This window comes from Silene latifolia, chromosome 4, assembly GCF_048544455.1.
Source record: "Silene latifolia isolate original U9 population chromosome 4, ASM4854445v1, whole genome shotgun sequence".
NCBI lineage: Eukaryota > Viridiplantae > Streptophyta > Magnoliopsida > Caryophyllales > Caryophyllaceae > Silene > Silene latifolia.
Window position 1 is genome coordinate 79,175,777 of NC_133529.1, and position 72,089 is coordinate 79,247,865.

At 39.7% G+C, this 72,089-nt stretch overlaps 1 long non-coding RNA gene and 1 other non-coding gene across 2 annotated transcripts; both read right to left on the reverse strand.

Moving 5' to 3' along the window:
• Nucleotides 1–5,384: 5,384 nt before the first annotated feature.
• Nucleotides 5,385–5,491, reverse strand: LOC141654190 (small nucleolar RNA R71). The gene has a single exon (XR_012547754.1). It is a non-coding gene; the product is annotated as a small nucleolar RNA R71 (small nucleolar RNA).
• Nucleotides 5,492–20,170: 14,679 nt separating this feature from the next.
• On the reverse strand, nt 20,171–20,605 carry LOC141652313 (uncharacterized). Its single transcript, XR_012547128.1, has 3 exons — nt 20,524–20,605; nt 20,300–20,413; nt 20,171–20,211 (listed from the first exon to the last, which is right to left on the reverse strand). It is a non-coding gene; the product is annotated as an uncharacterized LOC141652313 (long non-coding RNA).
• Between the last annotated feature and the right edge of the window lie 51,484 nt (nt 20,606–72,089).

The window sequence follows — 72,089 nt, forward strand, 5'->3', positions numbered from 1 at the left end:
ATAAAATATGTCACTTATAAAGTTAACCTAGTAATTCATAATTACTTGTACCGTAATGGGTTCCCAAGTCATAAATTACAACATTCTGTATTTATAATAATATATTCATTCCGTTTCAATTGTTTCCATAAACAACAATTTCATCCAAGTAATAAAACAATTCGATTACTTAGACCGTATCTAATTTAATCAAATTACAATGAGACACGTAAATATTACTTCCAAAATCGTCCGTCAATTTTAAGTAATTTAATTAACCCGTATTGTTATACGATCAACTAAATAATCAATTAAGAGTGTTACCCATTAGGTATGACCTAAGGAGATCAACTGATCACCACCGTCACACGACAGTAATGTCAAACTCTAGTCAGCCAATCATTACCGATATGTGTGGACCAGTTGACTGTAAAATATTACTTCCGACATGTATTCTTAAAATGAGACTTAAACATGTGATCATCATGATCGACAGTTGTGATCACATTATTGTCGGAAGACACATATTCCAACAGATTTTGTGCTTAAAACTTGGTGATTTCTTTGCCTAATTCGTTCTTTTTGCTTGTTAATCAATCAAGGTATGAATGTCTATCCTATTTTGATGTTTTTAATTAATTAGAAGCATGTAGGGTGTTGGAAATTGCTGGAAATTCGATCTATGTGGGCTAAATCTTGCTTATGATTGTTGTAATATGATCTAATTGCTTCAATTTATCGTTTATTTTTGTTAACAATGCAAAAATCGTATCAAATGAGGGATCTATGTGACTCGAAATTTCTAGGGTTTGCGATTTTGAAATTGAATTTTGGTTATCTTTAGTATGTAAAAGGCTGAAAATTGGGTAATATATGTTATACATATCATGTTTAGAGTCGATTTTGATGATTTTCCCTCAAAAATTTGCCTTAAAACTCCGTCTTAAAAGTGCCCCAAACTGAAATTCGTTTTGTATTGTTGTGAAATTTGGTTGTTTATGAAGTTATTTTGAAAGTATGATTTTCAGAAGTGGTAGTGATGATGATAATTGGTACCATAAATGTCAAAATCTTTACAGCTGTAGATACCGTCTGATGATTAGAATTGAGAGTTAAACTTATAATTTTGGATTGTTGGTGAAAGTGTGTACTTAGTTGCTTCTTTCTATGATTATACATAAATGTTATACATGTTTTTCAAGTATATGTGGTTTGTATATTTAAGTCATATGTTGAAACAGATGCCGAGACCGACCGTGGGAACCCGTCAGAGCAAAAGGGGAAGGGCTTCTGAGCCCGAGGTAGGAGAGGGGAGTGGACCTACGGTCCCAGCGGTACCGGAGTACCCGTCTGTAGTCTTTGTGGACTTTACCCAAAGGGGTAATTTTGTGGCCTTGCAGAACCGAAAGATGAGACCTACCCGTTGTATAGACACAACCCTTCTGACTGACTTGGGGATTGAGACCGATGTTAGGCACATCTTTGAGACTTTGGGGATGACTGGGTTATATCACCTCCGTAAGCACTCTTATGCCTTCTTGACCCTTGAGTTTATGAGTTCGTTTAAATACGATGCGGTGGAACAAACTGTGGAGTTCCGCCTTATGAACACAAGTTTTCTTCTTACCATGGATATGTTTGCTACTCACCTTGGCCTTGCTAAACCCGCCAAGGGAGCTCTCAGGGATATACCGTCTGAGTGTGGGGTTAGTAGCCTCCTGCCTTGTCTTACGGGTAAATCAGCTCCTACTTCGAGTAACATGTTGATTAACGATATTCAACATGTCACTTTGAAGATTTTCCTTCGTACCTTGACTTGTCTGCTTTATGAGAGGAAGGATGTGAGTAAGTTAAACTCACACGAGTTGATGCTGCTGATGGCGTACTTAACCCCACCCGGTCTCAGAGAGTGACCTTTAATGCCCCTGCTATAGTGTGTGCCAGTCTAGCCCTGATGGCTTCTTCCGACACCCGCTTTCTGAGTTGTGGGGCCATTGCCACTCGGTTTGCAGAGAGGCTGACCACCTTTGAGGCCTCCTCGGCCTACACTCCCTTGACCACCATGGTACCCACCTTGGACCGAGACTATTTCCTCTACCAGAAATGGTTGAGAACCTTGGGGGATGGTAGTTTGGCATGGAGAGTGTGGGGTATGAGTTGGATGCAGATACAAGCTCCTGAGCATCTTCCCGCTACATAGCCTTTACCAGCGGCAGTGGTGCCTGTCGATTCTGACGAAGATGAGGAGAAGGAGCGTCCTACGGGGCAGACGTACCTCATTGACCCAGAGATCCTACAGGTGATGCCCGAGCCGAGGAAAGGAGAGAATGTGAGAGCTGAGGAGGACTGGCCTAGAGTAGGGAGGGGGCCACGCTGAGTGAGGGAGAGGGTGGCTGAGACTCAGCCAGCGCAGCCGGAGCAGCCAGTGCCGCCACAGTACCAGTTTCCTGGTTACCCTTCTTTCTATAGCCCAGAGATGAGCGTGAGCGAGCTTACAAAGAGAGTGTCTTCTACCTTGACACTCCGGAACCTGCACGAGATGGCTTATGTACAGGGAATTGGGACCACGGGAGCTCAGCCGGTGTGGCGGAGAGGTTTCGGGGATGACAGTGGGGTCTTCCATTCTTATGGTATGGATAGGTCCACTTGGGGAGAGCCTCAGTCGTACCCCTATGGTTGTTTGGCCCCTTGGCGCATGGGAGCAGATGCTGGTGTTTGTGGTGATGCGGGTCATGACGCGGCGGGAGCAGGCACTTCTAGTGGTGGCGGTGACGATGAGGTCATGGAGGAGCAGTAGGAGGAGTGATATACTCCATTTTCTTTCTTCTTTGTTTCATGGTTGTAGTGGATATTACTTTGGTTTTCGGTAGGTACTTTTATGGATCTTTGGTTTGTATGGTTGGTGATGTGACCATAATTAGAGCATATTTAGTCCCCGAATTATCCTTGTTCCCATGCTTTTCAGTGCATATTTGGGTCATTTATTGTCTTTAGTCCTTTGTTTTGCATATATTTTGAGGTTTTGTGTCCTTGGTAGGAAAGGAGTGCAAACCTTGCATTTTCATGGCAAAATATAGCTAAATTGATTGAATTCAATGACCAAGCATCAAAGAGAAGACAAGATTAGAAGGCCTTTATACATACTATAGTAGATGGGCAATGATGAGAAAAGATCCTTGCATCCCCGAGGAAATCCTCAAGAATTTTATGAAGGGAAAGGAAGAAAAGAAGAAAGGAAGAAAAGAAAAGAAGCTGTAAGACAATCCGAGCGGATTGTCCACAAGCCGCCCGTCCAAGAGGTAGAATCCGAGCGTCTTCCCCCAGTGGACGCCCGTCCAAAACACTCCCAATCCGCCCGTCTTCCACAGCTGGACGCCCGTCCAGAATCACCACAATCCGCCCGTCCCGTGCCCTGGACGCTCAGATTGTCTGTCAGCCATTTCGTCTTCTACAAGCTTCAAGGAAGGATGCGCATATTTTTCTAAGACCGGCGAAAAGGAGACCGGAGTCTCCCTCGAGACCAGCGATTCCTCAAGGACTTAATCGTCATTTAAGCCCTTAGTAAACCCTAATTTATGTAACTAATCCCCACTATAAATACCCCATTAGGCTAATTAGAAGGGCATGTTCTTCTTAGCAATCTTTAGAGTAGTTAATATCAATCAAATCTCTCTTTAATCTTGTAATCAACATTTAATCAAGTTTTAATACAAGTTTCATTTCCTTAATCTCTCTCTTGTTCATCCTTTGTGTTGGGTAATTGAAGATTATTTGGGTTATTATTGGGAGATTGACAACCTTCCAATCAATCATCAAGTACTTCTATTATTCTTTGCTTTATTATTGGAATCATTAGTAGGTATAATTCTCTTAATCCCTTCTTAATTACTGTTAATTATCTTCATTTATTCATCATGTTTCACTTTGTTGGTATGATTGACAACCTTGCTAGCATGTTCAACATGATAATGAGTGAATAGTTTGCTTAGCTAGGGTTAATGGGTAATTAGGGGAAACCAACATGGGGGATGATTCATGCTTAAATTAATATGTTTTCATAGTTTATTTGCTTGCTTGTTGTGATCTCAACTTATGCACATGTTATGTTTGATGAAATGCGAGCCTATGAATCCTTGCATTTTTTACCCATCACCTATCTTTTCAATGAGACTTGTAAGACATAAACCAACTCGAGTCTCATTAGACCATGCATATAGTTGAGTAGGGAAGATTAAGTCGACTTGTAGGTGTTGTACAATCTAATCGATTCAGCTCCGGGACCCAAACTTTCGTAGGATTGTAAGATATAAACCAACTCGATCCATCACAACAATAATTACTTGCTTATAATTTGAGAATATGTTTGTATGATCAATTCCCATGAATCGCCTATGACCCCATGACACCCTAGTGCCTTTTACCAATTGTTTACATCCCTTTTTAATCATCTTGCTTGTTTACTTTCATTGCTATTTAGTTTAGTGATCTTCTACTTCAAACCCCAAATTGTGACACCCTTAGACACCACTAGTTGCAATAGAAAATCTCATCTCAATTCCCGTCCCTTGGGATCCGACCTTTACTTGCCTCTTTACTAATTGTAGAGTTGTTTGTGAAGTTATAAATTGTGTTTTGGTCTAGGTGCTCCTAACGACAAGTACCGAAAACTAAACCTCCAAGTGAGTACGAGCAAAAATGGCGCCGTTGCCGGGGACGGTGTTAACTTGATTTAGATTTTGTTGTATTGTTATTAGTTGTGTCTTTCTTTGCCTTGGGGAAGTAAAGCTCCTCAAGGTTTGTTCTAATTATTTTCGAGTTGTTTGATATTTTGCATGTCTAGAAGATCACAAGGTAACTTGTTACCCTTTGATCACGAAATTGAAAGGACTTTGACAGCCAATAGAAGATTTGCTAGGAGAACTTTAAGAGGTATTGGTGAGGTTATTCAACCAAACACTATTGAGTTCATCAACCCTTTTGCAAGAGAAGGTGAGGAGAACCCAACACAAAATCCAACACAAAATCAACCCACAATGCCTAAATTTTCATCACATTCCGTACCAACCGAGGAGAACCTACCTAATGGTACTCCCACACCACAACATTTAACCGGAAACTTTATTGCCAAATCCGCATTTATCCAATTAGTCGAAAGAAGCCAATTTGGGGGGATGCCTAGTGAAGACCCTCACTCTCACATGGAGACTTTTTGCGACTATTGTGATGCAATTTCTCAAACCGGTGTAACTCAAGACCAAATTCGATGGGTCTTATTTCCTTTTTCTCTAATTGGCACCGCAAAACAATGGTTTAAAGGCCTTGATAAGGCTACTCTCGGAATTGATTCTTGGAAGAAATTGGCTCTAGCTTTCTACAAAAAGTTCTATCCACCGGAAAAGACTAACATGCTAAGAGCTCAAATTACGGGCTTTAAGCAAAGAGATGAAGAATCTTTGTATGAAGCTTGGGAGCGATTCAAGGGAATTTGTCGCTCATGTCCTCATCATGGACTTAGCGAGTGGTTCTTGGTACAACAATTTTGGAACGGTCTTTATGAAGACTCAAGAAACATTCTCAACATGGGATCAAATGGAATGTTCACCGAAGTTGACGACAATCAAACTTGGAACAAGATTGAGGAAATGGCGGTCCAAAATTCACAATATAGTAGACCTCGCAAGGCTACTAGAGGAGGAAAGCATGAAGTGGACTCTATTACTCAATTGGGTGCTCAACTTAGTGCTCACATTGATACCATCAATTTGAAGTTCGAAAAAGCTATGGCTAGACTTGAAGAAGCCTCAAAATCACCAAAGCAACATGTTAATGCCATGACGGCATCTTCATCAATCCCAAGTGGGATATGTGAGAATTGTGGAACTTTGGGACATGACCAAAGTGAATGTAGGGGAACAAATGAACAAGTGAATGCTTTTCAAGCATACAAGAGTGGTACCCCTTATTCAAACTATTAAATTGAAAACACCAAATTCCACCCAAATCTCTCATACAAAAGCCAAAATGTTCAAAACCCTCAACCAACATACACCCCACCTCCCATGAGAAACCAAAATCAAAGACCCTTTTACAACCAAAACCAAGGTTACCAAAATCAAACTCCATACAATCAACAAAATGACCAAGGTTTTGATGTTCAAAAAGCGGTCCTCCAAATGCAAAAGAATCAACAAGAGTTTTTCACTCAAATGCAAAAGGATAGTCAAGCAAAGGAAATCACCATCAACAACATCCTAGCCCACACCAAAATGTTGGAAACCCAATTGACTCAACTAGCATCTTCAAGCTCACAAAGACAAAAGGGGCAATTACCACCTCAAAGTAATCCCCCGAGACATGAAACGGTTAGTGCCATTCACTTGAGAAGTGGTACGAGGTATGAAGCACCAAAGAGGCAAGTTGACGATGAAGTTGTGGAAGCTAGTGACAAAGAAGAAGTTGTGCAAAACTCCAAGGATGGAGAACCATCAAAAGAAGAAGTTTCAAAGAAAAATGAAGACAAGGCCAAGGAGAAGGAGCCCATTGTGATTAGACTTCCTTTTCCGAGTCGTCAAGCCAAGCCCAAATTTGATGACCAACTTGGAAAATTTATGGAGATTGTGAAGAATTTGGAAGTCTCGATTCCTTTCACGGAATTAATCAATCACTTGCCGGCCTATGCAAAGTACATGAAAGACATCCTTACGAAGAAGAAGTCGATCCGGAAGCTTGAGACTATCGCCTTCACTAAGGTAAGTAGTGCAATACTTCAAGGGAGTTCACCTCCAAAACTTAAAGATCTGGGAAGCTTCTCAATACCGTGTACCATTGGCAACACCACGATCAACAAAGCCTTATGTGATCTAGGGGCTAGTGTGAGTGTTATGCCGTACTCGGTGAGTAAAAGGTTAGGGATGGGAGAGCTTAAATGCACCAATATCACACTCCAAATGGCCGATAGATCGACGAAGACACCATTGGGGATATGGGAAGATGTTCCCGTAAGAGTTGGGAAATTTTTCATCCCGGTGGACTTTGTCATTGTTGACATGGAAGAAGACTCCAATATTCCAATCATTCTAGGTAGACCTTTCTTGCACACCGCGGGTGCGGTGATAGATGTGAAGCATGGAGAGCTCACTCTAGAAGTGGGAGATGAGAGCATAACTTTCAATCTTGACAAGACCATGAGAGCTCCCCGTTTGCATGAGCCGTGTTTTATGGTTGATCATTATAGCTGGAAGGATGATAGGAAGAAGTCGGAATTCCAATGGAAGAAGAAAATTGATGATGCTCCATTCAAATAGCAAGAGAATAGCAACAAAGAGAGCTTGAAAAGCTCACCAAAGTCAAGCAATGAAGAAGATGGCCTCATTGGCCAAGATAAGAAAGAGGGAGAGTTGTCTCTATCAACTCAAGAGATCTTTAGTGATCAAGTAGATGAAGTTTGTGGTCTTTGGGACGATGAGTTTGAAGGGATTTTCAATCCATACATTGGTAATGCTATCGATCAAGACCAATATGAAGGACAACAAGTGCAAAGATCTATTGAGAATCTTTATCATAATAATGAACAAGCTTTTGACTACTTCTTCAAGGTGTTGAGAAACATCAACAACACCTTGGACATGCCCCCATGACATCTCACTAAGGATGAGAGTTTGGTGGAGTCCTCTCCAAACCACCATTTGTAAATATTTCTAACTCCCTAACTTGCATTTTAATTCTTACATTGCATTTTTGCATTTTTTTTTCGCTTTGATCAAGATATTTATCATTTTTGAGAGAAGTGAGGGAGGGACTAATGATTTTATTGATGTGTAGTGCTTTAGCTTAGTGTGGGGATAGCAATTGCCTAGGCTATTCATGCCTTAGTAGTGCCCCTACACTGAAGAACGCGGGATTTGAAGAATTACACGGGATATGCAAGTGCACGGATGGAACTGAATCCGGGTAGACTAGGAGGAATCCGAGCGTCCTTAAGGGGAATCCGCTCGTCTTTTGGGAATCCGAGCGTCTATGGCTGAATCCGTCCGTCCAAATGAGCTGCAAAATTGAAAATTTGGGACTGTTAGAGAATCCGAGCGTCCCAGCAGAGAATCCGCTCGTCTGAAAGAATCCGCTCGTCTTTGCAAGAAGACGCCCGTCTTTTTGCCATTGCAAAATAAGAAAAGTTCCTGTAACAGAATCCGCTCGTCTCTGAAGAAATCCGCTCGTCCTGCAACTGAATAATCCGCTCGTCTTCTCTGAAAGACGCTCGTCTTTAGGCGAGATTTCTTGAACCCAGATTGAGCAGAATCCGAGCGTCCCGAAGGAAATCAGCTCGTCTTCCCCCTACAGTTTGAAAATTTCGGGTGTTTTTAAATACCCTTCCCACATTCATTCATTCATTCATACATTCAAAACACTACCCATAAACCCCAAAACCCAAAACCCTCATCCTCTCCATCACCAAAAACAAGATTTCCTCAACCAAATTCAACAAAATCATATCCAAACTTCCTTACAACAACAATTAATCACTCCTTTTACCACAATAATCAATCCAAGCACCAAAATATTCAACCTTTGAGTCGATTTTTGAAATACAAAGGCAAATACTTTCATCTTAAAATCGATTTGGGTATAATTGGAAATTGAAGATTTTCAATCTTTTCTTGGTATAATCATCAATGGCAAGAACAAAAGGGTCAACAAAGGCACTCAAGGCAAAGGCACTCTCAAAAAGGCAACAATGCCTTCAAGCAAAGAAAGCTTCAATGGCTATGGTGGTTGCTAGTGCAAACTTGGAAGTTCAACAACAACAAGATCCTCCCTTGGAAGCAACAACAACAACTCCGGAAATTGCTCAATTATCAAACTATCCGGAGGTAATTTTCATTTCTAACTCCCATAGGGATACATTTGCCAAGTATGCTTAGAAATCCATTCTACCCACCAAATTCATATGTGAAGATGCCTTGAACAAATTGGGTGTCCTTGAGCAAACAAAAGCCTTCTTTGAAACCATGGGGTTGGGAAAATTGTTCACTACAAGAGAATTGACATACCCCTCCCTTACCTTGGAATTATGGAGTTCATTGAAAGTGACTAAGGTAGAGACTAGAACATATATCGAGTTTCGCCTTGCCAATGTGAATTGGCGCATCACCTTTGATGTTTTGAGTAAAGCATTAGGTCTTAGTGATACACCGTACTATCATAAGAAGCCCGAAAAGTATGACCCCTCTCCTCTTTGGGAGGCAATTTCCGGGAAGAAATTTGAGAACTTTCATGCTTATCGCGCTCTATTAGTCCACCATCCGGGCATTAGAGTGTGGCACAAGGTCATCGGGAATACTATAATTGCAAGAAAAGACACTAATCACTTTACAAAGCTCGATTTTGTTCTACTTGAGTCGGCCTTAAATGTTGGAAGGGAATTCACCAAGCCTTACAATGCTCTAAGGCTCTTGGTGGAAAGATGGTTCAATGTTGATTGTGGTAAGGAAGGCACCGCTTTTATCGTAAATGGAGGTCTAGTTCACTACTACAGATACAGGCTATAACAACGGGTAAAAACCGTGGTAAAAACAAAAAGCGGACGTTGTTAAAGCGGCCGTTGTAAAAGGTATTTACAACGGTTAGGTTATTTACCTAAACCGTTGTCGAAAGTATTAACCACGGTTAAAAGCCATTGTTGTTGCGTGTAAGCCGTTGTGGAAAGTGTTTCAAAAATTTGGTGGGAATAATATAACAACGGTTGTCATATGTATAACCGTTGTTGTAACTTTCCCTCCAAAATTGAAATTTGTAGTAACAACGGGTATATGCTACATACCCGTTGTTTAAATTTTTATTAAAACGGTTCTTAGTTTAAAACCCGTTGCTGTAACGTTCCCTCCAAAATTGTGAAGACTTTTAACAACGGTTCTTCGTTTAAAACCTGTTGTTGAATATTATGCGCGGTATTTGTGAAAGGTATTCACAACGGGTTTTATTTTAGTAACCGTTGTTAAAGGTCTTCACAACGGTTTTTTTTTTAGTAACCGTTTTTATTACGAACTCCTAATGTTTTTAAAAATTAAATTTGTTTCATGCCATTCAAAACCTCGCATATATCAAAAGACACCATATACCAAAGACCAAAGATAAATCACAATTTGAGTTCATCGAACTCAATAGATTCAATTCAACCAACAAAGAACATCATATATATATATATATATATATATATATATATATATATATATATATATATATATATATATATATTATATATATATATATATATATAGGGTCGAGATCCGGTGAGAACCACCCATATAATGAGAACCATTAGAACCACCCATATCTTAGATCTAATAATTTTACAAAAGGCTGAACCAAACTCTAAGGAACTTCGACGCACCCCCCAAACACTCTGATTTCATTCATTTTTCATTTTTCCTTTATCTCACATCTTTGTTTCTTTCTCTCTCTTCGACTAACTCAGCCTTTTATCTGACGATCAATGGATCTTGATGCTCCGACAAGGTAAATTTTCGATATTGTTATTCGTCGATTAAATTAATTGACTTTAGAGTTTGATTATTTGTTTAAAGTCGTAAAAATAAATTAGGTTTTTTAAATTAGGGCTTCGTGCATTAGATTGTGGAAATTGGAAATTTAGGGATGGGGAATTTGATACATTACCTAAATTGGTTGAAATAGTAAAATCAGCGACTGAATTTCGTGAATTAGATAGTCTTTATTATCGCCAGAGCATTAGTTATGTGCATCTAATTTCTGTTTAGATGCATCAAATTAGGGTTTCCTGAATTGAAGTTTAGGTAATTGAAAAATTAGGGTATGGAGAATTCTGAAATTACCCAAATTGGGGGAAATAATGAAATTGGGGACTTAATTTCATGAAAAAAGAGCAAGTATAATCATCAAATTAAGGTCAAATTTCAGTTTGATTGATTTTTATTTTTATTTTTATAGGAAATGTCTGTTCATCCATAGCATGCTAATTGCTAATAATGAATGTTTTTGTTGTTCACTGAATTGTTTAGAGGGAAGACTGTGCAACAGAATCACTGATAAACTCTACAGATCACTGTCAACAATTATTTAATGACTTCCACAGCCCCACACATGTTTCCGTCTCTCAATCCACTTCCTCACCAGAGACCAGTCCTACAACAACCATTCACCACTTTGTGTCTCAAAATACCTCTCACACTGAATCATCTAGTAATTGCAAAGACGAACCCGTTCTCCCTCATCAAACTGAAACTAATACTGAACTCAAAACTTATCATCATACACTGGATGTCAATATCACTTCACCTTGTACAACACAATTACCCCTCATTCTTAACTCAACCACAAATGCAATCACCAATACAGATCATTTGATCACCAATGATTTACCTTCCTTTCTTGAAGAAAACCCTAATTTTGAGTCTACTCCAATTCCAGCTGTTTATGACCCTAGCATAGCTTCTCAATCACCCGATGACCAACCTCTTCAAGAGTTGGTGACTCCTGAATTAGGCTGCTTGTGTCAGATACTACCCAAGCACAGCCTGAAGAGAGTTTACATATTGGGGATGACCCTAGCGTAGCATTCGATATTCTGCTTTCATATACAATTGCAGTAATTGGAGATCTAAAATACACTGATTCTCATGAATGGGTCAAAGTCGAGGGTAATTCGGCTACCGTGGGGATAACAGACCACGCTCAAGACCATTTGGGTGACGTAGTCTATGTGGAGTTGCCTGAAGAGGGAGCTACTGTCACTCAGAGCAGTGCATTCGGTGCAGTGGAGAGCGTCAAGGCTACTAGTGATGTTAATGCTCTGAGTGATGTTATGAAGAAGAGGGGATGATGATCTATTAGAGAATGATGAAGAAGAAGACGATAGAGACATGTTCAGTTTGCTTAAACATGGTGAAGAACTCCTAGAACTGTTCTGAAGCCTTCATATCGGTAGATGCATCACATTAAAAAATCATGGTGAAACCGGGTGCTGTAATTTCTTTGACCAGCACTTGGATGGTGCAGACTGCAGAGAGATGGCTAATCCAAGGTAGAGTATAATTTAAAGTATATTTTTTTCTTGTGCTTTTTCTTGTCATAACTTCACTAAAAAAATTAATAATTGTCCAATGGACATTTATTATGCGTTTGTGACCGATAAACAGTTGTAATTAGGTACCCTCGAAAGTGAGAAGTTTTATGTGGTATGCGTGTTAAATTGCTCCCTTGTGGCTTGTATCTGCAAAGGCGAGTTGAAGACAGAGAGCCAACTTGTTTTCGATATCAGGTGGCTATTGAAAGTGATATTCATGCTCTAATTACGTGTCCTTTCGTACAGGAAATATGGAATGCAGCTAATGTGGAAGAAATGGATGAATGGAATCATGAGGGCTGCATCGAAAGAGTTGGAATTAAGCAAGTTACAGTAGTTCTCTTACTCATACAGTATAATAGTATATGGCTTTGTGATATTTGGGATGAGGCTTTGTGTTTCGATGATGCTTATGAATTCTTTGGTTTGAATAGGAAAGGAGTTATTATAAGTGGCGCGCAGTTTGGACAAACTGAGATCAGACTTGTGTTATGGCCAAGGATGGATTATGAAGGTGGAAGTAAGCGATGGTGGAGAACTTAATGCCTTGATGGATTCTGACAAGTACAGCCAATTCTGTGAGGAAGAAGATGCAAAGCATTGACTTGACTTTGGTTTGAGATTTATTTTTTCAAGTTCTGTTAGCTTAATATCATTCGAATTTTGTTTCCAGTAATAATTTCGGTTTTGGTTGAGCATTGTTTGAATTGTGTACAATATGTTAAGAAAAATATCTTTCTTGGGCAAGTGCCTAGTTATCGAGAGTTGCACTAGTTGGTAACGTCGTGAGTGTCTCTTCCAATATTTTGCCTAGCATTAACAACGAAGTATTAATTTTGATGTTTGATCCTCATTCTTAACAGCTGTTTATGACCCTAGCATAGCATTCGATATTCTGCTTTCATATGCTAGCCTAGTCACACTTCGTCTTCCTAATTAACCACCTATCTTAATTTTGATGTTTGATCCTGTTTTTGCTAGAAATGTGTTGTGGTGTATGTTGATTATTATTCAATTCGTATAATTTCAAGCCAATTAGCTCAAATGGAAGAGCATTGTGCAATGCACAAGATGTGGGTTCAACTCCCACATTGGCTAGGAAGTACCAGTGTTTCTTTTACATTGAGATCACCAAAGACCAGAATGTATGGTCATAGTTTCTATGCATAAGCTAGTCTTTGAACTTATGATCACTACAAAGCTATTACATTGCCTCCTTGACGCTCTTGTTGCACGTGCGACCTGCTCGTCATTGACCAAGTATGATTACAGGCTGTTTAATCTTCGCTGCAATGTACCACTTGCATCTCGACAAGTTGCAATCAGGAGACTTGTTATTTAATAGGCTATATGGGATTCGAACCCATACCTTTGTGCAAAATTACACATCGCTCTACCATTGAGCTAATAGCCTTTAAAATAAGACAAACAAAGATGAAATGAGAGTTATACACAAAACAATCGCTCCAAACACTTAAATCAAATTATATAATAGAATGAGAATAAGTGTAGTCTCCCAAGTCCCAACTTCAAGTCCCAACTTCAAGCTGCCAATCCATGTATAGTCTTCTTGATTCTCAGGCAGTGTAGTGGCTAAGTAATAAAAGATGCAAGCTACAGTATGTGTACATTAGAGTTTGATAGCAAGGAGCTTCATAATCCTTGTGAAAAAAATACTTTATCCTAATATCTTGATTATGGGTTGTTTAATGCACATAGGAACTTATTTCATGTACATAGAATCTTATTTCATGCACATAGAACCTTATTTAATGCACATATAATCTTATTTCATGCCCACATAAAATTAACGTCCTTAACCAACAATAATTAGTATCATAAGATAACCAACTGATGCAATTGAAGAACTTTTTAATGCACATAAAACCTTATTTCATGCACATAGAACCTTATTTCATGCACATAGAACCTTATTTCATGCACATAGACCTTATTTCATGCCCATTTAACACTTATTTCATGCACATAGAACCTTATTTAATGCACGTATAATCTTATTTCATGCATGTACGCGGTTGTTTAATGCACATATATTACTTTTTCATGCATCTACAAGGCTACTTCGTGCATTGATAAGTCTATTGCACCCCAAACCCTAACCATTATTATTGGGACAAACAATGCGAGAATATTGTCTTAAAATTTAGGACGGACCCGCCTAATCCAACTCTAAACTCTTTCCCTTATTATACTTTTTCATGCATCTACAAGGCTATTTTTACCATTACGGTTGGGGATCAAAAATAAAAAATACAAGCACACATTCAAACGGGGATCAAATACAAAAGAAAAAAAAAAGACGAAACGATGCAGATTTTACATATTTCATGCATGTACAAGGTTGTTTAATGCACATATATCACCTTTTCATGCATCTACAAGGCTATCATATGCACTGATAAGGCTATTTAAGCCTAAACCCTTACCATTCATGCTTTTCTAACATAAATGATGCAAACAGAAGCTTGGAAATGAATCTCCAAGGGAATGAACTATAAATCATCGTAAAACTGATTTCCTAATCACCAATAAAACCGGTTTGCTAATATATATTGCTAGAAATTTTAATTTGATTGTTTGAAAGTAAATAACACAACTTATGGCAGATTAAACAACACCTCTTAACATTAAACTAATTGTCTTAGCAAAAGATAAGGCAGTGTCTTTTCCGTTAATTTGATATTAAGCTAATATGCCGTTCATAGTAATTCAATCTCTTACCACTTTGAACAACAACAAATATTTATACGAACTTTTCTTCTAACTTTTAAGGTCATACTTCATCCCTTATAGTTGAAATCAGCGAGAACAAAGGTAGTAGTAATATCCATATCCGCAATGACACCTATCTCCTTAACCTTCTTGACCGAGGGAGTATAATCTTATTCCAATGATAAGAATAACAAGATACAACTGCCAGTGTGCAAAATCACAGATATCCTAACATAGCTCAGTGCAATATAACTAACATCCTCCTAACTCGAAGAATAACTATCCCTAACTCTAACTGAAATAAATCCAATCGACAAATCATGGGACACATGAGTAATAGTTCACTGAAAACGCCTATAAAAAAACAAGGAAATAGTTAACTGAATCACTATGACTATAAACAGTAGGGCACTTGACACTGGTAAACAACTCGGTTACAAGTATCAGACGCCACACTGCTATTTTGGGAAAAAGTATAATGTTTTTGGACTAAAATGAAGTTTTGGAGGAGTTTCGTGCTGTGTCAGATGAGTGCAGTATGAGGCAACTTACACGTAGCAAAAGTGAGGTGTCGAAGTAACGTAGGCATTTGACAATAAAAAAACGGCAATGATTAATACTAAAGCATTGCACTATCCTACATTTCAACTACAGTCTACAACCCAATAAAAAATCGCATCTTGCTCACGGTATAAGATGTAATTCTCTGCTCTATATACCCTTATCAGAATGACAAAGTCGCCAAGTACCCCATTTATCAAGAAATTCTTACTGTCTGTCGAGTAGCAGTAGCCAGTAGGCTTCATCAGTGAGACACTCACGGCTGACCAACAATAAACAACTTAAACCAACTCGCCATCTGGTTTTTTATCACTCACAAATCAACATGTGACAATAGTTTCAACACATAAACCAATTTCTGTAATTCTATCTCCTTAACCTTATAGTCAATCAGATATACAAAGTTAACCTTATAGTCTTCCCAACCACAATGACAACTATATCCTTAACCTTCTTGACCGCAGTGGCATCGAAAGGCGGTCAATACCCTTCCAAAACCCTAGAGCCAGTAGTAATATCCATATCCGCTGTACAAATATTATCCTTGACGCCAACCAACACACCGGCCAAGGGGCCAAAATAAATTATAGTTGAAATCAGCGAGAACAAAGGTAGAAGAAAGATTGAAGTCGGATGTATAAAGTAATTTGCTCGAAATCACAGTAATGTCGGTTGATTATTGTAGGGTAGAATGAACATGAGCTTCAACTAAACATATAAGAACAATAAATTAGCTTAATAGGAAAATTTCTGGGAAATTAGGGTTAATTGCAGGACACAAATTGATGAATCTCAGATAAAAAATACATGAATGAACAAATTAGGGAAAGCATGGAGTATAATCGACATTACCTGAATTTGCAGAAATGTGCGGTGGAAGGAGCGAAAATGGTGGTGATCGATGAGTTCAACCCTAATTTGAGAAGTGGTTTGAGAAGAGTCGAAAATATGGTGATCGGAGAGTGATATGATCGGAGAGGATGATTGGAGAGGACGATCTAAGCGAGAGAAAGAGGATTTGTGAAAGTGATGGAGTTTGGAAGGTTTGGGGGTGGGGGGTCTGATGGCGTTGAAATTTTCGAGAATTTATTTACCAACAATAATCTTAATCTTTAAATTTCAGTTAGATCCAAGGGCTGTGAGTTGTTCTCACAGTTCTCATTATCTTGACGGTTCTCATAGGATCCCGAATCTATATATATATATATATATATATATATATATATATATATATATATATATATACATATATATATACTTACAAGGAGTTAAATTTACATGAACTAATCAGCATTCCCTAACTTCAACAAAATTTTTACTAATAAGCTGATCTAAACTCTGAGTATCATGCATTTCTATTTTCTAAGACGTATTTGCCCAACATGTCCCTTACCTCGTCTATATCTACACTTGAGTACTGTTGAATCTCTTGTGACGGGTTGATTACATACTGCGGAAAAAACAAAGACAAGACATTATTGTAACAACATCAAATACTGCATAGCAACATCATGGTATAGCAGCAAGCAGACAACATCAGCTCTAATTTAAAAAAAGTAATAAACAAATTATTAAATTACTAACCTTTTATGGAATAAGGATATATCTTCGCCTAATAATCTCCAACATGAATCGGCAAACGTAGTATCCACATTGTATGCTATCCGGCTGGCGAGGGGCCTATTATTACATAAAAACAAACAGACGAGAGAAGGCTCACATCAGAATCTTGAACTTTAGGTATTGTATTAGTATTAAACACAGATTTTTGCACTTAATGTATTGTATTTGAGCACGTACCCCTGTTATCGTAATAAAATCAGGACCATCAACAGAATCTTTCGTGGGTTGATCCTGATCGTTAGCTTTTCTCTTCGCAAAGGCCCTTTTTTAAAAAAAAAAAAAAAAAAAGAGGCAGACACTCATTTTTTTAGGGGCAAAAATGAGCTTTTTGCTATAAATAAAAATTGAAACTTAATGTTATTATAAATAAATCAGTATTATAAACTTACTTATTAATCAAGCGCTTAAAAGTCTCGCTTGGTGGATTATGTATAGAGTCCAACCAAAAGACTTTCTTCTTTGTCGGCATGATGGCTGCTAGCACCCAATGAGTCCTACATCAAGAGACATCATCATTATTAACAAGTACATATATTAGTTATGAAAATGCAATTGTAGGGGGAAACGTAATATTAATTTGTTTATTACCCTTTTTCATTATAAGCGGCAAAAATCAGCTTCTTGGGTGTCGCCAATTGCTGAGCAATATAATCTACCCGTTCTTCGAACGAGAATTCCGGAATAAATAAAGATAAAACATAGGGGCACAGGAATCCGTATTGATCAACTGGAATGTTCTTCTCGGGGATCACTCTCAATTTCAATATCCTACATTATTACGGTATTAATTCCGGTATTTAATTAAAACACTATCTAGTAGTCAGAATATTAGAATATGAAATTATTTATTAAGAAACTTACTTCATCCAAACAAATACGTGTTGGACATCAATCAGGTCTAGGCCAGCCCAAATGGCTAGCATATCCCATGACATAAGTGCTTCGCGCTCAACCCCTAGAATATCCTCCTCGAGTGGAATAATTATCAATTGCTCGGTTTCTATGCGACGGCCAGCCTCCTCATGCAGTTTCCTCATCGTGGTCGTTCTTACTTTTTGCATGTAATCCTTCCCACTATATTGTGTGTTGTTTATACTCCTAACTTCTTTCAGGTCGGGGAAATAATGATTCTTTGATTTTGTGCTACTACCACCAGCCTACACATGTAGATAATTAAAATAATAAAAATTCCAAAGGTAACATATCCTAGTTGGAGTAATAAAAATAAAAGCGTACTTAACTAAATACCTCGTCAACCTGCTCTTTCAATGATGAGGTAGTAGTAGCAGGGGACTTAGGCTTATCAGTCTTTTTTGTCCCCTACACAAAATTACCATGCATGCTTTTTAGAAATACAGACAAAATATAAGGGAGCGAGGTTTTTAAAAAAATGGAGAAGTTAATTAAATACCTCATCAAGTTATTGTATGGACGAGGTAGTTGGCATGTCCGGGGACTTAGGCTTATCCGCCTTAGCCGACTTTTCTGTTCCCTACATACAAAAAATTTCCATGCTTTTTAGAAATACAGAAACAAAAAAAAATTAAAGGGAGGTTTTCATAAAAATGGAGAAGTTAATTAAATACCTCATCAAGTTGTTGTCCCGACGAGGTAGTTGGCATGTCCAGGGACTTAGGCTTATCCGCCTTAGCCGGCTTTTCTGGTCCCTACATACAAAAAATTTCCATGCTTTTTAGAAATACAGAAACAAAAAAAAATTAAAGGGAGGTTTTCATAAAAATGGAGAAGTTAATTAAATACCTCATCAAGTTGTTGTCTAGACGAGGTAGTTGGCATGTCCGGGGACTTAGGCTTATCCGCCTTAGCCGGCTCTTCTGTTCCCTACATACAAAAAATTTCCATGCTTTTTAGAAATACAGAAACAAAAAAAATTAAAGGGAGGTTTTCATAAAAATGGAGAAGTTAATTAAATACCTCATCAAGTCCCCGGACATTAGGCTTATCCGCCAAAGCCGGCTTTTTTGTTCCCTACAAAAAAAAAATAACATATAAATTTAACATATAAAAACATTCAACAATTAAAAATGTAACATATATAAAAAGGTATTTCTTCTAACCCCAATCGCTTTTTCTTTGAGGCGGAGACGACCGAGCTAAGTAGATGTGAGTTTCAGGCCATTGGATGAAACTCCCAACCGCATCTCCCAGAATGGTAATGTCGTCACGAATCGGGACAGTGCGGTTGAAAGTTTTCATGGCCTAGAAAGACGTAGTTATCTCTACTTTTCTATGATGCGGCAAAAGTTTTTCGCCATGAACTACTACGATTACATACCGCTGATTTGGTTTGCATTTCTACGAGACCCCGCCAACACGCACATTTGGATTTTCGAATTTAGGGTCGCAAGAATAACTGCTACCCTCTTGTTTACTACCAAGAATATACACATACATTATTATATCCCAAAATTTAATCGAATTCATATAAATTTAACTAATTAAACACTTCATGTATGCATACCTTATCGAAAACAGGAATCGACTTGAAGGGGATCTATGTTTGTTTTCCAAAGAACCGTCTTTTCAAGTTGCATCTCCTTTCGGACCCATTATTTACCTAATAAAATTAACCAATGGCACGATGTCAGAAGTTATAGCATTAGAGCTGGCAGGGAACACACCCCCTGATCTTACCCAAAAAAAAAAAAAAAAGAAAATTAAGGAAGTATTAGGTGGTACCTGATCGGCTTTAGTTGTTCTGACTTGAAGCATTAGGTACCGATCTTTCGAATCTCGTTTGACCGATACTTCCTTCTCATGTATTGCCAAGGTAGTAGCGGCCTCTTGACCAATCTGTTGTACCTTATTACCCCCTTTGTTAATGACATCCTCCATCATCTTCACTTCTTCTTCGGAAAGCTTGCCTCCAAAGATTCAACTTTAGTAGTACGGATGCCATTAATCGAAGTCGCGCGCCAAGAATGTAATGTTTCAGCAATTTTTATCCCAACAATAACATGTGAATTGAACTTAAATGAAAATAATAGAATAAATGGTACCATGTCAGCCTTCTCAGACTTAGTCTTCCTTTTCTTCTTTATCGAGGCAGTTGTCCCATAATATTTCGTTACTCCAACCTGTAACGGGACGCCCCTCAAACGACCTGGATGTTCGGGTCGGCCGATCGCTCTAGCAAGAACGTCATTACGACCACTAGGAGTGAATTTCCCTTCTTCTACCTCTTTCAATACGTTGTCCTATAATATATTAAATAAACTTCAAATTATATTTGTGTCTAAAATAATAAAGTTAGTAATGAACTCGTCTTAATAAAATAATGCTTACTATGTTGGCCAACACTTCCTCATCATATTTGTCACGCGACGACCGGGATCCTTTAGGCGTGTGCCCTTCTTTATAAGTTACATGCCGATCCAAGTTGGTCACTCCCTTTGCCACCTACACATTAACATGGTAATATTTATACATGTAAATGTGTATCAATGGAAGTCCAAGTGTGATTAAAAAACTAAAGTCTCACAGGCCGGGGAATAATGCATGCTACTTACGAGGTTCTCTTCTATCTTTCTGTAACCGCCTCGAGAACCATACCATTTCCCCTTCTTGCATGAAATGTTAGCACGATTTCTTCTGCTAACGGCCTTCAAATAATTATATTAAAGCGCAAGTAGATGAGATAATAAAAAGATTATATAAAGGACTCATTAATTAAAAAAATGATAGGTAAATCGTTAAAAGGCGAGGATATTTAACCTGAAACTTCTCGTAGTTATCATCTCTTTGAAAAGATCCCATTGTTCGATCGATGGTGGGACACTTGTTTTCCGTTGGGCTCTTACGCATCTCCCCGTTGCCTTGTCCACATACAACCAATCCCTAGCAACGTCACACCTCCACCGCTTCGTGGACATCCGCTGCCTTATGCATTAAATACGTATCATGGCTTTCATCGGGTATAATAAAGCCTTCCTTTACACGAGCCAAGTATAACTCCGCCAATTTTGGATTCAAACTTCTAACATCATCTAAATGGATAGGCACAAACTGTCTTGTGCAACATCCAATCCAACTGGAGAAATAACCCGCATTTGGACCAGTAGGGAAACCCTTTGAGCTCCATGTTATTTCCATCGACTCTTTAGCGGCTATAGCTGCAAGGACTTTCGGGCACTTCGTAGCACCCCTCTCACCAGGCTTATTATCCTCAGGCTTATTATTCTTTTGACTTCTTTTCCGTTTTTCACCCATGATAATCCTAAAACCCAAATATGAATGATATAGGAAATGAACAACTTAACAACGTACATGCAGAGTATTATCTAAAACCCTAAACCCTAATAGGAATAAAAATTTAAAACAACAGATTGAGCTTCTAAAATCCTAAACCCTAATAAGAGGAGTGAAGTAGATGATGCGGGATGATAAAGATAACAAAGAAGACGAAAAACAATCAGATGCATGAAAAAGAAAAAAGATGATCGTCTTAAAACCCTAATGACGAAACACAAAATTAAAGTGAACATACCTGATGATGATGATGATGATAAAGAGAACGAGCAGGATGATAAGGGAAGGCAACAGAATCTGGGCGTCGGAAACTGGGCGACGACCGGCAACGAGAATGTAGAAAGCGAGGAAGAGAGAAGAATAAACTCATGATACCAACGGTTGAACTGGTGTTGTGTGTGTTTGTGTGGTATGATGTATGTGTTTGTAAATTAGTTTTTTATTAAGACAAACTATTGACAACGGGTGCTCAAAGCAAAACCGTTGTTATATGTTAATAACAACGGGTCAATAAAAGTCAACCGTTGTCAAAACTTTATTACAACGGTTAAAATATACCCGTTGTAATATATTTTCACCAAATTTGCGCCAAAATGAAATATGTCAAAAAAATCAATGACAACGGGTAGGGGTACTACACCCGTTTTTGAAAGTAATAACAACGGGTAATGTAACAATAACCGTTGTTGATTGTAATAACAACGGGTAATGTAACTATAACCGTTGTTGAAAGTATTAACAACGGGTAATTTAAATATAACCGTTTTTATTGTTGAACCTCTTTTTTTTTTTAAAAATTACTGTAATTCCATTACAGTCCAAACCTGTAACAATACATACTGTAACAGCAGAAGCACCATATATTGCAACATTATTCAGCAATTTCAACACCAGCATCCACATCTAATAATAAGATCAACATTATTTAGCAATTTCAACACCAACACCAGCATATCTAAGCTACAGCAAATTTGGGAATTTTTATTTAACAATGACTATTATTGATTTACCAATAAATTAAACCATCAAATTATTGGTCTGAAAATGACTCAAAATGTTAGTCGTCTATATCACTGTGTCCTGATGAACTATCTCAGGATCGGGGACGTTTCTTGGATGTCATAGTTTCTTCGTTAACCCAAATACCTTCACCATGGTCATCACGCATATAGATGCTTTCAGTGTCCTCATGATCAGTGTCAACATCGTCGAAATAAGATACAGTGGTAGAGTGATCCATTCCCTCAAAAACGACATCCCGATCATCACCATTATCGGATGGACTACTCCTTCTACTTCTTATAGACAAGACAACAAGACCACTTCTTATCCATAGGATCGGTGACATAGAACACTTGTTTAGCTTGGGATGCCATTATGAAAGGATCATCCTTATTATTGCCAACCTTACCCAGATTGACCAACGTAAATCCCATCTTATCCTTTCGGACACAATGGATGTTGTTATCAACCCAGTTACATCGAAACAAAGGTATTGTGAAATCAATGTAATCTAGTACCAATATTTCTTGAATAACACCATAATAAAGGCATTTTCCCCAAATAGGCTTTTTATCTTTTGAAGTAGCAAAGTGCATTGCCTCAAATTCAGAACTCACACCACTATTTTGCATTGTGCTCAACTCATCTTGCTCGCGGGTGTAAAAAGTATATCCATTAATGGCAAAACTGTTGTAAAAGGTGACCCTGGCATTTGGACCTAAACCAAGACGTAGTAACCTAGGAGAGATGTCATCACCAGTTTGATCCGTACACTCTAAGACAATATTCCTAAACCACTCTGCAAACGTCTTCGTATGCTCGTTCGCAATCCACTTCTCGGTCTTGTTTGGGTGATCGTATTTGAGCTCATCTTTGTGTTGTTGAATATAAGGTTGCACCTCATCTTCGTTGTTTAGCCCATACGTGTGTGCTAAATGCAACATTTCACGTGTCACAATTTTTTCAACTCGGCCCCTAATACCTTTTCCGGTCATCCAGTCACTATGACGATTCTTAGGAACGCCAATCAACTCCTCAGGGGAGAGATGAGCGTAACAATATGAAAGAGCTTCGTCTAAAATAGCGCGTTCAGCAATACAACCTTCCGTACGATACCGATTAGATGTATAGTCCTTGTAGACTTTCATCAATATTTCGAAAGGATACTGGTATCTCAAATACAGGGGCCCAAGGTACAAAATCTCCCTAACCAAGTGAATGGTCAGATGAATCATGATAGTGAAGAAAGAGGGTGGAAAATACATTTCCAATTGACAAAGAGAGGTTACAACGAGGTCCTGCAATGAATCCGCGTCATCGGGATCGATGACTTTCTCGCATATGGACTGGAAGAAGAGACATAATCTAGTTATAGTATATCTTACCTTTTCAGGTAAAATGGAACGAATAGCCACAGGTAGTAATTGTTGCATCAAAGTGTGACAATCATGTGACTTTAACCCGGTGAGTTTTAGGTCTTGCATCGACACTAGGCTTTTGATGTTCGACGAATAACCATGTGGCACTTTAATTCTATTCAAGCATGCAAAGAACTCTTTTTTCTCATTCCGTGAAAGGGTATAAGCTGCTGGCGGTAAAAATGTACGATTACCTCTCTTCTGTGGTGCCAACTCTAGCCTAATACCCATCATTTTCATATCTTCCCTAGCTGCGGCGTTATCCTTTGTTTTACCAGGAACATTCAGAAGGGTATTGATAATATTATCACAGACATTTTTCTCAATGTGCATGAAATCGAGGCAATGCCTCGACCTCCGTGTCGGCCAACATGGAAGTTTATCAAAAATATGGATCTTTTCTTATACCCACGAGTACACAATTTAGAGCGGCTCTTCTTCCCATAATCTATCTCAATATGCTTTACTTTCTGATAAACTTCATGCCCACTCAAAATTCTAGGAGGTTGACGAAGTTCTTGTCTTCCATTGAATGCTTTTTGCATCTTGCGATAACAATGGTCATGATACAAGAACCTCCTATTTCCCATATACACATACTTACGAGAAGACTTCAAGTATTCAGACTCGATATCCTCCCCACACAATGGACAAGCCTCTTTCCCATGAACTGTGTGCCCAGAAAGGTCGCCATAAGCCGGATAGTCAGTTATTGTACACAATAACATCGCTCTCAAATTGAAAGTTTCGTTCTTATATGCATCAAATACTTCTATCCCACATCCCACAACAATCGCAAATCATCTAGAAGAGGTTCCAAATATACATCTATATCATTTCCAGGTTGTTTAGGGCCGGAAATTAACAACGACAACATCAAATACTTTCTTTTCATGCACACATATGGAGGTAAGTTATAAATAGCCAACACTCCTGGCCAAGTACTATGTTGGCTACTCATGTTTCCGTGTGGGTTCATTCCATCAGTGGACAGCGCTAGACGTAAGTTTCTAGGTTCATTGCCGAACTCGGGATACTTAGCGTCGAACGATTTCCATTGCATACCATCTGCCGGGTGTCTTAGCTTTCCATCATTTATTCTTCCTGTTTCATGCCAAGTTAACATTTTTGAATCATCGGGATTCGCATAAATCCTTATGACTCTTGGTATCAATGGAAAATACCACAACACCTTAGCCGGGATCCCTTCCTTATCCTTATAACGCCACTCCAAACATTTAGGGCAATTGGTTAAGTTTTGATATAATTTCCGATACAATATGCAATCATTTGGACATGCATGTATTTTCTCATATTTCATACCCACTCCTCATATTAGTTTTTTCGCCTCATATGTCTTAACAGGTAGAACATTACCATCAGGAAGCAACTCCTTTATCAAGGCTAAAAAACTAGTGAAACACGTGTCACTCACCCCATTTGCCCCCTTGATATTATACAACTTCACCACAGCCGACATTTTTGTGAACTTACAACCAGGATACAGAGGTTCTTCAGACTCACACAACTTCTCATACATGTTGTTAAGGTCATCCCAATTACTAGTGTCATCGCCTACATCTTCAAAAGCAATCGACCCATCATCATTCTCTTCATTATCTATATACCCAACATTCAACTTCTCTACTTCCAACTCTTCCAACTCAAAAAACTCGGCAAACTCAGGATCATCAGTTAGCCTTTCGTGTACCTCAACATCATCTTCTTCAGAGTTATTCTCTTCCTCTAATGATTCCCCATGAAAAATCCAACGTGTATAGGATCGACTAAATCTCCACTTTTCTAGGTGTATTTTAACGTCCGGAAAAGCCATATAGCTAATATTACCACATCTTTCACAAGGACATGCAATACTAGAAGAACCTTTCAAATTGTTCGAAACGAATTCATAAAATTCAGCTAAACCATCCTTGTAGGTGCGGTCACTCATATTTGCATCAATCATCCAAGTTCGAGTCATTATTCTACATTCGTAATAATAGGCAACTAATTCAGAAAATACAATAATAAGCAAACAACTAAACGAAATTCAGGAAAGCAATTAAGCTAAATTATCAACAAATTAGATAATAACCCAAAAAATCCTATATCTACAAGCTTTGCTAAGAAACATATATATACCTGATTGATAAACACGATAAGGGAGAGAAGACGGTGACAACAGTGACGAAGATGAAGACAGAGAGACGATCAGGGAGGAATGGAGGATGATATACTAGCAGTATTAGCTTGTGTTTGTGTTTTGTAGCGTATAGCAGAATAAAGCAATCTGTTGTTTTTAAGATTTTCATAACATTAATAACAACGGTTATTGAGTCTACAACCATTGTTAAAAGGTATTAACAACGGGTTCTAAAGAAACCGTTGTAATTACTTTTCACTAATTTTGCGCCAAATTATTAACAACGGTTAAAATTTAACCGTTGTTATTAGTTTTTATATTAACAACGGTTTTGAAAGTATGACCCATTGTTAAAACCAATAACAACGGTTAACAACACAGAACCGTTGTAATTAAGTTTGGTAAAATTCGCGGCATCAATTCTACAACGTGTTTTGATGATTTTCTTGAATAAGCGTTGTTAAAGGGCCGTTGTAGTTGTCTGTATTTGTAGTAGTGGTTACTCTCTTGGCCAAGTACTTTGATCCAAATTTCAACAAGGATAACACCTATGTGGCGAAAAGAGGGGGTCATCTCATTGACATGGATGCCATGATTAACAAGTACAAGTGGGTCAAGCATAATCCTCTTGACACCAAATATGGGCGGCTCACCAATGATGCTAGATCTTTCACTTTGCCTTCCAAGATATGCCGCTTGAGTGCTCATAGAACAAACTACCTACTTCCACTCTCAAAAGGCGCCGAGTACATCATCCGTCAACAAAGGGGCGAGATTGAAGAGCCCTCCTCCTCCATTGTCACACCACCCTACCCATTCAAATATCAAGAATTCAAACCCGAAGGTGTTGAAGTGGGCAATGGCTACATGACTTTTCTTATGCAAGAGATGCATAAACAAGCTTACAATGATAGAGTAGATGCATAATTGGCCCAATATCCACCCCTCTTTCATTTAGCTAGGCAAGGACTACTTGATCCTTCATGTCCTTTGCCTAGTTGGGCGGATAGGGAAGTCTTCTTTCCAAGCACATCTAGGGGTGAAAGACCGGGTAAAGATGGGAATGTCGATGATGAGGTTGATGATGATGAGGGTGTTGATGAAGAGGTAAATGATGAAGAAGAAGAAGCTAATGAAGATGATGAAGGAAGTGAGCAAGGAAGTGAAGAGGAAAGTGGTGATGAGTCCACTTCTATGGAGGAAAATGATGACAATGATGATATGGTGGAGGACTAGCAAGCTTTGGAGGCTCCTACCCTCTTGAGGTTTGTCTACTTCTTTCTTTGTTTTATTTATTTTTATCTTGATCATAGTTGGAGAGTCCTAGCAACATAGAGGACTAACACCTCGGCCTCATTGAGGTGTTCTTATTTCATTGTTCCCATTTGAAAATCCAAAATGACAATTTAGTTTCATGCATTGCCTCTTGTGTGCATGAACTACCCCCAATTTTAAGACATTAGAAATAATGTCTATCTCGGTTTGGGGAAGTACATGCATACGCAACGGGAGGTAATCTAAATTACGCTCTCCGTCATAAACAAAAACCCATGCATCACGTAGTGTAGATTAGTATAGCTTGCATTTAGTATAAAATTCATGCATCATGCTTGCATGATTTCCCATCATTTTGGCCATTGAGGACAATGCCGATATTAGTGTGGGGATGGGGAATTCTAACTTAACTTTTATTCAAAAACCCAAAAAAAATCAAAAAATTTCGAAAACTCAAAAAATTTGAAAAATTTGAAAATCCAAAAACAAGTTCATTTCCTTTGTAGTGTAGACTTGTATATATTGTTGTATATATTGTGTTTGTTTTATCCTTGTTCACATTGATCGACTACGCCACATCCGAGACTTGAGGATATTGAAGACCGCATGGTATGATCTTTTCAATCTCCTTTTTCCTCTCTATGTTAATGACTATGTGGCTTTATTTTGATTTATGCGGTATAACAATGTGAATTTAGGACTTGCATTTAGTTTATATGGCATACTAGTTGGTAGAATCATTTGCATTAGGATGTTTATATGTTAGTTGCATCATGGCATGTAGTTGCATGTTAGAAAAATTTTGTGAAACCGTCTATTTGGGAAGCTTGACAAGTGTATATAGGCCCTAGTAGATGCTTTTTCTTCTTAAGATTTTGCTTGTTAGAATACTTGTAAAACACCCTAGGATGTGTCATGCTAGTATCCTTTGACCCATGGATTAAGGCCTAGTCAAGAGTACCTTGTGGTGTGATAACTCCTTGGCTACCGTTTATTCCAAGGTGACCCTTGAAACCATGCAACCATCATTCATCCATGTTCTACCACATTTTTGTCATCAAAGGGAATGGGCACAAAAGGAAATCAATTTGAGTTCAATGAAATGAAAAGTGAAAGAAAGTTTGCAAAATGCATCAAATGAAAAGAGGAGCAAAAATAGAACTCCTAAAGTTTCAAATATAAGGCACCCTCACTACATATGGGGTGACTTTGAAAATGTTCAAAAGAAAATGCAAAAAGTTGAAAAGTTGTCATGTATTGAAATACCAAAAATCAAAAGAAATGGCAAAAAAGTGTTCTCAAATGTTATATGCCACAATAAATTGGGGGGAAAAACAACAACAAAGCAAACTCCCAAATGAAACTCAAATACTATCGATCCCTTTATCCATCATATCCGTTTTTGTGCATGGTAGAGAGGGGACGACCCTTCTTCTTGTCTAGGCAAGAGGGGGAATTCCGCGATCCTCCAGTGTTTCTAACACCATAGGTAGTCTACTCTTGACAAAAGCATTTAACGATTGAGGACAAAGGTACCCTAGCTTGACACAACTTGGAGGTGATTTATTGGTATCCTTCTAGGCTTAGTAGTTTGAAGAAATTGCATCTATGAAGGAGTGTGTACCCTTGAATTGCTTCCCTTGTAGATAATTTCCGCCACTTAGATGAGGAAAGTGGCTATTCTTTTGTAGATGCGTCCATTACTTGATTTTGTGTGCTTAATGTTTGGATGTGTCGCCATTTTGGCAAGACCCACCTTGCCTTCAAAGAAGGCATCCTACCTCATGGTTGCCTTGTTGTGAGTTGAAGGGGCGGAGTGAGACCCGCTAATTGTCTCATATTGGCTATATTATTAGGTTAGTTTAAATAATGGTCCTAGTCATTGTAACCTCTTTACTCGGGACGAGCAAAAGTTCGGTTTGGGGATATTTGATGTGACCAAAATTAGAGCATATTTAGTCTCCGAATTAGCCTTGTTCCCATGCTTTTTAGTGCATATTTGGGTCATTTATTGTCTTTAGTCCTTTGTTTTGCATATTCTTTGATGTTTTGTGTCCTTGGTAGGAAAGGAGTGCAAACCTTCCATTTTCATGGCAAAATAGAGCTAAATTGATTGAATTCAATGACCAAGCATCAAAGAGAAGACAAGATTAGAAGGCCTTTGTACATACTATAGTAGATGGGCAATGATGAAAAAAGATCCTTGCATCCCCGAGGAAATCCTCAAGGATTTTATGAAGGGAAAGGAAGAAAAGAAGAAAGGAAGAAAAGAAAAGAAGCTGTAAGACAATCCGAGCGGATTGTCCACAAGCCGCCCGTCCAAGAGGTAGAATCCGAGCGTCTTCCCCCAGTGGACGCCCGTCCAAAACACTCCCAATCCGCCCGTCTTCCCTAGCTGGATGCCTGTCCAGAATCACCACAATCCGCCCGTCCCGTGCCCTGGACGCTCGGATTGTCTGTCAGCCATTTCGTCTTCTACAAGCTTCAAGGAAGGATGCGCATATTTTTCTAAGACCGGCGAAAAGGAGACCGGAGTCTCCCTCGAGACCGGCGATTCCTCAAGGACTTAATCGTCATTTAAGCCCTTAGTAAACCCTAATTTATGTAACTAATCCCCACTATAAATACCCCATTAGGCTAATTAGAAGGGCATGTTCTTCTTAGCAATTTTAGAGTAGTTAATATCAATCAAATCTCTCTTTAATCATGTAATCAACATTTAATCAAGTTTTAATACAAGTTTCATTTCCTTAATCTCTCTCTTGTTCATCCTTTGTGTTGGGTAATTGAAGATTATTTGGGTTATTATTGGGAGATTGACAACCTTCCAATCAATCATCAAGTACTTCTATTATTCTTTGCTTTATTATTGGAATCATTAGTAGGTATAATTCTCTTAATCCCTTCTTAATTATTGTTAATTATCTTCATTTATTCATCATGTTTCACTTTGTTGGTATGATTGACAACCTTGCTAGCATGTTCAACATGATAATGAGTGAGTAGTTTCCTTAGCTAGGGTTAATGGGTAATTAGGGAAAACCAACATGGGGGATGATTCATGCTTAAATTAATATGTTTTCATAGTTTATTTGCTTGCTTGTTGTGATCTCAACTTATGCACATGTTATGTTTGATGAAATGCGAGCCTATGAATCCTTGCATTTTTTACCCATCACCTATCTTTTCAATGAGACTTGTAAGACATAAACTAACTCGAGTCTCATTAGACCATGCATATAGTTGAGTAGGGAAGATTAAGTCGACTTGTAGGTGTTGTACAATCTAATCGATTCGGCTCCGGGACCCAAACTTTCCTAGGATTGTAAGATATAAACCAACTCGATCCATCACAATAATAATTGCTTGCTTATAATTTGAGAATATGTTTGTATGATCAATTCCCATGAATCCCCTATGACCCCATGACACCCTAGTGCCTTTTACCAATTGTTTACATCCCTTTTTAATCATCTTGCTTGTTTACTTTCATTGCTATTTAGTTTAGTGATCTTCTACTTTAAACCCCAAATTGTGACACTCTTAGACACCACTAGTTGCAATAGAAAATCTCATCTCAATTCCCGTCCCTTGGGATCCGACCTTTACTTGCCTCTTTACTAATTGTAGAGTTGTTTGTGAAGTTATAAATTGTGTTTTGGTCTAGGTGCTCCTAACAACAAGTACCGAAAACTAAACCTCCAAGTGAGTACGACCAGTTGGCCATAAGGCCGTACTTGAGTAGTTTTAGACATGTTCTGCAGGATTTTAGGGTCGGGAGAGCATCCTGACTTATGTATCTATGTTCGTTTGGTTTAACTTGGCATTTAGAGGACTTTTGGACCTGTGGCAGCTCGATCGAGTGCCCCTCACTCGATCGAGTAGCTGCAGGTATGACCTTAGAAGGAGTAGTCTGACCTCGGCTTAATCGATCGAATAGCTGATGAGCTCGATCGAGTAAGGCCAGCTCGATCGAGTGCCTGACCAACGCAATCGAGTGTCACTGTTACAGGAACTTTTCGAGTTGAGATTTGTTTGAATCATCATATCTTTGAATGTTATTAGGTTAATCTTTATTGTGGGTGTTTTGTAACATTGTTTAGCTTCACCGTTGATTTTGTAATTGTGTGTGGTCGTCTTATGAGTATAATTTTCAATGCCATGTATATTAGTCGGAACGATAATTCACATTGAGGTAAGTAATATAAGGTGCGGTGGTGTTGTTCAAGTTGACATAATTTCACATACGTATGTATTATGTGGGTCATGTTTGTGTAATGTCAAGAAAGTATCGTTGCCGTCATGAGTCGAATGTGCATCTTGGTCAAATTGTACAATTTTTGGTGGTATTTGTATTACTTTGTAGCCTAGATTAAGTCGAACGGGATAAATGGGATACTACGTTTCTGATGTTGTCGCATGTCCGGTATGATCGTATAACAACTAATTGGGACCTTGCTGTTAAGTTGTAATAATAGATCTTGCGGTTTGCTACAGAATTTCAGTAGTTTTATGTTTGTAGGAGTTGTAATCATGTAGTGGCAAAGAGTGGGTTGTGTTAGTGTGAATCAATCTTATCTTGTGGTTTATGAGTAATGTCAAGTAATATCGCATATATCGGTTTGAGGGACGGGGAAGTTGCTTGACGGTGAACTTCGGGGACGAAGTTCTTTTTAAGAGGGGAAGAGTAATGTCGCAAAAGAAAAATGATGTAATTATAACAATTTTGCAATATTCTTTTGGTATTTTAAAGTACGTAGATGATTGTTTGAATAGTTTTATATGATTGTTTGGATAGCTTCATAAGTGGTTTTGGTACAATTGGGTAAGAATTTACAATTGTTGAATGAAATAGCATGTTGTATACTTTATTTCAGTAGTTATTCGTTATGATGACTTGAGAATTCAATGTTATTAGTAGAATGGTATTGTGCGGTTAAAGTAATCGTGTATAATGAAACATATGTGGTTTAAATCAGGAACATGTGTTGTTGTGAATCTGTGATAAGACCGTTGTGTTGTGTGTTTTGTAAGTGGTAGTTATTGGCCGGTGATGAATGAAAGTATTGTCTCGTGATCGTGTTGGTGCATGTTTGGATAATTTGATGTAGTAGTATAAGTGATAGTCGAGTTGGTCGTCCTTATGGTTGGTATGCGTTCAGTAACTCAAAAAGGAAGTTAGTGATTCGTTGAGGATCGTGTGTGTGTTGTGTGCTAAGGTGGATGATGATGATGATGTTTGACGGACATACGTAGTGGGATAGTATTTCTAAACAGTTATGTTGACCTGTGTCGGGTAAACGGTCGTGTCAACCTTGGTTTCTTTATCGTGACGTTCGGGAGAGGATGAGTCGAACTTCGGGGACGAAGTTCTTTTAAGGGGGGAAGACTATAATACCCGTCCTTTTAGGGACCCGTTGACTGACGTTGACCGACCTTAGTGGCATGTCTTGACCTTTGGAAACCTTACGAGCGATGACTTGTGAAGTGGTAAGCTTTGGGTGAGTGGTACTCGATCTAGTCGGGGCTACTCAATCGAGTAGCTGGGAGGCTCGATCGAGTAGAGGCCACTCGATCGAGTAAGTTAGTTACTCGATCGAGTAGCGTGTTTACAGCGAGGAGTTATATATCGTGTTTCGCATAACCGCAAATCATTTCCGCCTCTTTACTCTAAACCTAGATGTTGCCTCTTCTTCTTCCCTTCACCATAGTTCCTTCCTTTGAGGTCCTTGAGGATGCTTATGCCATGGGGATAGGTTGCTTGAGTCGGGTAGCGGTCTTGACGTCGGATAGCTATGCGTAGGTATGTCATCGTCATCATCATTGTCGTTGTTGTTTTCAGTTGGGGTTGTAGTGGTTGTGATAGGTGGTTGTACTATTTGTATAGGTGTGTTGCATGGTTGTTTGACATCTTGTGGTCGGAGGTGGAATCGATGTGGTGCGCTAAAGTTAGGTTCGCCTACTCAGTACTGTTGGTTGTTAGAGTGTCTTTTAATGTGATTTAGTTGATTGTTGTGTCCTTATGGCTGATTGGTTGTGGTAATTGGTTGGTGTTGTGTTGTACTGATTATCACTGTAGTGGTACGGCTGTTTGTGGTTGTGTGTCTCTGGTTCTCGAGGTGCATCCTCGGCTGAGTGGGGTCACTTGCGGGAGTGGCTTCAAGCCCTAGTTTCAGCCTTCGTGGAACCCGCCACGGGAGGGGATGTGCACATTAATGGGACAGGGTTATCACTCGGTATGTTGAGCGGGGCTTAGGTGGGAACGACTGCGGTCCCCCACTGGCAGGGCTGGTCCAGTGGACAGTCGGTGACGGTGTTTGGCTGGAGGAGATGTGGCTTGTGTGTGTGCTGTTGGGTTTGTAATGTAGTGTCAATGGTTGGTGTGTTCATTCAGTTATTGACCTTGTGTGGTTTGTCTTCTTGTCTATTTCTGTTGTGTATGCCGTGATCCCTTATGGTGAGCAATCAGTCTTAGCAGGTGATATCTTGGATGATAGCTGGAGTCTTGGCGAGACGAGTCTTTAAGTGGTCGTGACAGAAGTGTAATTCACATAGTCGGTAGTAGTTCGAGTTGTACCTTTTGTTTATCTTAGCTTGTAATCACTGTAAAATAACTTAATAGTTCTTCTATCGACATTTGATTATTACTGTTCTCGGGCAAACGATATGGTGATGCCCTTATATGCTAGGGAAAGTCATATTAAAGCTCCCTGGTATATGGGGGTGTCACAATAGAATGAATGAAAATAAGGGGATAAGATTTTCTTATCCCGTGTTCTGATTCAGCGCCACTCGGTCGAGTGGCGAGTCCACTCGGTCGAGTGTCACTCACTCGATAGAGTGCCGAGTCCACTCGGTCGAGTGAACCTCACTCGGTCGAGTGCGACACAATTCTCAGCAATGACCAATATTCGTAAAACAGTCATATCTCACTCGTTTCTTGGTAATTTTGGGCGTGTGACCTACCGTTGGAATTGTAAGAGAAGAAGCTATCACCTGCAATTGGAATCACATCAATATCCTATATAGATCTCAAGTTATGACTGTTTTACGACGACCCTTCTACAGACGGGCATTATCACAACTCCACTAAGTCTAATATAGGTTATACTCGGTACACTTGGTCTACTCGGTCGAGTGAAAGCCTTAGAAACTACGAGGTATTACACTCTTCCTTCCTTAAAAAGAACTTCGTCCCCGAAGTTCACACACGACTCTAATAAGGTACTACTAACTCTATACTCTATATCTCGTCACAATCTCGATCCTTACTCTCCTTTCACAAGGCCAAGGTAACACTATCCCGAAAGACGCCACATAAACTTGTAGCATCCACTCAACGGAAAAGGTCAACCTCACAAGTGACTCTTACTACCGCAACACCCTTAGTACTACCTGTCAAGTTCCATAGTACCAACGCTACTAATCCACTAAACCCAAATCGATTCACACACTAATCCAACATCGATTCCCAACACTCTTTCGTTAATTTACAAATTATTACATCCACTCCCCCTAAAAGAGAACTTCGCCTTGAAGTTCGACTATCAAGCTCATCATGTGTTCTCATACGCTCATTACCAATATTCACAAGTGACTGTTCTAGGTTCAACACTCTCTCTTACTCATTGCAAATCCGTAATCAAATCTCATATCGTCTAATGCCATTGCTAAAATCCAACTCTATAAGCCTCCCAAACGTCAAAGCAGAAGGTCCAACCCACGGTTCAAAACTCTAATCCCACAAATAACTCCCAACTCGTGTTGGTTATATGAATGTGTATCTATCATGGGGTATAACTCGATTATTACTACGCATCTATGTCACGTCAATTTCCATGCCTTCACATGTATGAAAATCAAAACACCAATACGCGGACTTTAGGAAATAATCAATTAATGCAGATTTTCTCGTTATGTGACTCAACAATGATCAACATTCCTATTTCCGGACATCATGCCACGCATATACCGCGTCAAAGCCACCACATGATCACATATGTGTTTCCATATCCGTTCTCATTCATCATCAACACTTCCGCTCATACAGAAGGCCACAATCACTATCATGCAATGACCACTATGCGACACACAATTTGCTTGTTTCATTTTACTTTTACACAACAAAACAAAACCACGCCAACTAACACACATCAAACAAGATTATTAAATCATTATTGTCATCCAATTACACATGTCAATTAAAAACATTCATTTAAATTTCACTCAAAAGTCACATAATGCAACCAATTCACAAGGTCTTATCTATATTGGGTCAACATGTTCATCCGACACAAACCAACCATTATAAATTGTGAAAATATGGGTATATACCCAATATTAGGTCGAGTATTGACAAAACAAGGGTCAAAGTAGACCACTCGGTCGAGTGTAGGAGGCCGCTCGGCCGAGTAGACGGCCACTCGGTCGAGTACATGGTGCACTCGGCCGAGTGTCACCTGGTCATGAGGTTTTCATTCTCAAACTCGTTTCCAAGCTTCCCTATTTCATCACTCAATTAGGCACTACAACAACGTCACGATGTACACCGTGGGCGTTCTACCTAACGATTGGGAGACAAGTTTACAAACAACATCTATGCTACCGTTCATAGGCCAAAATTTCACCCTACTACTTTCACACTCCATGCAAACACACTTTTCTTAAGCGGCCATACTACATAACACTAGAAATCAAAATACCTTGATGACATAATTGAGCCCACATGCTTTACATATCACACTAGCACTCTCATTACCGCGAAAACCAAGCTTAGTAATACTAAGTCCACCATCATATATCTCAATTATTAAAATTCAAACTCATCCCTCGTATGTCACGGTCGTCAACGCGACCTCTTCACAAGGGTTCCCTTAAAACATGTAACAATTCTTTATCAAATATTGGATCAAAAGATTGCTGGTACAGTTCGAAACTTTGTCGCCTAAGCTAACCAACCAAAACAATATTTATAAACTAAACAAACTAGTCTTAGTAGAGTGGCAAGTAAAGGTCGTATCCCAAAGGACGGGTATTGAATAAAGTTATCGGTTGTAGAGAGCTATGTCTTAGGGTGTGATAAATTGGGTTGAGATTGAGGTATCAAACTAAACAACTTAACAATGCAATGTAAAGAAATGAAGCAAGTAAATAAAAACGGGGTTGTAAACAATTGATTGAGGTACTAGGGTATGGGTTCATAGGGGATTCATGGTGGTGATTATACAAACTTGTTTACATAGTTCCAAGCAAATTATTGTTGTAGTGGAATCGAGTTAGTTTATGTCTTACAATTCCAATGAAGATTTGGGTCTCGGAGCCGAGTCGGTCAAGACTGTACAACACCTACAAGTCGACTTAGTTTCTTCCTATTCAACTTTATGCATGGTTTAACAAGACTCGAGTTAGTTTATATCTTACAAGTCTTGTTCAATGGATAACAGATGTATGCATGCAAGGTTTTCAATCAAGCAATTTATCAAGCATAACATGTGCATAAGTTGAAACTACAACAAGCAAGCAATCTTATGAAAACATATTAGATTAAGTATGGATCTACCCCCATGTTTTAGTTCCCCTAATCCCCCATTAACCCTGGCTAGGAGACTACTCACTCGTTTTTATGGTAAACATGCTAATATAGGTGTCAATCATATTAGCAAAGTTAAACATGGTGAATGAGTAAAGCAATAATTAAGCAAGGATAAAAGGGATTATACCAACTTAAGGATGATCTGAATAATAAGCAAAGTATAATAGAAGAACACTTGATGAATGATGAAGAGTTGTCAAGTCTTCAATAAACCCAAATAGTCTTCAAATTACCCAACTAAAACTAAGAACACTTGAATGATTAAAGAGGAATTAAGATTTGATTAATATTGAATTGAGTAAATACAACTTGATTAGGAAGATCTACTAAACTAATTGGTAAATTAACTTGATTACCTATTGGTAAAACTTTGTGATTAGTCCCCTGACACAATGGGGTATTTATAGTAAGTACAAGTATTAGGGTAACTAAGGGCTTAAATGACGATTAAGTCCCTAAGAAGAAGATTAGTGCCTTGCAAGTCAAATAAAGAGTCGCCCGACTTGACTTTGAAGCAAGCTCGTGCTGCCTAGGGATCCACTCGATCTGGCAGTCAGACGCCCGGATTGAGTCTTGAGACGCCCGAACTTAGCTCGGGACGCCCGGATCTTTGATCAGCTCTTCTTCTTCTTTGACTGCCTAAGCATCCGTGGGGATTGTTGAGGGGTCGTGGGGGTCTTCATTATTGCCCATTCTACTTGATTTATTCACTTAGGCCTTTATTAATGGTCTCCTCTTTGATGCTTGGTCATTGGATGCACTCCATTTAGCTCTACTTTAATCCATAATTAAATGCGAGGCTAGCAATCCTCTCCTACCAAGGACACAAAACCTCAAAGAATATGCAAAGTAGGGAACTAAAGATAAGAAATGACCCTAATAAGCATTAGAAAGCATAGGAACGAGGCTAGTTCGGGGACTAAATGTGCACAAATATGAGTCACATCAAATATCCCCAAACCGAACCTTTGCTCGTCCCGAGTAAAGAGGTGACTAAAATTATGACCTTTATTAATACTACTAGCCGATGTGAGACAATTATCGTGTCTCACGCCGCCCCTTCAACTCACAACAAGACACCTATGAGGTAAGATGCCTTCTTGCAAGGCAAGGTGGGGCTTGCCAAAATGGCGATTCATCCAAGCATTAAGCACACAAAAACAAGTAATGGATGCATCGACAAAAGAATAGCTACTTTCCTCATCTAAGTGGCGGGAATCATCTAAAGGGGAAGCAATCTAAGGGTACACATTCCATTGTAGATATCATTTATCCAAGCTACTAAGTCTAAAAGGATACCAATAAATCACCTGCAAGTTGTGTCAAACTAGGCTACTTTTATCCTCAATCGCTAAATGCTTTTGTCAAGAGTAGGCTCCCTATAGTGTTAGAATCACTGTAGGATCGTGGAATTCCCCCTCTGGCGTAGACAAGAAGAAGGGTCGTCCCCTCTCCACCATGCAACAAAGGAAGGATCATCAACAGATAAAAGGGATCATTATGCTTTGAGTTTCACAATGGTAGTTTGCTTTTTGTTTTTCCCCCCAATTTCTTGTGGCATTTGACTTTTTAGAACATTTCTTTGCCATTTTCATGTTTGGCAATTTGATACTTGGCAAATTTTTCAATCTTTGGATTCTTTTTGAACATTTTTAAAGTAACCCCATTTTGTAGCAAGGGTACTTTTATTGAAGCATAGGAGTCTATTTTTGCTCCTCTTATCATTGATGCAATTTGCAAACTTTTTGATTTTCACTTTGGTACAGTGAACTCAAATTGGAGATTATTGTGCCCATTCCCTTTGTATTGGCAAAACATGATGAAAGAAATGAAAGAACGGTTGCACGGCTTCAAATATCACCTTGGAATAAACGGTAGCCAAGGAGTCATCACATCACAAGGTACTATTGACTAGGCCTTAGTCCATGGGTCAAAAGATACTAGTATGACACATCCTAGGGTGTCTTAAGGGTATTCTAGCAAACAAAGTCTCAAGGAGAAAAATTATCTAAAAGGGCCTATACACACTTACCAAGCTTCCCAACTAGACATTTTCACAAAAAAATTTCTAAAATGCAACTACATGCCATGATGCAACTAGCATATATACAACCAAATGCAAATGCTACTCTCACTAGTATGCCATATAGTCTAGATGCAACTCCTATGATCACATTGGTTTGTACCACATCAAACAAAAAGAAGCCACATTGTCATTAACATATAAGAGGAAAAAGGAGGTTTGGAAAGATCATACCATGCGGTCTTCATATTCTACGTGCCTCGAATGTGGCGTAGTCGGTCCCAAGTGATAGGAGTGAACACAAACAAACAAATTTTTCAAATTTTTATCAAAAAAGGGAAGAACATGTTTTTGGATTTATAAAATTTTTCAAATTTTTATCATTTTTGAATTTTTGAGTTAGATAGTGTTAGAATTCCTCATCCCCACACTTAGAATGGACATTGTTCCCAATGGACAAAACAATAGGGAATTGTGCAAATGCAATTAAATGAATGATGCATGATTCTATACTAGATGCAAACTATATGCGAAATATTTACATGTGATAGAAATATATAAGTGATGCAAGCTAAGCTAAACTACATGATGCATGCTTTCTATTGTTCGGAGCGCTAATTTGAATTAACTCGGGTTGCTTATGAATGAACTTCCCCCAACCAAACCAAATACTATTTCTAATGTAAAAGCGGGAAAGTTTATTCACAAGCATGAAAATGCAATGCATGAAAGGTAAGTTGTCATTTAGGATTTTATATGGTGGGAGCAAAAAGATAATCACCTCAATGGGACCGAGGTGGGAGTCCCTTGAGTGGTGCTAGGACTCCAAACTCAAAGCTACCAAGAGTCCAAAGTTACTCTTAAAGTGATGCAAGTTAAATGTTATACAAGTTATAGAAACATGAGACAAAAACAAAGCAAAAAGAGGGGTAGGAGACTGACAATGGAATAGGTGAATACTAACATAAGTGATCAACCCAGACTGTGATGCCCTCCTTCAAGCTTTGTCAACCATCAATTATCGCTCATTGCGACTTCATCATCATCATCTACCTCTATTGAACCGGATGTTTCACCATCATCTTCTTCACTAGAACTTGAACTTTGCTCTTATTCCTCATAATCTTGGCAAGACCCACTACCTTCCCCTCTCTCATCATCAACATCCTCCTCTCCCCTTATTTCCCTATCTTCATCTTGAGAAGCATTAGGAAAGAACACTTTCCTATCCACGCAATTTGGCAAAGAACTCGAAGGATCAAGGAGTCCTTGCCTAGCAAGATGTAAAAGGGGTGGATATTGGGCATAATAGGCATTCACCCGATCATTGTATGCTTCCTTATGCATATGTTACATTTATTGTGTTAAATATTCATTTCCCACCGTAACATCACTCGGTTTGAACTTGTGGTAGGCAAAGGGATAAGATGGTGTAACAATGGAGGAGGAGGGCTCTTCACTTGGATTTTGTTTTTGTTTGATGATGGTCTCGGCTTGCTCGAAAACGGGAATAAGGTAGTTGGTTAGGTGGGTGGAGATGCGACAAATCTTGCTTGGTAAGACAATGGAATTGGCATCCTTGATGAGCCACTCATAGGTATGATCTAAGTTATCATGCTTGAACCATTGAAATTTGTGGATCAACTTGCTCATATCAAGAAGGTGGTTTCCTATAACCGCTTTGTAAGTTGTTTTTGTTGAACTCCGGGTTAAAGTGCTTAGCCAATCTTGTCACCAAGCCTCCATTAATAATGAAAGCCGCGCCATCTTTCCCATTCTCAATATCCAACCATCTCTTGATCAATAGTTGAAGAACATTGTACTCACTTTTGGGCTTCCCACCAACATTCAAGAAGGACTCAGGGTAAACAAAGTCTAATTCCGTCAAGTGATTGGCTTCTTTTCTAGCAATCAAAGTGTTAGCCATGAACTTGTGCCAATACCTTATACCCGGATGATGAATGTACAAGGCATGAAACTCCTTGAAAGTAGTGAACTCACGACCGGAGATAGCTTGCCAAAGTGGTTTGGCATCAAACTCCAAAGCTTTCTTGTTGAATCGGTCATGGTTCTTGAGCCAGAACACTTTACCAAAATCACTTTTGTGTATTGTTCTAGTCTTGTTTTCGAGACGGAATTCTACATAATCTCGAGCCTCAATTTTATACTCCTGCAAGGAACTAATGAATTCCAATGTCAAAGAGGGGTATGTTAATTCATTCATTTCAAAGAGGGTGGATAACCCCATAGACTCGAAGAATGCCTTTGTTTGCTCAAGGACACCCAATTTACTCAAAGCATCTTGACATACAAATTTTATAGCTAGGATCTTTTTCTCGGCTAGGGATTCAAATGCAAGCCTATGCTTATCGGATATGAAAGTTACCTCCGGATAATTTTTCAATTGTTCCACCTCCGGGATAGAAGTAGTAGCTTCCTCGATAGCATTGACGGTTGATGGAGCTTGCTCCCTTTGTTGAACCACGACCAATGCTTTTAATTCAAGAGCTTGTTGTCTTTTAGATAAAGTTGGTGTTTTTATTGCCTCAATGCCTCCTTTAGTTCTTACCATTGCTATTCTCCTTTCAAATGAGTATCAACAAACCAAGTTTATGCTTGAATGCTCCTTTCTTCTTCAAGTTTCAAGGGAATGCCAAATCAATTTGGGGATTTTCGGATTTTCACCCAACCCTAGAAGAATTGATTGATTTTGTGAAGAAATTGTTGTTTGAATGGTCTTATTTTGTGAAGAAATTGTTTTTTGAATGGTCAGTTTCAATAATTTAATATAAGACACAACGTGATAAATAAATATGTGACAGGCCAATGATATGAATGAGATACAATTATAAAATCACCAAGCCGGTACCGGGACACGCCCTGACGTACCCATAACCACCGGTGTCAGAGACACATCCACAACACCATACCACACCACAAAGGTACCGGGACACGACCAGATGTACCGGGTCCGGAAGCCAACCGGGTCCTCTGCCAGACGTTGTGCCTCAACCGCACGCGTCCCTCCAAACTCAAGACATTAATGTGCACATCCCTCTTAGAGTGGGAAGCTCCAAGAGGCGAGTCAAGCGTAAGACGGTCTCCCAACCGTCTCACTTCTCCTCAACAACAACACATCCTCAACATACACAATAACAACCAAAGCATGAAATACAACCCAACATATCACAACCATACTATTTAATGATGTAATTAACCACTAAACATGTTATAATGCAAATGCCCTAATTTTGTGAGACTAATTACAACATTAGCATAAACAACACCACATTATTGAAACCGAGTAAGATTAACCTACCTTTTAGCATTCTTCACAAGCAACTCGAATCCCATAAGATTTTGTCTCGCAAGACCGTCTTAATCCTATACAAATCATGTAATACCATCACTAATACATCCTACACTAATATACAAAAAAAAAAACCCTTATTATTACCCACTAGTTACCCATATTACATATACTAATTACTAACTAATTACCTAACACACCCCCCCCCCCCCCCCCCCCCCAAAGTTAGGGTTTACTACAAAAATAAGAAAGGTTAGATCTCGAGTTACAATGGTGGAAAGGATGAGGAATAAGGTGAACAATCCCTTAGAACAAGCTTGAATCCATGGAAGAAGGTGTTTATGGTGTTTTAGAGAGAATGGGGAGAGTTTAGAGTAAGAAGGACAAAGGAGGAAATGATTTAGATAGGATAAGGTATAATCCCGAATTTGGTGTTTATTGGTGGTGAGGCGTTTTTGTGCTTAGTGCTTAGTCGTTGTCACTACCTAACCAAAACAATATTTATAACTTCACAAACTACTCTTAGTAAAGAGGTAAGTAAAGGTCGGATCCCAAGGGACGGGTATCGATTTAAGATTTCAATTGCAAGTAGCTATGTCTTAGGGTGTCACAAATTGGGTTGAGATGAGATGTAATCTAAACTAATCAACAAGATGAATGTAAATTAATGAAAACAAAGTAAAGCAATTAAAGGGGTTTGTAAACAATTGATTAAAGGCACTAGGGTGTCATTGGTTTATAAGGGAATCCTGGAAATATATCATACAAACATGTTCTCAATTAGAAGCAAGCACTTATTGTTGTGATGGGATCGAGTTAGTGTATATCTTACAATACCTAGGAAGATTTGGGTCCCGGAGCCAAGTCGATCAAGACTTTACAACACCTACAAATCGACTTAGTCTCTTCCTATTCAACTCTATGCATGGTCTAATGAGGCTCGAGTTGGTTTATGTCTTACAAGCCTCATTGAATAGATAAGAGATGGGTAAAAAATGCAAGGTTTCATAGTCTAGCATTTCATCAAACATAACATGTGCATAGGTTGAAATCACAACAAGCAAGCAATTAATTATGAAAATATATTAGATTAAGCATAGATTAATTCCTATGATTATTTCCCCTAATTCCCCATTAACCCTAGCTAAAGGACTACTCACTCATGATCAAGTTTAGCATGCTAATAAGGTTGTCAATCATACTAACAAAGCAAAACATGATGAATAAATGATGCGATTAACAATAATTAAACAAAGGTAAAAGGGATTATACCTACTTGAGATGATATAAATAATAAAGCAAAGAATAATAGAAGTAAACTTGATGATTGATGGAAGGTTGTCAATCCTCCAATAAACCCCAAAATAATCTTCTAATTACCTAAATAATCTTCTAATTACCTAAATATAACCAAGCTACATGCTATTGGTTTGTGCCCTGATGATGAATGCATTTTATGTGGGGAACAACCTGAGACTAGTGATCATCTCTTCTCAGAGTACAGGTTCACTAGTAAGGTTAAGGATAGAATTGCAGAATGGATAGGTAAGCCAATGCCTGATCCCAATGCATTACTATCTGCAAACAGGAACAGACTGCAATGGAAGGCCTCTGCGTGTGTTCAAGTAGCATTTTGGTATACCATTTGGTTTCGTAGAAACAAGATCGAGACATCGTTGTGTGTTCAGAGACTCGACATTGTAGCACAAAGAATCAAGCACTTATTCAGAGGAGAGTTCGTAGCAAAATGGGTAATCTAGGAAGCAATGGTGCCATTGATTGGCAGGCAAGCATAGGATTTATATGTTAGAATGTCTTAGCTGAGATTCGAACATTGTCCTTGTATGTATGACTGTTTTTTGATATATTAATATACTCACATTTCACCTAAAAAAAGATGTGATTAATATTGAAATGTGTATTATAACTTTGATTAAGACTAAATTAAGAGAATGATTATAATAAGATGAGATTAGATGTTCTAAGATGATAATCTAGGTAGTACAATAGGGTATTTATACTAAAATTAAGTACAAGGATTAGGGTTACTAAGGGTTTAAATGACGATTAAGACCCTAAGAGAAGCTTGACAATTTTGCTAATCTCGAGGGACATGCGCGGATCATGCTGCAACTCCCAAGTGAATCTGCGCGTCCTTGCTTGAAGCACGATTGGTCCTGTAAGAAGATCCGCTCGGGCTGGCTTGGAGACGCTCGGATCCTGGGCTCTAGGACGCTCGTCCTGAGCTCAGGACGCTCGGATCCTGGTACAGGGTTCTTCTCTTGTTCTTGGCTCCCTAACAATCCGTAGGGGTTGTCTTGGGGGTGCACGGATCTTTCATCATTGCCCATTTCTCTTCATTTATTTACTTAGGCTTATAGTGTCGGTCTCGTCTTCGATGCTTGGTCATTAGGTGCAATCCATTTAGCTCCATTTTGCTCCATAAATGCAAGGCTAGCAATCCTATCCTACCAAGGACACAAAACCTTAAAGAATATGCAAAATGGGAAACTAAAGATAAGAAATGACCCTAATATATGCTAGAAAGCATGGGAACGAGGTTAATTCGGGGACTAAATGTGCTCAAATATGAGTCACATCAAATATCCCCAAACCGAACCTTTGCTCGTCCCGAGTAAAGAGGTGACTAAAACTATGACCTTTATTTAAACTAGCCTACTAATATAGCCAATATGAGACAATTAGCGGGTGTCATTCCACCCCTTCAACTCACAACAAGACACACATGAGGTAAGATGCCTTCTTGGAAGGCAAGGTGGGGTTTCCCAAAATGGCGATACATCCAATCATTAAGCACACAAAAGCAAGTAATGGATGCATCTACAAAAGAATAGCCACTTTCCTCATCCAAGTGGCGGAAATTATCTAAGGGGGAAGCAATCCAAGGGTACACACTCCATTATAGATATGGTTTTTCAAATTACTAAGCTTAGGAGGATACCAACAAATCACCTCCAAGTTGTGTCAAGCTAGGGTACCTTTGTCCTCAATTGCTAAATGCTTTTGTCAAGAGTAAACTCTATATGATGTTAGAAACACTGTAGGATTGCGTAATTCCCCTTCTTGCCTAGACAAGAAGAAGGGTCGTCCCCTCTCTACCATGCACAAAAGAGGAATCAATGAATAAAGGGATCAATAAGATTTTGAGTTACATAATGGGAGTTTGCTTTTGATTTTGTTATTCCCCCCAATTTCTTGTGGCATTTGACATTTTTGAGAACAATTTCTTGTGATTTCTTGATGTTTGGCATTTTGATACCTGGCAAATTTTTCAATCTTTCCATTTTTGAACATTTTCAAAGTCAACCCAATTTGTAACGAGGGTGCTTTTATTGAAGCATAGGAGTTCTTATTTTTGTACTACTCTTTTCTTTGATGCAAATTTTGTGCAAACTTCTTGATTTTCACTTTGGTACTTGAACTCAAATTGAGATTTTTGTGCCCATTCCCTTTTTGTTGATGAAAATGATGATAGAAGTGGAAGATGGTTGCATGGTTTCAAGGATCACCTTGGAATAAACGGTAGCCAAGGAGTCATCACATCACAAGGTACTCTTGACTAGGCCTTAGTCCATGGGTCAAAGGATCTAGCATGACACATCCTAGGGTGTTTTAGAGGTATTCTAATGAGCAAAGTCTCAAGAAGAAAAAGTATCTACAAGGGTCTTATATACACTTATCAAGCTTCCCAAATAGATGTTTTCACAAAATTTTCCTAAAATGCAACTACATGCCATGATGCAACTAACATATATACAACCTAGTGCAAATGCTTCTATTAACTAGTATGTCATATAAACTAAATGCAACTCATAACAACACATTGGTTTATACCACATCAACCAAAATAAAGCCACATTGGATCATTAACATATAAAAGGAGGAAGGAGATTTGGAAAGATCATACCATGCGGTCTTCTATTTCCTTCATGCCTCGAATTGGGCGTAGTCGATGCAATGTGATAAGAGTGACAAACAAACACAAATATATACAATATATACAACTCTATACTACAAAGGAATGAACATGTTTTTGGGTTTTTGAGAAATTTTTCATTTTTTATGAATTTTTCAAGAATTTTTATCATTTTTATCATTTTTATCATTTTTGAATGCAAGGTTAATTTATAATTTTCCATCCCCACACTAGTATGGGCATTGTCCTCAATGGCCAATACGATAGAAAATTATGCAATGCAATCTATATGATGCATGCTTTCGATTGTTCGAAGAGCTAATTTGAATTAACTCGCATCCCTTGTGAGTGAACTTCCCCAAACAAACAAGACACTATCTCTAGTGCAAAAAGAGTTAAAGTTCATGCATAAGGTAAGAGTGCAATGCATGAATTTTTACAAGGACACCGAAATATTTGAAACAATAAATGATAAAATCGGTTAGGAAAAGCATGTGAAATAATTGACATGAAAAAGTGAGAAGGAATTGAAGAGCTTTACATAAGCCATGGTGGGTGCCTCTTGCCCGCTCCACCAAGCCAAGGAACATCTTCACTAGTCGGCATCCTCTCCTCCGAGATTGTCATCCCATTGTGCTCGCGATTCATCGCTCTCATAGAAATCCATAAATTCATCACCATCGCTATTGACTTCCACCGTGTTGCCACCGCTTGACCCCGCTCCTTCTCCTTCTCCATTGCCATGTGCTCCACCATTGGCATGCTCCGATTTTGGAAAGAGAATTTCCATTTGAGCCCAAGAGGGAAGCATTCCCTATTCGCTAATGTGCCCTTGATGAGCCATCCGGTGGAATTGAGGATAAAGATCATAATAATTGTCCACTCTATCTTCATATTGCCTGTGGTGTAAATCGTGGAGTAGACCCATTGCAAAGTCATCTCTAAGAAGGATGAAGGGATTTGGGTGATTGTAGGGTTGATATGGAAAGGGGTAAGGTGGGATAGCAATCTTTTCTTGATCATTCTCTTGGGGTTCACTTTGTTGATGTTGAGTAGGAGGTGGGGTTCGGTTTGCTTGGCTTGAACTAGTTGGTACAAGATAGGATGGCACTTGGGAATGGGGACCCCTTCTAGGTTAAACTCTTGATAAACCTTCCATTGGAAGAAAAAGAGGGGTGCTTCCCTAGGTGAGCCACTTGATTCTTCGTTCATAGCCTTCAAAGGTAATCCAATGGTGATGTCGGAAGATTAGCATTTCATCGATCTTGGTAGTACCCGGAAGAGGTACATATGCGTTGTTGTTGTTAAAAGTTGGGTTAAAGAACTTAGCAAGTCTTGTTAGTAATCCTCCATTGACAATGTGGATCATACCACTATCATCTCCATTCCGAAATTGCGCCCACCTCTCAAGAAGTACCAAGGGGGCGTTGAAATGATAGCCACTCTTCCCTTGTATCTTTAAATAGGACTCCATAAAGATTAGATCAAGTTCATTTACAACCGCGGGATCGCAGCGAGCTATGAGAGTGCTTGCTATGAACCGATAGGAAAGCCGGATGATAGGATTTTGGATAAAAGAGGCCGAGCATTCTTTAATTTTGGAGAAATCAAGACCCGTCAATGCTCGCCAAAGCGGAGCTATGCTATAGTTCCGGGGTTTTGAGGAACGAGTAGGAGATACATCAAGTCCCAATACACCCGCAAATTCTACAAGGGTCATCATTCTTGTTGTGTTCTCAAGACGGAATTCAACACAAATCGTCTTGTTTAGGGTTGAGATTTTCAGAAAACTCAAGAATTCGAGGACTAATGGTCGATATGTAGGCTCATGCATGTTGAACATAGTCGAAAGACCAAATAGTTCAAAGAGTGCCTCAGTTTGATGGTATATCCCTAGTTTCCTTAATGTCTCATGGCAAATGAACTTAGTTGGAAGAATATTCTTACCTAGGAGACGGTGAAAGACGATTCGCTGAGCATCATTAACAAATTCGATGTTTGAGAACTCATTTAACCTTGAAAGATCGATGATTTCTTCATTTTCTCTTCTCAATGTGTTAAGATAAGAGGTTGAAGAGCTTCCTATGACCCTTGTTCTTCTTCTTTCTCTTGGTAAGGATCCCCTTGTTCTCATCTTGAAAGTAGATCAAGAGATTTTGCTTGTCTAAGATGGGAGATTAATCTTTGTAATTTAGATCCTTTCAAACCCTAGGTTTTGGGTATTTTTATTTTGAAGATGCAATTGGGTGTTTTTGGTGTGTTTTGAGTATTTGGGAGAGGATTCTATGTTTTATTGAGGAGAGAAGGATGAGATGTCTTAATATGTGTGGCTGAGAGAAGGGTGTGCTTGTCGAAAATAGAAGAGTAGCACGGGAGGGAGACGCGCGGATCAGAGTCGTGACGAGCGTCCTCTGTTCTGTAGAAAAATTATGCGAGCAGGTAGGGACGCGCGGATTGGGGTCGGGATGCGCGGATTTCCTTACAGGAAATTCTTGAAAGAGCAAAGCTGGTCCAGGATGCTCGGCTCCGTGTCAGGACATGCGGATTTTCTTACAGGATTTTCTGAAACAACAAAGCAATCCTGGGACGCGCGGCTTGATCTCAGCTCGAGCAGATTTTTGATGAGACGCTCGTTTCCCATCTAGGACGTGAAGATTTGCTTACAGGACTTTTTCCCATTACTTGAGACCTTCCAGCCCCCACGTCCCGACGTAGGACGCGCGGATCTTATCTGGAGACGCTCGGATTGCTCTTGGCTCCCACGAGCTCAGGTCTGCTCGTGGGGATTCCTCCTTTTTACTCTTCTTTCTTCTTATTTCATTAATTGACAAGGGTGCTTCCCCACACTTGAATCGTCATATCCTTCATTCGTCAAACAAGATTAGTAGCACTCCCTCACTAACTCTCATGCCAAAATCATGCTTATGAGGAAGTAAAATGCAAATGCAATGAGGTTAAAAATACAAGTAAGAAGGGTTAGTATATTTACAAGTGGTGGTTTAGGGAGGACTCCACCAAACTCTCTCATTTGATGGTTTCATCATGGTGGGAGAGGTTCGAGGCGGATGAGCTCTACTTCTCCTATGAATGCTTCTTCATAGTAAGGTTTCAATCTTTGACCGTTTACCTTAAATTTGTTTCCATCCTTCGACTTTATCTCAAAGTCTCCATACTTTCCCACTTCGGTGATTACATAGGGACCCATCCATCTTGAAATTAACTTCCCGAGAAAAAGTCGATATCGGGAGTTAAATAGAAGGACTTTGTCTCCTTTGTGCAAGGCCTTTTGCTTAATCCTCCTGTCATGAAGCAATTTGGTTCTTTCCTTGTAGATCTTTGCATTCTCATAAGAGTGTAATCGGAATTCCTCCAACTCTTGAATTTGCAAGATCCTATTCTCTCCACTTAGCTTGAGATCAAGGTTGAGAGCTTTGATTGCCCAAAAGTCTTTGTAGTCCAACTCAATTGGCAAATGACATGCCTTTCCATAGACTAGCTTGTAAGGGGAGGCTCCTATGGGAGTCTTATAGGCCGTCCTATAAGCCCAAAGAGTGTCATCAAGCTTCATGCTCCAATCCTTACGAGTCTTGTTAACAACCTTCTCAAGAATTTGCTTGATCTCTCTATTAGAAACTTCGACTTGACCGCATGTTTGAGGATGGTATCCCAAGCCGGTTCTATGTTGAATACCATACTTTGTCAAAAGAGATGTGAGCTTCTTTTCATGGAAGTGTGTCCCTCCATCACTAATAATTGCTCTAGGGACTCCGAATCTTGGAAAGATCACTTTCTTGAGGAGCTTAGTAACCGTTTTTGCGTCATCGGTTGGGGTAGCAATTGCTTCCACCCACTTTGATACATAATCAACGGCTACTAGAATGTAGTTGTTTCCTTGAGATGATACGAAAGGTCCTTGGTAGTCAATTCCCCAAACATCAAAAATTTCTACCTCCAATATTCCTCGTTGTGGCATCTCATTTCTCCAAGAAATGTTTCCGGTTCTTTGGCAAGGATCACAATGGAGAATAAATTCCCTAGCATCTTCAAACATGGTAGGCTAAAAGAAGCCTGATTGGAGGACTTTAGCAATTTTTCTTCGTGCTCCATGATGTCCTCCATATGGTGATGAAAGGCATCCTTCTAGAACACCTTGAACTTCCCATTGGGGAACACATTTTCGGTAAAGTCTGTCGCTACATTCCTTGTATAAGTTGGGATCATCCCAAAAGTACCTTTTCACATCAAACAAGAATCTATTTCTTTGGTTGTAGTTAAAGTTTGGGGGAAGAACTCCTCCCACAATGTAATTGGCATAATCGGCGAACCATGGTGTTGTGTGTTTCTCAAGTTGTGAGTGGATGGCCATTAATATATCATCGGGAAAAGAGTAATTTATGGGTGTTTCTCCCTTATCATTATGGAATCGAATTCTTGACAAGTGATCCGTTACCACATTCTTGGCTCCCTTCTTATCCCTTATTTCCAAATTAAATTCTTGAAGTAGCAAGATCCACCTCAACAATCTTGGTTTTGCTTCTTTCTTTATCAAGAGGTGTCTAAGAGTGCGGTGGTCCGAGAAGACAATTACTTTTGATCCAAGCAAATAGGAACGGAATTTGTCCAATGCATAGACAATGGCGAGAAGTTCCTTCTCCGTGGTGTCATAGTTCACTTGGGCGGCATCAAGAGTCTTACTTATGTAATAGATAGCATGCAAAGCCTTTCCCACCCTTTGTCCAAGAACCGCTCCAACGGTGTAGTTACCTGCATCGCACATGATCTCAAATGGTAGTTCCCAATTTGGTGGTTAGATGATTGGTGCCGAGATTAAGGCTTCCTTTATTCTATCAAAAGCTTCAACACACTCATTAGTGAATTGGAATTAGGCATCCTTAAGCAAAAGTTGAGTGAGGGGTTTCGCGATTTTGGAAAAATCTTTTATAAAACGGCGATAGAACCCCGCATGACCGAGAAAGCTTCGCACTCCTCTCACATTTACGGGAGGTGGAAGTTTCTCTATCACTTCAACTTTGGCTTTGTCAACTTCGATGCCCTTTTCCGAGATTAAATGACCCAAGATAATACCTTCATTGACCATGAAATGACATTTTTTCCAATTCAAGACAACGCTAACATCTTCACACTTTTGCAATACAAGAGAAAGGTTATGCAAACAAGAATCAAAGTCTTTTCCATAAACGCTAAAATCATCCATAAAAAGCTCCATTATGGTTTCTAAATAGTCGGAAAAGACGCTCATCATGCATCTTTGGAAGGTAGCGGGGGTATTACATAGCCCGAATGGCATTCTCCTATAAGCAAAAGTAGCGTAGGGACATGTGAAAGTAGTCTTGTGTTGGTCATCCGGGTGTATCGGGATTTGAAATAATTCTGAGTACCCATCAAGGTAGCAAAATAATTTGTTAGAGGCAAGCCTCTCAAGCATTTGGTCAATGAATGGTAGGGGAAATGATCCTTTCTTGTTGCGGAATTCAATTTACGATAATCGATACACATACGCCAACCGGTAATCTTCCTTGTGAGTATTAGCCCGTTCTTATCATTTGTCACCACCGTGGTACCTCCTTTCTTAGGTACACTTGAACGGGGCTAACCCACAAAGAATCCGATATAGGATAAATGATTCCCGCATCAAGTAATTTCATAACCTCCGCTTTCACAATTTCTTGCATGTGGGGGTTTAGTCTCCTTTATCCTTGGATGGTAGTTCTATGGTCGTCCTCTTGATGAATCCTATGCATGCAAATGTCAGGGCTTATTCCCTTAAGGTCATCTATACTATAACCTATAGCCTTTTCATGTTCTTTTAACACATTAAGCAAACTTTCCAATTGATTCTCATCAAGTTTTTCATTAACAATCACGGGTTTTGTTTTAGACTCATCAAGGTAAGCATACTTCAAATTTGGGGGAAGGGGCTTTAGAGTTAGAGTTTGTACCTTACTTTCTACCTTTGAATGTTCACTAGGGACATCTTCCATTTCCATTACACATTCCACCCTCATGGCATATTCGACTTTGGTTGCTTGTTCTTCAAAAGTGGATTGTGATGCTTCCTTGAGAATATCATTTATCAATATGGATTGCTCATAGGTGAGCTCTTTGTTGGCTAGAGCTGCTTCAAGGAGATCTACTTCCAATGCCCAATGCTTGTTTTTGACCTCACTTGCTTCTAAGGCTTCCAATGCTTGAAGAGGGTCTTTGATGAGAGTAGTACTCACATGGTCCTCTACACAACAATCTATAATATCCATCTTGCAATGTACACTAAGAGAAAAAGGTGAGAAGTACGTTGAGGAAGTGCTCTCCCTCAAGGTAAAGAAAGACACAACTAAAAACAATTAGCAAAAATTTAATCAATTGAACACCGTCCCCGACAACGGCGCTATTTTTGGTGAGGCGTTTTTGTGCTTAGTGCTTAGTCGTTGTCACTAGCTAACCAAAACAATATTTATAACTTCACAAACTACTCTTAGTAAAGAGGTAAGTTAATGTCGGATCCCAAGGGACGGGTATCGATTTAAGATTTCAATTGCAAGTAGCTATGTCTTAGGGTGTCACAAATTGGGTTGAGATGAGATGTAATCTAAACTAATCAACAAGATGAATGTAAATTAATGAAAACAAAGTAAAGCAATTAAAGGGGTTTGTAAACAATTGATTAAAGGCACTAGGGTGTCATGGGTTCATAAGGGAATCATGGAAATAGATCATACAAACATGTTCTCAATTAGAAGCAAGCACTTATTGTTGTGATGGGATCGAGTTAGTGTATATCTTAAAATCCCTAGGAAGATTTGGGCCCCGGAGCCGAGTCGATCAAGACTTTACAACACCTACAAGTCAACTTAGTCTCTTCCTATTCAACTCTATGCATGGTCTAATGAGGCTCGAGTTGGTTTATGTCTTACAAGCCTCATTGAAAAGATAAGAGATGGGTAAAAAATGCAAGGTATCATATTCTAGCATTTCATCAAACATAATATGTCCATAGGTTGAAATCACAATAAGCAAGCAATTAATTATGAAAACATATTAAATTAAGCATAGATTAATTCCCGTGATCGTTTCCCCTAATTCCGCATTAACCCTTGCTAAAGGACTACTCACTCATGATCAAGTTTAGCATGCTAATAAGGTTGTCAATCATACTAACAAAGCAAAACATAATGAATAAATGATGTGATTAACAATAATTAAACAAAGGTAAAAGAGATTATACCTACTTGAGATGATCCAAATAATAAAGCAAAGAATAATAGAAGTAAACTTGATGATTGATGGAAGGTTGTCAATCCTCCAATAAACCACAAAATAATCTTCTAATTACCCAAATAATACTAAGAACAATTGAGTGATTAATGAATGATTAAGATGTGATTAATATTGAAATGTCTATTACAACTTTGATTAAGACTAAATTAAAAGAATGATTATGATAAAATTAGATTAGATGTTCTAAGATAATAATCTAGGTATTATAATAGGGTATTTATACTAAAATTAAGTAAAAGGATTAGGGTTACTAAGGGCTTAAATGACGATTAAGACCCTAAGATAAGCTTGACAATTTTGCTAATCCCGAGGGACATGCGCGGATCATGCTGCAACTCCCAAGGGAATCCGCGCGTCCATGCCTGAAGCACGGTTGGTCTTGTAAGAAGATCCGCTCGGGCAAGCTTGGAGACGCTCGGATCCTGGGCTCTGGGACGCTCGTCCTGAGCTCAGGACGCTCAGATCCTGGTACAGGGTTCTTCTCTTGTTCTTGGCTCCCTAACAATCCATGGGGGTTGTCTTGGGGATGCACGGATCTTTCATCATTGTCCATTTCTCTTCATTTATTTACTTAGGCTTCTAGTGTCGGTCTCCTCTTCGATGCTTGGTCATTACGTGCGATCCATTTAGCTCCATTTTTCTCCATAAATGCAAGGCTGGCAATCCTCTCCTACCAAGGACACAAAACCTCAAAGAATATGCTAAATGGGAAAATAAAGATAAGAATGGCCTTAATATATGCTAGAAAACATGAGAACGAGGTTAATTCGGGGACTAAATGTGCTCAAATATGAGTCACATTAATTGGGTACTACATAGTGGCACTCGGTCGAGTACCCGTCCACTCGACCGAGTGTTACTACACAGTGGCACTCGGTCGAGTACCCGTCCACTCGACCGAGTGTCAACCACTCGATCAAGTTAGACACTCACTCGGTCCACTGCAGCACCACTAGGTCTATTCTAGGTCATATTTGGTTTAGTGTCGGTCATACTCTTTCTCTCGTGTACATCTCATCTCATCTGATGGTCCTCTCATGAATTCTAAGGTACATTTGTGGGTCCCAAAAGGTACGGGTATTACTGTCTGCCCTAACCCAGAAATAAGGACCGCACGAAGCCAATCAGAAGTGTGTGAACCATGCTGAGACTTCCACAAAGCTACCTGACAAGGAGTCAAAGAGAACTCATATTTCGCCGTAATAGCAACCTTCGTGAAATATATGTCTGTTAATTTCTTCATAAGTTTGGGGGCAGCGATCTCACTCGGGTTACTCAAAAGGTTAGAACCTATTGTTTCATTAAACAGTCTCATGGCACTATCAAAGGTAGGCTCATGTGACAGAATACCAGAAGAGCAGAGTAGCTTAACCTGCAACCCAGAAGACTGCAAACGGGATGCAAGGAAGGCATAATGCAGAACATACCCGACAGCATACACACCAAGCTCCCCAAAATGAAAGGGAAAGGTAGCAAGGCGCCATTGCCAGTCTCCAAAACCAGGCCCGGACGCAGTGACAATGCGCTCCAACCTAGAACGGAGTACCACATCAAAGGGAAGCTTAGTCGACTGTGGATCATAAACCCGGGCAACGGAATCCATAAGCTCTATGGTCTTGGTCACACATTTCAACACAAGCTCACTGCTGAAAATAGGGTACACACCAACAGGACCACCAAGAACTTTGACACCACGTAACGGCCTAGAAATATAAGGGGGAAAGTACCAGGAAGCCGACTCCTAGGATCTTCCTTAGGCCAAATAACGTCGGTTTTACCCACATTAAGATGAAGACCCAAGTGAGGCCCATCCACTATGATCAGCTACAAAACCTTCCCCACTACCAAGGTGTCGCCAACAATAAGGTCATCGTCCAAGTATCAAGCCTGTAGACACAAGTCAAAAGCGTCCCGGATCTTACACACTAAGGGGTGTAACACCAAAGCGAAAAGCAAATGACCCAAAGGATCCCCCTGCTAGACTCCCTGACAAGACCATAAGGAGTGTTCCTCATAAAACAAACTAGCCGGACTCGAATAATAAAACTCCACCCACCGGGAGAGAACAGGGCAGTGACGACGAACCTCGCATAACATAACATCACGGGCAACCTAGTTGAAGGCATTATGGAAATCAACCAACAACATGGAGAGCCCAGCTTCGCCATCACGAGCCTCAACTAACCGGTTTAAGGTATGAATAATAGCCTCTCCTCCATCGGAAAACCCAACCCCAAACTGAAGGCCCTCGAAATAACCACACAAAGATGGTCCAATCATGACAGTTCCTACCTTAAAGACAAGATGCCTCCAAACCGTGACAGCAGTAATAGGACGAATACCACCGTATGGTTTAACAAGCGGGGTAAGCGGAGCTCTAGCAATGTACTCACCCAGAACCTGCGGGCATCTGTACCCAAGAAAAAGATTAACCACCCGAGTGATAGAGGCGATCAAATCATCTGAAATGGTAATACTCCACCCAAACAATCCATAAGATGCTGAGCACGGAACCTGTAGATACCCAGTATCTGTCGAGTCTCTAACAAACACGTGATGATTATTGGACTACAACATGCTTAGGAATCGCAACGTTTAATCGACAGTTTCGTATAACTATACGACGGAAAACTTAAAATGATTTCGAAAACAAAATATTTCAAAACTTTTCAAAAGTACCTGGAGTGTTTAATGCAGAACGACGGGGTTTCAATGACACTAACTAGAGTCAAAACCGACACCGGACAAAAAACCGACTCAAAAATTCAAATCCCGACTCCAACAACGAGTCAAACCGAGTCAAACACAAAAAATAAACTTCTCAAAACTTCCATGTTAAGTATTCCCAAAATGCTTGATGGTCAAGTACAAATCATGTCATCCAAAACCTAGGATAGAACAATTCATGATTTCAATTGCGTGATAGTGACAAGACAGCTCGAAGACCCGCGAAATAGCTCGCGCCTCTTCGAGTAGCCCATGCGGCCACGTCGCTCAAAACGAACACGACCACCCAATTTTCTATAAATACCCCTCAAATGCCACCATTTGAAGGTACGCGATTGTCCTCCCCCTCATTTTTCCTTAAAAATTCTCGACTCGACTTCTTAAGTCACAAACCGACACGTATTTTCGACCTACCGATCGAAAATACAAGCCATACATATTGTTTGGTACCGTCATCGTGCATTAAATCACTTGACCGACCATCTCGGCCAACTACACCATCACCAAATTACACAAAACACTCTTTTACATTGCTAAAACGGTCTTCAAACCGGGTTTTCCGACCAAACAAGTTGATACACTTTCGTCAATTTCTCGTCTTAAGCCTAGCATGTAAGTATGAGGGTGGGCTAATGTAGCCGATGAAAAGAAAGCCAGACCTTTTAAATATTTCAATATGTGGAGCCTGGCTCCAAATTTTAAAGAGACTGTACAAGCTGGTTGGAAGTGTGAGCACACTGGAACTAAGCTGTATGAATTAGCTAAGAAATTGAAGAACCTGAAGCAGGGACTTAAACAGCTGAACAGTCCAGTTTTGCAGATATTGAGACTAATGCCGAGGTGGCTCTCACTAAGCTACATCAAATACAGCAAAGTTTGGGGGTGAATCCTCAGGATTTGAGCCTTATTCAACAGGAGTGTGAAGCTAGAGAAAGTTATCAACAGTTAGCTGAGGCTCAGACCCAGTTCCTGCAACAAAAGGCAAAGATGAAATGGAGTGTAGATGGGGATGCAAATACTTCTTTCTTCCATGGCATCTTGAAGACTAGAAGGAGACAAAATCAGACAGTGCAAATAACAGACCAACAGGGAAACCATCACTCTGATAAGGAAGGGGTTCAGGAGAGCTTTCTAAGATTTTATACTCGGTTGTTAGGCGGTCCCACCCCACAACTCCCTGTCGGTTCAAGAGTAGTGCGGCAAGGTAATAAATGTGATGAGTCACATCATCAGATGCTACTAATGCCAGTTACTGATGCAGAAATCAAAGGCACCATCTTCAGTATACCAGATGACAAAGCTCCAGGACCAGATGGCTACTCTAGCCAGTTCTTTAAAACTAGTTGGGATACGGTTGGAGGGGATGTATGTGCTGCAGTCCATGAATTTTTTAGGAATGGCAAGATGCTCAAGCAGTTGAATGCTACTAATGTTACTTTAATCCCTAAGGTGCCAAATCCTTTGACTGTAATGCAGTTCAGGCCCATTGCATGTTGTAATGTAGTGTACAAATGCATTTCAAAACTTCTGTGTGCAAGAGTTGCTATGGTACTCCCTCATATAATCTCTGTAACTCAAGGAGGTTTTATCCAAGGAAGAAGCATTATGGAGAACATACTAATATGCCAAGATCTTGTTAAGCTTTATGGAAGGAAGAGTGTATCCCCTAGGTGTCTATTCAAAATAGACCTGCAAAAGGCTTATGATTCAGTGGAGTGGAGTTTTCTTTTTCAGATGCTTCATGAGCTAAACTTCCCAACTAGATTTATTACTCTCATCAAGGAATGTGTCACCACTGCCACTTATACCTTGAATTTGAATGGGGATAGTTTTGGCTGGTTTAAGGGACAAAGAGGATTAAGACAAGGAGATCCTTTGTCCCCTTTACTCTTTACAATATGCATGGAATACTTAACCAGATTACTATCCTATACTACCTCTACAATGAAGTTCAGGTTCCATCCTCTTTGCAAAGCTTTGAAATTGAGCAGCTTAATGTTTGCAGACGATTTGCTGCTTTTCTCTAAAGGGGATGTGGGGTCTATTATGATCTTGCTACGCACTTTTTCAACCTTTTCTCAAGCATCAGGACTTCAGATGAGTAGGGGAAAGTCAAATGTGTATTTTAATGGAGTAGCTAGTGAAGTCGAAGGAAATTGTTGGGTTTTTCTGGCTGCATTGAAGGCAAACTACCTTTCAAATACCTTGGAGTGCCAATTAAACCTGCTAAGTTATCAATCAAGGACTGCCAACCTTTGATTGATAAAGTGTTTGAGAGGATAAGACAACTGGGAACCAAAAAACTCTCGTATGCTGGGAGACTGGTGTTGATAAAAGCAGTATATAGAACTCTTCACTCTTACTGGGCGTCCATTTTCATCATTCCCAAAGCAGTGCTCCTTAAAATTGAAGCAATATGCAGGAATTTCTTGTGGCATGGAGGGACTGAATATGCTAGGACTCCTACTGTTGCCTGGTCGAAGCTTTGCACTAGTCAGAAGGAGGGAGGACTGGGTCTAAGAGATGAGTACAGTTGGAACAAAGCAGCAGTTGGGAAACTGGTCTGGTGGATTCAGGCTCACCCATCTAAACTATGGGTGCAATGGGTACATAGTGTTTATCTGAAGGGACAAGATTGGGAGGATTATCACCCACCTCAGGATGCCAGTTGGACGTGGAAGAAAGTGTGTAAATTGAAGCAGGAGTTTCAGCCAGCATACCACCAGCATGAATGGACTATAGTACCTGGTAAGGAGTACACTATCAAGAAGGGGTATAGCTGGTTAAGACCAACCAGTCAGGCTGTAAGCTGGTCTCATATTGTTTGGACTAAATGGTCCATTCCTAAGCATAGCTTTATAGCCTGGCTGCATTACCAGCAAGGGTTTAATACCAAAGACAAGCTATACAGACTTGGTATTGTCCCTGACAGCAACTGCTGTATTTGTGCTCGAGAAGAAGAGTCACCATCTCACCTCTTCTTTCAGTGTCAATACAGCAGGAGAATTATTCAGAGAGTTCAGGAATGGACAGGAGTGGTTATGTCAGTTGCAAATACACAGAATTGGTGGCAGCACAGGAGGTTCACGAGGCTGAAGAATGGGGTACTGAATAGCATTCTCAATGCTACTATGTACTATATCTGGAACCAGAGGAATGCAAGCAGACATGAGAGTGTTATACTCAGTCCAGGCAGGTGTGTGGTGATGATACAAGCTGACATCAGGAACAGGATCCAGCAACAGTTGAAGGGTACAGTGTCAAGAAAAGATAAGCAGTGGATTGAGAAGTTACTACACTAGCTAGTATGATTATCTAGTTTTTGTAGTATGATAGGTGATATAGATGAGTTTGTAATAGGATCATGGTTGTCAACAATTTCTGTACATGGTTTTTGAGCATCAATATATTTTTTTTACATTTTACCAAAAAAAAAAAGTATGAGGGTGTAAAAATCCTCTTCTTTCATGTTTTTCATCTGTTTTATGACTATAACATGCTAAAACATGCATAACATGATTCAAATATAGGTTAGATGAGCCAAAACCAGATTTTGGCCGGAGACAGGGGCTACTTGCGTAGCAGAGAGCCTCGCACCTCAACACCCTCTCAGGCCTTAATCCAGCCGTGTTTGCTCTCATCTTTCCTTTTTTTATTTCATTTCTTATTTGTAATCGGTTTTTACAATTTCAAATATTTCAAATCATTTTCATGATAAACTTTTAATCGTAAAACATTTTCACCCTTGGTTCCTCATACCATGACGGTTTAATCCGTGTTTCGGTGGTAATATTTGGTTAATTACATTTTAAAAGGTATTTTAAAAACTTTTATTTTCATTTCTATACATTTCAAAACAAACATATTAGTCATAAATACAAAATTATTCTTGGTTCCATATACCATGTCGGTTTTTAACCCGAGTACGATGACAAACATTGACTAATTACAAACAAATGAACTTAAAACAATTAGTTCATAACCATTTTCAAAACTATTCATGTCAAGCTTGTAAAACTGAACCCGGCGTCGAATATTGTCAATACAATGATGATAATTCAAGTCTCGTTCCTCACATTGACAGAAAAGTGGTCTAAACGACCTTTTTAAACTAAGACAGGTTCAAACACCCTCTTTTCAAACCATTTTACAAACATTTTAACAGTCAGAAGACGCCCCTTGGACAGTCTGCTGACGCCCGCCTAAACAGGCCAATCGTTTTCCAATTTTCAAATTAGGACAGGCCTGTTTGCATCGCATGACGGCTCGCGCCTCAATAGGCTGCCTGATGCAGACCCTCTTTCCTTTCCAGCACTTGTCTAGGACAATCCCGACTTCTGTTAACCCGAATACAGGACGGATCAGATGACAAATCCGCCCCTCTCACATCGTATTTGAAAAACGCCTTACTAAGACAAATGGATCACGTTATGCACCATAAACCTAACTCGGTAAATGGATGTTTAATTTCCGTCTTGCATGCAAATCAACATTAAATCCAACTTGACATCAATTACTTGATATTTGGATAAACAACCGACATAGAAAGCTCATATGTTAGGTTCAAACTTGTGGATGCGCATTCATGCATTTACCCGTTTTATCAACTTTTGCATTTAACCAGCCAAGATCGATCAGTAGAGGGCGCTACCGCGAGCGGGTTTGGGTGTCCGATTAAAGGGCTTCCCAATACGTACCTTCACCTCTTACTCAGAAATTTTGGATAGTGGACGAACTTATCCAGGGCGAACGAGAGTCATTCTAGAGATAGGATGCTAAAGAGGGACAACTCTTTATCTTTAGTTCCTATGTCAAACACCGCTTTTTAACTTGGTTGACCTAGGTATAAAGTGGATTCGAACGGGTTCCAAGCATCCCACAAATGCTTGGTGGCGACTTCGAACATCTCTTGCATTGTTTCGGGACCCTTTCCGAGACAAAACCGACCGATCTAAAACGATCCGGTCGAAAGCATTTTTACGCCGCCGAGAGTGGCTTTCAGACTGCTCCCATGTCCATAGATCGGCTGGGCGTCGCAGGAGGCCTATGTCCACAGATTGGCTAGTCCGCTGGGGATAACTAGGACACTTGGTCTTTGTGATCCCTAGATGGTTAGACTCGAACGAGGTCTTGGTTGAAATGCATTAATTTATATTACGGTCATAAGTCGGGTTCCTTTTCCGGGCCCACAACCTAACCCTCTTCGACCAATTGGCTCGTCTCGTCGGCGTGAGTTTTCTCATCCTCGCGTTTCGAATCCCGATTGAGTCATGCATACCGTTGATGGTACACATTTCTGTTTCGTCAAAGTGATTTCATTTCCTTCGAGCACGAGGCTAGGGAACCCTCCTTACACATTTTTTTTGAATTGGTATCCCTCTCGAAAATTGGGGTTTGATCGCTTGGTGTGTAACCCACCCTTTTAAGTCAAGACCCGTGTCAGCATTATGCATAATAAAATGAAACTGCTAGTGCTTATGTGTTATATGAGCATAAGTCCTTCCGTGTCATTTCAAACTTTCAAAAACCCCTTTTTGCGCCGTTATAATGGCCGTTTCAAACATCGGTCTTTTGCCGACCGTCGCATTTCAAAAAGCACGCCTTTTTAGGCCGTCGTAATGACGATTTTCAAACCCGGTTTTCTACAACCATTTCAAAAAGCACGCCTTTTTAGGCCGTCGTAATAACGATTTTCAAAACCCGGTTTTTTACAACCATTTCAAAAGCATGCCTTTCTAGGCCGTCGTAATGACGATTTTCGAACCCGATTTTCTACAACCATTACAAAAGCACGCCTTTTTAGGCCGTCGTAATGACGATTTTCAAACATGGTTTTCTACAACCATTTCAAAAAGCACGCCTTTCTAGGCCGTCGTAATGACGATTTTTATACCCGATTTTCTACAACCATTTCAAAAAGCACGCTTTTCTAGCCGTCGTAATGACGATTTTTAAACCCGGTTTTCTACAACCGTTTCAAAAACACCTTTTTACGCCGTTATAATCGCTGCGTCATGACACGGATTTTAACCCGTCTCGCGCCGACACAATGGCTCTTTCAAAACCCGAATATGGCACACACCCCTTTTTCGAGACTTTTGCAAATCCCGAGGACCATACATCATCACCGAGACCTTCACATACCTTTCAAAACTCGATTTTCAAAACATACAATCTTGAATTTAAAAAACCGTCTTTGAAAACAGCACATTGTTTTCAGAGCCGCCTCAACTCAAACTCAAACCGTCTTGTGAAAACAAACTTAAGACAACTTTTCAAGTAACCGACTTTCGAAGGTCCCTACTCTTCGGAAGCTGTCCATAAAGCGACAAACGAATCTTTTTGAAAATCTCTATTTTCAAAAACTTCAGTCCACCATTCCAATTCCGCCTCGTGTCTATCGAGTCAAAGAAAGCATACTTATGGGTCTTTACTTATGAGTCGTTGATCGGTCCGTTTCGTGTTCACAAATAGATGTGGTCGTTGGGTCACGGTCGAATCAAAACACAATTTATAACTTCACAAAACAACTCTACAATTAGTAAAGAGGCAAGTAAAGGTCGGATCCCAAGGGACGGGAATTGAGATGAGATTTCGATTGAAACTAGTGGTGTCTTAGAGGTGTCACAAATTGGGTTGATGTAGAAGGTCACTAACTAAAATAGAAATGAAAATAAACTAGCAAGATGAATTAAAAGGGGTGTAAACAATTGATTAAAAAGCACTAGGGTGTCATGGGATCATAGGGGAATCATGGGATATGATCATACAAACATGTTCTCAAATTATAAGCAAGCAATTATTGTTGTGATGGATTGAGTTGGGTTATATCTTACAATCCTAGGAAAGTTTGGGTCCCGGAGCCGAATCGATTAGATTGTACAACACCTACAAGTCGACTTAATCTTCCCTACTCAACAACATGCATGGTCTAATGAGACTCGAGTTGGTTTATGTCTTACAAGTCTCATTGAAAGGATAGGTGATGGGAAAAAGTTGGAAGGATTCATAGGCTCGCATTTCATCAAACATAACATGTGCATGAGTCGAGATTCACAACAAGCAAGCAAATAAACTATGAAATCATATTAATTTAAGCATGAATCATCCCCCATGTTGGTTTCCCCTAATTACCCATTAACCCTAGCTAAGGAACTACTCACTCATCATCATATTGAACATGCTAGCAAGGTTGTCAATCATACTAACAAAGTGAAACATGATGAACAAATGAAAGTAATTAGCAATAATTAAAAAGGGATTAAGAGATTATACCTACTAATGATTCCAATAACAAAGCAAGAATAATAGAAGTACTTGATGTTTGATTGAGAGGTTGTCAATCTCCCAATAATAACACAAATAATCTTCAATTACCCAAAATAAAGGATGAACAAGAGAGAGATTAAAGAACTAAAACTTGGATTAAAACTTGATTAATACTTGATCACAATATTAAAGAGAGATTTGATTGATATTAACTACACTAATTATTGATAAGAAGAACATGCTTCTCTAATTAGACTAATGGGGTATTTATAGTGAAAATTAGGGAGGATGCATTAGGGTTAACTAAGGGCTAAACTAGTAATTACACTTTTTAGATTGAGCAAGGAGGAGCCGGTATTTTTCGAAGGAAAGGCGTCTTTCTTTGAAGCTTGAAGAAGACGAAATTGTGCTGTGAGGGAATCCGTGCGTATTGGTGTCGGGACGGGCGGATTGTAGCAGGGGAAGACGGGCGGATTTGGGTGAAGACGGGCGGATTGGAGCAGGGCAAGACGGGCGGCTTTGGGAGAAGACAGGCGGATTCTCTTCCAGCGAAATTTCTTGTTTTTCCCAGCCAAAAGACGGACGTCTTGTAGGGAAGACGGGCGTCTTGGGGAAGACGGGCGGATTTGTCTCGGGACGCGCGGATTCCCGAACAGCTTCTTTGTTTGACCTCGGATTGTAAAACGGACGTCATTTTCTCATCCGGACTCCTATTGGAGTGATTCAAAAGCCTAGATCGCTTGTGTTTTCGACGCCGTTCCATCTACCATATTTTCAGAGCTAAAGGAGTAACCCTTGGTTCGGTTTTCGAGCAATTTCTTCTTGTAATGCCTTCCCTCTCGCCATTCTTACTTTTAACCCTTTGATCCTTCTATATACACTTTATTCCTACATCTTTGGTCATCATTCTTGCCTCCTCTTCATACTAGTCCATCTAATATCATCAATAAGCTTCCAAATATGCACGAAAGACGGGAATTTCCGCCTTATTATCTCCTTTTCTACAAAACATATGAAATGCGATAGAAAAGCAAATAGGAAGGTTTTGACGGATAAAATGGCCATGAAATGTTATAATAGTATGCAAAATAGGCTCAATTAGGGGACTAAATGTGCGCAAATAATGTTCACATCAAATATCCCCAAACCGAACCTTTACTCGTCCCGAGTAAAGAGGTGACAAAAACTAGACCTTTATTTAAACTAACCTACTAACATAGCCGATATGAGACAATTAGCGGGTCTCACTCCGCCCCTTCAACTCACAACAAGACAACCATGAGGTAGGATGCCTTCTTGCAAGGCAAGGTGAGTCTTGCCAAAATGGCGACACATCCAAACATTAAGCACACAAAATCACATAATGGATGCATCTACAAAAGGAATAGCCACTTCCTCATCAAGTGGCGGAGGCACTAAAGAGGAACAAATTTAAGAGCATGTAATCCTTCACAAATATTAGTTCAACAAATTACTAAGGCTAAGAGGATGGAACTAAATAACCTCCAAATGGTGTTAAACTAGACTACTTTCGTCCTCAATTTCCAAATGCTTTCGTCAAGAGCGATCGGATGGTGGTGGAATGATGATCCCTATGATGCTAGTAGCATATGACATGACAAGTCTCGAATTCTCTACAAAAGTAAAGGTCATGGATCGTCCCAAGCTCGACCAAGTGGCTTGACAAAAAGGCTTTTTGGGAATGAAATGGTCAAATCTTAATACACAACGGGTGAATATGACTAGTATTCAAAATTGTCCTCATTTGACTTTCACATTTCAAAAATTTAAGATGGGGTTTGTCCCTTCCGGGCTAGTGTCCTTTGCTTTCGCCAATCGCTTATTAGGCAACCGGTTAACCTCTAGACAATAGCTTTTCGGGGTGATAGTCACTCTGTCTCTGGACGGCCGAATTCACAACCGTATGGGGGCCCAATTCAATGGATCCCGCACCAAAGCACGTCGAAGTGGTACGCCTCCATCAAAACAAGTTAAAATTTCTCAACATTCAACAATTCATAACATTTGAGGTTTTCTTGGCATTAAATTACTTCCACATGACAAAATTCCTTGAAATGAGCACTTCAAGCTTATTGATAGAAAATATTTTTGGGTTGCCTTACCACAAGGTCAATCAAGGTCACCTAGACAAGTTAACCAAGTCCACATCGCATCACGGGGTTGGATAGGTGACTCACGTGCAAACCCTTGACTAGGCTTTGGGTCATGGGTCAAAAGACACTAGTATGACACAATCTAGGGTGTTTTACAACCATTCTAGTAGACAAAGTCTTAAGTTGAACAAGTATTTGTAATGGCTTAGTTGCTCTTGTCAAAGTTCCTAATTAGGCATTTTCAAAACATTTCTAACATGCAACTACATGCCATGATGCAACTAATATAAACATTCTAATGCAAGTGGTTCTATCAACTAATATGACATATAAACTAAATGCAAGTCCTAAGTTCACATTGTTATACCGCATCGAACAAAATAAAGCCACATAGTCATTAACATAAAGAGGAAAAAGGAGATTGGAAAGATCATACCATGCGGTCTTCATTATCCTCATGTCTCGGATGTGGCGTAGTCAATCAATGTGAAGAAGGATAGAACAAATACAAAACAATATACACAAGACAATTTATACAAAAGGAAATAAACATGTTTTTGGGTTTTCAATTTTTCAAATTTTTATGGTTTTCGAAATTTTTCAATTTTTTTGGATTTTTTGAATAAGAGTTAAATGTTAGAATTCCCATCCCCACACTAATATGGGCATTGTCCTCAATGGCCAAAGTGATGGAAATTATGCAAAGATGATGCATGATTTCTATACTAAATGCAATCTACACTAAGCTACACTACATGATGCATGGTTTTTGTTATGACGGAGAGGATAATTTAGATTACCTCCCGTTGTATATGCATTAACTTCCCCAAACCGAGTGAGACACTATTGCTAATGTCCAAGGATGGGTGTAGTTCATGCATACACTATGCAATGCATGAGACTAATTTGTCATTTTGGATTTTGAAAATGGGAACAATAAAATGAGAACACCTCAATGGTACCGAGGTGTGAGTCCTTTACGGTGCTAGGACTACTCCAATCAATGATCAAAATTAAGAAAAATACAAGGTAACAAGACACAAACTTCTTTTCATGAAACTTTGAAAGATAAAGAGGAGAGATGAGAAAACTTCACTTAAACTTAGGTGGGTGCCTCTCGCCCGCTCCACCTAGTGATGAAGTAGTCTTCTAGACATCGGCATCATCTCCCTCTACATCGCTATCCCAAATCTCCTTTGAAGCATCACTCAAACTTGGGTCCATGAATTCGTCTTCCTCACTCTCAAGCTCCACCGTGTCACCTCCACAAGAGTTCCCACTCCCCTCCTCTTGTCTCCCATTCGCTCCTTCATTAGCTCTCTCCGAGTTGGGGAAGAGCAACTCCATTTGAGCCCATGAGGGGAAAGCTCCTTCCTCACTAACCCGTCCTCTTCGAACCATCTCGTAATATTAAGGATAAAGCGCATAGTAAGTGTCCACGGAGGTCTCGTATTGACGGTAGTGTAGATCTTGTAAGATTCCCGTGACAAAGTCGTTGCGGGGGAGGATGAAGGGGTTTGGATGGTTATACGGTTGGTAGGGAAAGGGGTAGGGAGGCACCTTGATCTTCTCGTCTTGAGTTTGTTGTTCTTGTTGTTGTTGTGGTGGATTTGGAGGCGGTGGTGCATGCCTTGTTTGACTTGGGATGAGGTAGGATGGCATTGGAGACAAGTTTCCTCTTCTTGGGGAGATACGTGGTAGATCGGCCATTGGAAGATAAATCGGATCGCTTCCTTTTGTTAACCACTTTATCCGCTTATCGACCCCCTCAAGGGATATCCAATGGTGGTGGACAAGAAGAAGATCTTCGTTAATCCTAGTGCTTCCCAAGAGAGGAGCATACTCATTGTTCTCGTTAAATCTTGGGTTGAAGTGCTTTGCAAGCCTAGTAATGAGTCCTCCATTTACTATGTGCTTCATTCCATCATCATTCCCATTTCTAAACCTTTCCCATTTCTCTAGCAATACGAGAGGTGCATTGAAGTGATACACATTTCTCCCTTGAATGTTGAGGTAGGATTCCATAAACACAAGGTCCAATTGATTCACGATGGCCGGATCTCGGCGGGCAAGTAGAGTGCCCGAAAGAAATCGATATGTAAGCCTCAAGATCGGGTTTTGGATATGAAAAGCAAGACATTCCTTGGTATGAATGAAATCCCGGCCCGTCATGGCCCTCCACAAAGGTTCAACACTATACTTTTTGGGCTTCGATGTCCGGGTAGGCGAAACATCAAGTCCAAACACATTCGCGAATTCTACAAGGGTCATCATCCTAGAAACATTCTCCAACCTAAACATTATGCATATCACTTTGTTCAAGGTTGTAATCTTCAAAAAGCTCAAAAATTCAAGCACAAGAGACCGATAGGTTGGTTCATACATGCGAAAAAGGGTTTAATGACCAAAAACCTCAAAGAGAGCTTCCACTTGGTGATAAATCCCAAGTTTTCTCAAGGTAGTATGACATAAAAACTTAGTGGGAAGAATATTCTTACTTAGAAGCCGGTGGAAGACTATTCTTTGCACATCATTGACAAATTCCATATTTGAGAAGTCATCAAGCCTTGTGAGATCTACAATCTCCTCATGTTCCCTTCTCAATGTGTTGATATGGGAGGTAGAAGAACTTCCCCTCATCCTGGGTCTTCTTGCATTCCTAAAAGAGGTTCTCCTTGGTGCCATTCTTGATTCTTAAGCTGGAGTCTTTTTTATTTGTGAAAAGGGTAAGGATGTTCCTTGTTGATTGAGTGTTGCCTTTGGAAACCCTAGAAATTTGGGCCTTTTTGATTTTGTGGGTTAAGAGAGTGATTTGGATGTCTATGGGAGTTATAAGGAGGTGGGTTTTATAGTGCAAGTGGAAGGAGTAGTGATGTGTCACTATATGTGCGGTGGGGTGTAATTTAATTAGGGAAAAGTCGGGTCAAAACACCGTGGGAGGACGAGCGGATTCGAGCTGAAGACGCTCGGATTCGTGTTCCTCGGGACAGGCGAATTCTGGGCAATACGTCCGGATTCTGTCACAGCGAAAATTTCCAAAATGTGACACCACAAAGACGGGCGTCCCGAGCATGAGACGCTCGGATTCTTTCATTATGGGACGGGCGTCTTCTCCTGAAGACGGACGGATGATTCCTTTACATAAATTTTTCCTTGAAATGCATAGGTAGAAAGACGGGCGTCTTTCTTCAAATCCGGCCGGATTCTTCAAGACGGCCGTTTATCCCTCTGGGACGCTCGGATTCGACCTCAGTCCAAAAATCTTCAAATTGTCAGCGTAGCTGGACGGACGGATTCTCTACATAACGCTCGGATTTCAGCAAAACGGCCGGATTCCAGGGGATACGCACGTGTTCAGCTGTGAGTTTTATCCTTTGACTTTCTTTCCTCCCTTAGATGCGTCCCCACACTTGGAAATTCGTTCCTTCCTTCATTTAAAATTCATTAGTAACCCTCCCTCACTTACGCTCATGAAAAGAGTTCGTGCTATTTATTAAGACAAATGCAATAAAACAATAAATACAAGTTAGAGGGTTAGCATATTTACAAGTGGTGGTTTAGGGAGGACTCCACCAAACTCTCCCTTAGATGGTCCTTTCGAGGGTGAGGAGGTCCGAGGTAGGTGGCCTCGACCTCTCCAACAAACGCTCCTTCATAGTATGGCTTCAACCTTTGACCATTTACCTTGAACTTGCTTCCATCTTCCGCCTTGAGTTCAAAATCTCCATATTTTCCAACTTCGGTTATCACATAGGGACCCATCCATCTAGAGTTCAATTTTCCTGGAAAAAGTCGGTAGCGGGAATTGAATAGAAGGACTTTGTCTCCCTTGTGCAAGGCCTTTTGTCTAATTCTCTTATCATGAAGCAATTTCGTTCTTTCTTTGTAAATCTTTGCATTCTCATAGGATTGTAGTCGGAACTCCTCCAACTCTTGGATTTGAATCATCCTCCTTTGACCGCTCAATTTGAGGTCAAGATTAAGTGCTCGGATTGCCCAATAAGCTTTGTACTCCAATTCGATTGGCAAATGACATGCTTTTCCATAGACAAGCTTGTAAGGGGAGGTTCCTATGGAGTCTTATAGGCCGTCCTATAAGCCCAAAGAGCATCATCAAGCTTTGTGCTCCAATCTTTCCGAGACTTGTTCACAACCTTCTCAAGGATTTGCTTGATCTCTCTATTTGAAATCTCAACTTGACCGCTTGTTTGAGGATGATATCCCAAGCCGGTTCTATGTTGGACACTATATTTGGTCAAAAGGGATGCAAGCTTCTTCTCATGGAAATGCGTTCCTCCATCGCTAATGATTGCTCTAGGAACTCCAAATCTTGGGAAAATTATCTTCTTGAAAAGCTTGGTGACCGTTTTTGCATCATCATTTGGGGTGGCAATTGCCTCAACCCACTTTGAGACATAATCTACGGCCACAAGGATGTACTTATTCCCATTGGATGTCACAAAGGGCCCTTGGTAGTCGATTCCCCAAACATCGAAGATCTCCACCTCTAGAATGCCCCTTTGTGGCATTTCGTTCCTCCAAGAGATATTCCCCGTTCTTTGACAAGCGTCGCAATGAATGATGAATTCTCTTGTATCTTGAAACATTGTAGGCCAGTAGAAGCCCGATTGGAGAATTTTTGCAACGGTCCTCCTTGCTCCATGGTGCCCACCGTAGGGTGATGAATGACATCCTTCCAAGATTCCTTGGATTTCCCATTGAGGAATGCATCTCCGGTAGAGCCCATCACTACACTCTTTGTAGAGGTTTGGGTCATCCCAAAAGTACCTCTTCACTTCGAATAGGAATCTCTTCATTTGGTTGTGGTTCAAATTTGGAGGGAGCACTTTTCCAACAATATAATTGGCATAATCGGCAAACCATGGGGTGATGTGCCTTTCAAGTTGTGTTTGAATGGCCATCAAAATATCGTCGGGGAATGAGTCATTGATCGGGGTTTCTCCATTTTCATCATGAAACCGGATCCTTGACAAATGATCCGCCACTACATTCTCGGCTCCTTTCTTGTCTCTTATTTCCAAGTCAAATTCTTGAAGAAGCAAAATCCACCTCAACAATCTTGGTTTTGCCTCCTTCTTTATCAAGAGATGTCGGAGAGCACGGTGATCCGAGAATACAATCACCTTGGATCCAAGCAAGTAGCAACGGAATTTATCCAAAACATATACAATGGCAAGAAGCTCCTTTTCGGTTGTGTCATAATTCACTTGGGTGGGGTCGAGGGTTTTGCTTATGTAATAGATGGCGTGAAGAGCTCTCCCTACCCGTTGGCCAAGAACCGCTCCAACGGCGTAGTTGCTAGCGTCACACATAATCTCGAAGGGTAACTCCCAATTTGGGGGTTGAATGATCGGTGCCGAGATTAGTGCTTCCTTGATTCTATTAAAAGCTTCAACACACTCATCAGTGAAAAGGAATTGGGCATCTTTAAGCAAAAGTTGAGTGAGGGGTTTCGCTATTTTTGAAAAATCCTTTATGAAACGACGATAAAAACCCGCGTGACCGAGAAAACTTCTCACCCCTCTAACATTGACGGGAGGTGGGAGTTTCTGTATCACCTCAACTTTAGCTTTATCGACTTCGATGCCCTTTTCCGAAATTAAATGACCCAAAACAATTCCTTCATTGACCATGAAGTGACACTTTTCCCAATTTAAAACAAGACTAACATCTTCACACTTTTGCAACACAAGAGAAAGATTATGCAAACATGAGTCAAAGTCCTTTCCATAAACACTAAACTCATCCATAAAAACTTCCATTATGGTCTCTAGGTAATCGGAGAAGACACTCATCATGCATCTTTGGAAAGTGGCGGGGGCATTACATAAACCAAAAGGCATCCTCCTATATGCAAAAGTGCCATAAGGGCATGTGAAGGTGGTCTTATGTTGGTCATCCGGGTGTATAGGGATTTGGAAGAATCCGAATACCCGTCAAGGTAACAAAAGAATTTGTTGGAGGCTAACCTCTCAAGCATTTGGTCAATGAATGGTAAGGGGAAGTGATCTTTTCTTGTTGCGGAGTTTAATTTTCGATAGTCAATGCACATACGCCAACCGGTGATCATTCTTGTGGGTATTAGTTCATTCTTCTCATTTGTCACTACCGTGGTACCTCCCTTTTTAGGTACCACTTGGACGGGGCTAACCCACAAAGAATCCGATATGGGATATATGATTCCCGCATCAAGTAATTTCATGACTTCTCCTTTGACAACTTCTTGCATGTGGGGGTTCAATCTTCTTTGTGGTTGAATGGTAGGTCTATGGTCTTCCTCTAGATGAATTCTATGCATGCAAAAGTTGGGACTTATCCCCTTAAGGTCATCTAGACTATAACCTATAGCCTTCTCATGTTGTTTCAACACATCAAGCAATTTTCCCAATTGGTCATCATCAAGTCTATCATTAACAATCACGGGTTTGGTCTTTGATTCATCAAGATAAGCATATTTCAAATTTGGGGGAAGGGGTTTCAAAGTAGGAGTTTGTACCTTACTTTCCTCCTTTGGAGTTTCATTGAGAATTTGCTCCATCTCCATTAGACATTCCATTCTCATAGCATATTCGACTTGTTCTTCATTCTCATCAACTTCATCATATTTAAATTCCATGATGGGTTCCTCTTGTTCTTGAGCTTGTAAAATATCTTCTAGGATGGATTGCTCATCCTCTATGGGTTGACATGAACAAGAGAG